The following is a 72,089-nucleotide window of genomic DNA, read 5'->3' on the forward strand; positions in this document are numbered from 1 at the left end:
CTGCTGTTAATTTCAGAAGGAGAAAAGCTGCTGAGCAAGTAAGGTTCAGAAGTGTAGCCTGTTTTTTAATGATCTCAATTTAAGATGACAGTACATTTTACTGTGGGATATGTTATTATGCGATTCCATCCCCTTAGGCAGATTTGAGATAAGCAAAAATACCACCAAATACAAAAGGTAAATAAGGACTTGAAGGTCAAAAGACAGAATATTTGCTCAAGTGCTTAACTGGTTTAAGAGTTTAAGTTAAAGCTCCAAAGGAGTTAAACACTCACTTATAGGTGTCACTTATTTCTTTCATTTCCCTTAAAGCTCACAGGATTATTTCTCCGGTCTTCTGTGCTCACTGCAAGGGGGCTGTGCTCAGTGCAGATGGTAGTCATGAGCATCAGCAGGTCAGCTGCTCAGCACAGCATGCTCCCCTGGATACATGCCTCACCGTGCCTCAAAACTTCCCCTTCCAACTTGGGCAGCACAGAACCAACACGAAACTCCAAAGGCAGTTTCTGCTCTTTTGAATTTGTATTTTCAAAGATTTCAAATTCTGGACTGGAACTAGTAGAGAAGCATTAATCACAGTGACACTAATTTCAGGAAACCACAACCCAGAATACTTAAAGGGAATTACCACTTTTTTCCCCCCCAAACCCATGTGCAGTGATGAAACTGAACACACATTTTCATTATTATTGCAAAGAGTAACCAGGAGACACTGTGTTATTTAAACCAGAGGACATTTTGGGCAAACTATGTATAAAGTGTCCATAAGAGAATGTATAGAACAACCTTGAGAAAATCAGAAGCTGGTAGCTATGCACAAGACCAGTGGGTTCTGTAACAAACAAGTTGAATCAAATGTTTAAGTGTTTTTTCAAGAGTGAACTCAATATGTCAGTGGAGCTCAAAAAGTTTATGGAAAGATTCTTTGATAATAGAGGACTGAATTCAGTGACTTGAGAAGTACTTTCCAAACCTGTATGTATTTCTATGAGAGAGAATAAAACCTGCTAGGGAAAATATTAATGTGAATTTGAACAAACATAGAACAAATTTAATAAATTAAACATCTTCTTCTATATGAAGAATTAATTATTCCCACACTTATTTATAGTAATTTCAGTAAGGCAGCTGACCTAATAAGCAAGAGGGAAAAAGATCACTGATGAACTATCAGGCCCAGCTCACTCACTGAAGAATGATAGAGGGATTAAATAAGAGGAAGAAATTTGAAGATTGGGTTTACCAGCCTGAAAAAAATGCACTGGCCCAAACAGTGCTGGTTCGTATTCTTCTATATGGCTGCTTATGCACCTTCATTCTTTAACTAAATTTGTAAAGTATTCTGCAAATTTTCATGGAAAATTAGTGTTGTTCTGAGAATTTTTATTTATATGATCATACAGAAAATTTCTTCTTTGAATGTTACATTGATCACAGTTTAAGTAGTCAATACCTAGACTGTAAGTGTATGAAATACAAAGAGTGAATAACCTGTGACAGGAGTAGAAAACTTCTTAATGATACTGGAAGAAGACAGAAGGATGAACCAGGTTAAGTGAGTCATTTACTTCCAGATCTTCAAAGACCTTTTGGCACCTAGTTTCCATTCAAATCAATTGATCTCTCCAGGAGTAAAATAAGCAGTTGCTTACTGGTAACTTTGAGATAAATTCTTAAACATATACTCAGATATAAGGCTGTAACTGGCACTTCTTTATAAAGCTGTCACATTGGAAGCATGCAGCAAATGCATCATGGAGAAACTGAGGCTGGGAGGCAGAGATTACAATGAGGACAGCTGATGCGTATGGCACATTTGGAAGCTTAGTTCAAGGAAAGAAAAGTGTCCCAGATCAGCAAGGTCACATCTTTCACAGTTGTTATCTCAGAATATCTCTCCCCCCTTCATTTAGGGGAAGAAAGAAAAGAGAGAGAGAGAGAGAGCGCGCACGCATGCAAGAGAACAGTGTACAAGGAACAAAAAAGCATTTCACAGAGGCTTGGGAATTCTAAGCTCTTTCCTTATCACCATTCCTCCCCCAAATTGGTGGGATTCATTAAGAAAAATGAACTAAAAATTCATTATAAGGTGCACAGTGCAGAAAGTATATTGAACTTAGAATGCCTTAGAAAAAAGTTCACAGAAAGAAAATAAATCTAAGACACAGTTTTTAGGCTGCCTGTTATAAATAATTTTTCTCTATTGCAATTTAGATATACTTCAGCTATCAGGTGTCTAGAAAAATACCACCTTAGTCACTGTTAAGCTCTGTTATTCCAACTGTCTGCTTGCATTAGTTGAAGTTTCAGTTAGGCTAATTTCCCCTACAGGAAGGTACATGAGGCTCTTGTTAGGAATGATCTAGTTTCTCCCTGGCCAGCACAGGTAAAACATTCAAAATTATTTATTAATGATAGGCAGAAGTATGCAAAAGATGGATTCTCCTTCCCCTCCTCTTAAAATAAAATCTGTCTTTGTTGCTATTTTGCAGCTTCCACAAAACCTCTGAACATGTATAATCTTTTGATAGACAAAATGCAGTCCTTCTTGCTGTGCTAATACATCAACCACCTAATGAAATGTTTAGAAACATTACTTCCAGATGGTTACAGCTGGGATTTCCTTTTCCACTGTAACACATTCTATTCCACTACTTTATATTTCTAATATACTCTAGAAATTCACAGAACTGCAAGGGTTTCATTCAAGCATAGCCTATAACATGAAATGTCCTGGTCACGTCATCATGAATAGTCTGAGGATCCCATGGAATATGACTTCTCTGTTGGGGACTTCAATATAGGCTAAGGATAAACTATGCATAGTATGCTTTGCAGAGTCTTACATGAGAAACTATATATATTAAAAAAAAAAAAAAAGCTAGTAATTGGGTCCCCGATCCTCAGACTCCAGAGTTAATCTCCAGAATTCAAACATCTTACCTCACTTTGAGGTTTCTCTTCATTATGCTTCAACCAGAGACAGCTATATCAGATTTTTCAGGCTTCTCTTATACCAAGTTTTTACTCCCTTATTTTGTATTTCTTAAACCTTGGAAGGCTCCATTTGTTTGGAAAGACTAACTGTACAATTTAAAATGGAAACTAATTCTAAATCTTTTCATTTCAATACATGCTGGTTTTAGAGTATATTAGTTGACCTTAAGAATCCTTTTCCTTGCTTTAAGTACATGCACTAGATTCTATCATAAATCACACAACAGCATAAAAATCTAGCATGTGCTATAGGTTAGGACTTTTTTTTTTTATAGCAGAAACATTTTACAATGGATTTCATGATAACTGAATTTAAAAAGCAAATGCAATTTATCTGGAATTTAAAATGCTGCCCTTACTGGAATACTTTGTCACTAGGTCTAGAGTTAGAGAGTTGACTAATAGACAGTGATGATGATATATCAGCATAGCAGAGTTAATTTTTCACAGAGTTGCATTGAATTTAGGCACTGAGCCCTTGAAATAATGGAATTTCATGGCCAAATTCCACTGCTACTGGGAGAATTTAGGGATAAAAGACTTCAGCTACTTTTGAGAGACTTTCTAATGGTGCTGAAAAAAAAATAGAACTGTGGAAGTCAGAAGCATAATTCAGCTTTTTTTTTTTTTTTTTTTTTTTGAAATCATGATTAGCATTGCAGTTTATAGATCTCCCAGGCACACTCAGAGCTCATTGTCTTTAGTGGACAACTGAAAATAGTAAATCCCTGGTTAGGATATAACCTCCCTAGCATACAGCTTAGAGAGAAGGTATAACAATATACTAGTTGCTTCACTAAAAAAAAATTCTCAGGTTCCCAATTTAAAAATAGTTGAAACATTCATAAATAAACAAAAATATTTACTACTAGGAATAAAATTCCCATTTCAGTATTGTTATCAATGTGTGCAGTTCCCATGAGTGAGTCAGAAAAGATGTAATTTTGTATCTTACCTCACTAACAGTAGCAAGTAAACTTATTAGTATTTGCTTATACCAGTAAAAGATATTCATAACAGACCTGTGAGCAACCAGGAAGAATCCCTTCCTTTATGCCCCCTCCAGCAGTAACCCCAGTCTACACTGAGCTTTGGCTAGCAATAAAAGGAGGTGGACATAGGGAAAGTTCCATCCAGGCTACAATAGTGGTAGTGATACTCTTCTTGGGTGTTTATTTTAAATAGTAATTCAAAACTGTGTATAATGTCCCCCTCTGGTGGGCAGCTATAGCAATTGTGGTAGACTGCATATGAACTGCTGCTTCTTTAACTGAAGCAGAAAAAGGCAAGTATATTCTTATCGATAGAAGTTCTCTATGCAGACTCCCACTGCCAGAAACGCATTTGTGCAGCCACATGTATCCAGTGGGAACAATTTTTGTGTTACAGGACTCTACTGTATCAGTGCTTTAAGTTACATACATATTAAGTTATAAGGGAGATTTGTGTATTATGTTTTTGTTTAATAAACACAAACTTAACTACAGCGGCTTTATTAGTGATGTTCTAATTGTATGTATTCTTACAACAAAGTATAAAGTTCATATTAAAACATCTCAGTAATGCACTTTTTAATGTACTCTAACAAAGTAAACAAACCAGACATTTTTAAACTATGTTGGGAAAGGCATCTGTGCCCTAATCCCAAGAGTGAATTTCACTGGTCAGTGTTTCCCTCTGATGTCTTAAAGTACTACAATAAATTTTTAAAAAAATGTAAATATTGAGCACACATACCAAACATCTGTTAATCTTGACTGATACAAGGTAAAATCTTCTGTGCCATTTACATTACTATTACATAATCCCCAGGCTTTAGACTGGAATCTGCATTCCTTTACTTTTGACAGGCAGGTTATAGAGATGACTGCCTTCCCCCAGCACTTCTTAAATGCCTCCAGTCATGATTTAACTACCTTTATCCCTCCTCTTCTCTTTTTGGTTCCTAATCTAAAACAGCAGCCTTGGCAATCAATGATCAGTGCATTAGAATAAGCCATCAGCTTCCATTATGAGAATTTCTTACAACTCCATCAGGGTTAACATCCTCTCAAGAACTAATTTGCAAGAAAATGCCTCAGCAGATAGAAGAAATGAATATGCCTTCAGTATCCCATTAAGAAGCATGAAGTCCAAACATCGTACTTCATCTCTTTTTATTAAAGCAACTGAGAAGCAGCAGCAGTGTATCACACCAACACATCATATTTGTGCACAGCATCCATTATAATTCCACCCACAGAGAAATGCTAATAACACACACATTGTCATGCAAGAGCTGTCATGTCACCTGTTCAGAATGTTTTTAGAATTCAGCTACCCTTGCCAGCTTATACTCCTTATACCACAAAAATTTCATCTGTTGGGCTGGAATTAAGTTATTCACAGTTTACAAATAACCCTCTCCTAAAAAAAAATCTGGATGAAGTTCTTTTCCTTTTACCTGCGCAGGATAGGATATCTTTTAAAAATAGACTAGATTATGTACAACAGGCTTGTTGCTACCTGTTAGCGCCCATCAGGCAAAGAGGAACTGGAGTTTGTCAAAGTACTCTGGTAAACGTTCTATTATTATTAAGAGAAACATAACAGTATGAAAATACATTTGAAAAACCGCACAGGCATCTTTGCTATCATTTTCAAAGTAGAAGCCCTGAAACTGCTAGCTTCCATCATTACTGCAGCTACCACTACTGAAATTTAAATTGCACATAAGTTCATCCAATACCAACTCTGAATAACTCATGTTGCAGTACCCGCTGCTAGTACTGAACCACCTCAACTGCCCAAAAGAGCCCTTCAGAGTCTAAGAAATATCTGAAGCACTTTCAAAGTTTTATTCCTTGGCATGAGCAAATTCTCCTCTCATGATCAGGACTGACAGCTCACAGAACAGAATCACAGAATGGTTGAGATTGGAAGGAACCCCTGGAGATCATCTAGTCCAACCCCCCTGCTCAAGCAGGGTCACCTAGAGCACATTGCACAGGATCGCGTCCGGGCAGGTTTTGAATATCTCCAGAGAAGGAGACTCCACCACCTCTCGGGGCAACCTGTTCCAGTGCTCTGTCACCCTCACAGTAAAGATTTTTCTCATGTTCAGACAGAACTTCTTGTGTTTCAGTTTGTGCCCATTGCATCTTGACATAGGTGAGATGGAAATGAAAAATACTAGCACATGCATGCACTTTATAAGAAACTTTGTATGGGAATCTATAGCTTTATTTGGTGTGAAAGAGTGTCAAATCTGGAGGTGTTGGTCTTGTTTGGTGCCCTCAGCAAAGGCAGTATCAAGCTGCAGTCTAGATGATCAGAAAGCTCTAGAGAGTAATCAGCTGTGGCAAAGTGTCAGAGCTGACATTTTTCTTAGCAAGCATAAAACATACAAGCCTATTTGTCCTAGGATACACAGATTATTTTGTTCATACTGATGAACTCTAACAAGGTACTAGCTGTTGTCATCAATCAAAAATGGGCATAGTAAGACGCTTAGAACTGCCAGGGTAATATAACTATGATGCAGTTTCTTAGATTAGCATTTCTTTATATCAGAATATCCTACGTCACACTCTTGTAGTCTCAGAAACTGTTGAAGGAAAATACTCAAAGATTTATACTTTTTATTAAAACCAAGGTAGCAACTTTAACATTCTTTTGTTTAATGTACTGTACACAGAAAGACAGAATATCATAGGATAATAATATGACACTGACATCTTCAGTATGCTTTATTGCTTCCCTATGTTTAAATACCATTTTCTAGTCATTATAATCATGCCTTCCTCCTCTCACTACTCTTTACTGTAGTTTCACAGTAGCACTTAGAGTCACTGACATTCAATTTCAAAAAATTAGTGGTGTCTGCCATTTGACTTGTTTTGCCTGATTTCAGAATTGTTAAATGATTATCTGATCTATTGCATGCACTGTAATAGCCCATAAAAGCTTGCCACTCTTAAAATAGATAATGATTATTTCTGCACATTTACTACAGAAAAGTCCAAATTCTGTAATCTATTTACTCCAAGGCAAATCAATAGAATTTCACAACTGAAGATCTATTAAACAGGTATTTTAGCACAAACATATTATCAAAACTAGTTTTGATGACTGTCTGTAAAGATACATTATTTTTTAAATAATATTTTTTGAAAATAGTAGCAAACAAAGTCTGAAAGAGAGCAAGGTGAGTTCTAAGCAAAACTTCTTTAAACTGTGAAGAAATACTGACTAAAGCCAGATAAAAAACACTGTTTGAATAATGCTTGAGAACAATCGCATCATAGTAAAGGCACCAAATTGCATTGAAAAACCCCAGTTCAATTAGCAGCCCTGGCACTGCTGATCTCAGTTTTTCATCTCTGTCTGTTTAAGGATTAGAAACACTTTTCAGAAGTTTTTTTCTTGCTACGTATTCAAATAGTATCCCGTTATATTTAATTTTGTGTTCCTATATGCCTAAGTGGGTTCCTCATGGACCAAAGCCTCATTATATCTGACACTGCACAAACATTAAAGACCGATAAACTTCTGATCTCTGTTAGACCCTCCAGGTACTGTTCTAACACAAATAAACATGCCTACCTTGTTCTCATTTTTTGTCTTTTTTGTAAGAATGAACAGTTTGTGATTGCTTACAATTATCAGGTCAATTCAGCAATACATTTTCACCACAGAAAGGAGATAAGAAAAATGCATCTACCTTTTCTGTTTGTCTTTCCTTTCTTATTACTTATAGCTTCTTTTTTAAACTGACAGGTACTAGTAGTTACCACCTCCTGTTTATGGATGGTTTCTCATGTGGATGATTTTACAATGGTTTCTTGTTCATTGTCTCTAGATGACTTTATTCTGAAGTTTTGGAAGCTGAGATTCTTTGCCATTTCACAGGCCAGCCCACATACGTGCACAGCAATCCAGATAAGCATCTCAAACACCCAATCCACAAAGGAATTTAGGCATCAGTATCCCTTTTTTCAGAACTAGCAGCCTTTAGCTGCCACTTTCCTCATATGTGATTTTAAGGAGTCAAGAACATTGACAATTGTCTTGGCTTTCATTTAGAGGATTCATTTCAAGCCTCTTTCAAATACTAAGGTCGAAAAATTGTCACTGCTGAGTTTTGTTTTCTTTTCACCTTCAGACATCCAAGCCTATTTCTGCTTACTGCAGATGTGCCATAATCTTTTAGAGATATTGGGATTTAATGTTACACATTTCAAGAATTCCAGTCCAACATGGCTATTTCAGAGTTTTAGAACTGTACATAGCTCATCATTAAGATCACAGCCATTAAGAATGCCAACAGTATTATCTGACTCATAACATTTTTTACTATACAGAACAGAAAATTGCCCCCTGCCAGAAAATGCTTTTTTAATCTGGTTTCCAAAAGAAGGTTTTTTGCAATCTTACAGTCTTTCCATCTTCAGCTCAAAACTTTTCAGGCCACTTGTAAATCTCAACCAAGTTCGAAAGCAGGGTATATTCTCCAAAATAATTATGTTCCCACAAGTTTTCATGAAGATTCTGCGAGTATAAAGCAAATGCTTTCACAGAGGAAAAGATGGACAGAAGTATTACATGCACTGTTTGGCATTAGCTGGCTGGCCAAATAGCATGAACCTACTTGCAAGTTATTTAACATGTATATAGCTCAAGATTAGCCACAATATGTGCTACCTCTTGCCCATAAATCTTACCATTACTGCAGTGAGGAGGAGAAGTATTCAGATCCATAAGAAAGATGACACTTATTTCTGCTCTCGGAACAAACTTGTTCAGTGGTCACCTCTTTCTTAAAGAACTAACTTTTAACTTCTTCTGTGTCAGAGCTGTAGCTTTTATATATCATCAGTAAATGACTTTTTCTTTGATATCTTGACATTTTTATGCTGGAGTCAATTGAAAGTTTGCTGATACAACTGAAGGTGTCAATTATTCTGTCACTGTAATGGCACAAGGTAATGAATGCAATGCATTAGACTGGATACAGAAGAAGGTTGATAATTACTTGCCATACTTTTCATGTTGTATAAGTTTCCCTGTCAGTGATTTTGAGCTGCATACATAAGTGATCCAGAGCTCACGTTCAGGTACCATGTAATCCTTGTGGTGATTAAAGTTCAAAGCATTTCAGATTTTCAATACTGCTGTTATTTATCTTGTTTAGAAGGTATTCTGTATTAGCTAAAAGAAGTATTTAAGTTCCACCTTCTCTAAGAATATTGGGACACCTCCTTCCTAAGCATCTTTGTTTCCCAGTTCAACATCTGGTAGTTATTTTCACTCAAAGTAAACTCTCTCCATTTACTGGTAGTCATTGAACCCAAGTTTGAGATAGATTCCATTGAGGGACATACAAAGAAGGATCTGATTTTAGGCATATTAACCTAGTAAAACTCATCTTAAAGAAAAGGATAGAAGTCAAAAAACAACTATAAAAGCATCATTGCAGATTATGATTGCACCAACATAACATTATCCTCTGTGCTATAGAAGTTATTTTACTAGAGCAGTGAATTTTGTGTTTGCAGCCATGAGCATATCCAGGGAGTCTTGCCCTCTGCTTTCCCTTAGCAAATCTGCACTGAAATACCTGTGCAGTGTGTGAAAAGAAATCCAAATTGATGGACAGCTCAGTACTTCATAGTACCTCCTGGCACTAATTGCTGCTTATTGAGACAGGGAAAATTCAGTCCAACTGAGTTGAAGAGGAGAGTGGATTTCTGCTTTCCCCTGATATCTAGCCAAAAAGTTATACAGGTCAACCTGAGTGATGCTCCTTACCTCAGATTCTTTCTATGGCAAGTAAAATGTGGTCTCATTTCTTCTCATAGAATCACAGAAACTAAGGTTGGAAGGGACCTCTGGAGATCATCTTGTCCAACATCCCTCCCTGCTCAAAGCAGGGTAAGTTAGAGCAAGTTCCTCAGGGCCATCTCATCATAGAAGGCTATCAGGTTGGTCAGGTACGATTTCCCTGTCATAAATCCATGCTGACTGCTCCCAGTTCCCTTCTTGTCCTTCATGTTTAGAAATGGTTTCCAGGAGGATTTGCTCCATCCCTTTCCCAGGGATCAAGATGAGGCTGACTGACCTGTAGGTCTCCAGATCCTCCTTCTTGCTCTTCTTAAGGATAGGAGTGACATTTGCTTTCTTCCAGTGCTCAGGAACCTCCCCCAATCAACAAGACCTTTCAAAGATAATCCAGAGTGGCCTCACAGTGACATCAGACAGCTCCCTAAGCACCCACGGGTGCATCCCATCAGGTCCCACAGACCTCTTGTTAAATGTTCCCGAACCTGATCCTCCTCCATGAAGGGCAAGTCTTCCTTGCTCCAGACTTTCTCAGGTTCCTGGGATTCTTGAAGGCAAGTCTTAACATTAAAGACCAAGGCAAAGACAACACTGAACACCTTGGCCTTTTCCATGTCCCTTGTTACCAGGTCCCCTGCCCCATTCGGCAGCAAGCCCACATTTTTGCCTAGCCTTCCTTTTGCTGATATCCCTGTAGAAGCCCTTCTTGTTGTCCTTACATGTCCCTCACCAGATTCAACTCCAGGCAGGCTTTGACTTTCCTAACCCCCATCCCTGCACAATCAGACAGTGTCTCTATATTCCTTCTGGGTCACCTGACCCTGCTTGTACTTTTTATATTTCTTTTTAATGTTTGAATTTAATTAGGAGCTCCTTGTTCATTCATGCAATCTTCCTACCACCTTCGCTTGGTTTCCTGTTCATCACAATGGACCACTCTTGAGCACAGAGGAGGTGATCCTTAAAAATCACCCAGCTCTCCTGGATCTCTCTTCTTTCCAGGGCCATATCCCCCAGGATTCTTCCAAGACAGTCCCTGAACCCTCCATTATCTCATGATCATTGCAGTCAAGGCTGGCCCCAACCTTCACATCCCCTTTCCCAGAACTTTCTAGTACGCAGAAGGGCAAGCTCCAGGTTCAGCTACTACTTAGCAAAAGCTAATACACTTTCTACCCACTATTCTATCCACCTGAGTCTAAGGACCAGCCCATCATTTAAATGGCATTGCTCCTAAAGTGATTTTGTTTGTCCTCTGTAGTAATTTTAAGGAAAAAGTAAAACAGGAAGACAATAAAGCCTCTTCATCTCGTTCTTAAGCTGAGACATAGCCTCCAGGAGTGAAGCTACAGTAGAAGATACAGTCATTAATTTTGGAATATATGCTTTCCATCAAGAGTTTCACCCTCCATTCAACTCAGTAACCTATTACATTTTTTTTTAAACTGAAATATAATCTTAGCCAAAAGTTCAGTATGTATAATATTCAAGAAAGTAAACTTCCTGATATTCTTCTGCAATATAAGGAAATTATTGTTCAAATAGCACACACCAAGTATGAGACCTATTTTACTAAACCTTGCGTAAGGAACACAATTAAGTCTGCAGAAGACAGATTCACATGCATGCAGTTTGATATTTAGCAACTGCAGTCATTCCAAGACAATCTATAATACAACATAATTAATCTCCTGACTCTGATACTTTGTGCACCCAACCAATAAATACACTGCATATTCTGGGCTTCCCCTTATTCATACCTGATGAACCAATCACCCCAGTTAATATGTGGGTCCAGCATCTAAATTTCTCTTTAAAAATACTACATTGAGCTTGAGGATAAAATAAAAGTAAAATCTTAGCTTGCAATAGGTACACTAGCAGATTTTTTCATCTATAAGGAATTTTCACTAAATGGAGTTGAAGCATGGTATGCAAAAATACCTCAGCATCAGAAATTAATAAAATATATTCACTATTCATTTGCATATTCCTATGAGAGGAGTATTTAGGAGAGGAGACTCTCCTACAAGAGAGGCTGGCTACAAGAGACACAAACAACAGGTAGATGCCTGAAAAGCTCATGAAAATGAGCTGCAGAATCCTCTGTTGTAATATGAATTTTAAAATGTAAATAGCATATTTCCTTGACTTAATAAATCCAAATATTACTACAGTCATTTAACAGGCAGTCCTCAAACTTCAAAAATTTATCTATTCTGCAGAGATGGTCTAATTTATTAAGTTTACAATATTGAAACAGAGTCCAAGTATACTTACTACTTACACAAACACTAACTTCATGATTGATGTTTTATTCTTTCTTCCCCTATACCCTCTAATGGTTGGTGTACCCAATCCCTACACTTCATCTCAACTGAGACCCAGATCCCAGGGCTGACTTCAGAGAGAGGCAAAATAGACAGCTGCCTAGAGCACAGACTGATGAAGATTTAAATTCAAAGCCTCGAGTAAAAGAAACTTTCTCAGAAATACAGCTTCTGTTTAGAAATTCAATGTCTAGCCTGCACTAGCATAATGACAGACCTGTTCCCTTCTTCTTTCAGTGGTTCAGGGTGCTGAATCCATGGGAGTGTCCCAGAAGCGGGCAGCCACACCACCATTCCTACACTTTCCACTCTGGTTTTTGCCTGTCTCCAATTATGGCTGGAGATGCCACAACTCAAAATCAATCAAATTGATCAAATCAATCAAAAGTTCTCCCCAGCAAAGGCAGAGCAGCTGAGGCTGAACATTCAGGGCACTTGCCCTTTCTTTCTCACAGGCCAGCAGCATTATGCTGCTTTGTCTAGGAACCTGTTTTCAGTAGTACCATTCTGACAAGAGTGGCAAAAGGTCTGAACAGAGATGCACATACAGTTAAGTGGGGTCAGGATCACCCATTACTGGAGTCGCAATGCTTGTGTCAGCCCCTGACCATTTGGACTAGATGCTTTTCTACTGCTTCTACAAAATTGAGTTCTACCACCTCAAAAAGCAAATAAATAAAACAATTACTCAGTTGTATGGTGGAAAATTGACTTCTGTTTACATCATTAGAATACATGGACAGTTCTGCCACATCCCATAGATACTTCCTCTTATCTTACTTTTAAATCACATTAAAGTCCATATTATTCAAGGAATCAAATACAAGCATAGTGTTTTCATGATTAGAGCTCTAACTCATATTGTCTGGGGAGTCTGTCTGCAAATACCCTTGACCAGTGAGACTGCAATCCCATTTGGAGCAGAAGACTATGACCGTCAGTAGACCAATCTGAACAGAAGTTGTAATGATTAAGTTTTTAATTCTGAAAGTTTTCTATCTCTATACATTAAAAATCAACTACATACAACCATTTTATGATCTATGCTGCATTCACCTATAGCAAAGTATTCAGAATATTACACAGCTATGGTATAGAAGGTGTGGTGCACACAGAGAACACAGATGCTAGAGGTCCACATTTCAGTTGATTAATTCCCATTAAACAGACCTCACAGAATTCAGATTTTCTAATTTAGAAATGTAAATTAAGCAATAACATTGCAGACACATAGCTTTAAATACCTGGGCTTTGTAGAGGTACTGCTGGTGACCTGTAAGACATCAGCTGTTCCAATAAGTGAAGAAAAACAGGCCTCTCTTTTCTCTTGCTCTTCTTTGCCTCTCCAATACATCAACATGTCTAAAAATACAAGCAATAATCAAAGTGGTAGGACTGAAAGAAAATTTGAAAATTTAATCTAGCCTTTTTCCCCTTTTTCCTCTGTAAATAAAAGTCATGTGAGAAGGCTGTGCAGGAAGGACCAGTCTATGTTGTCTCAGATACCCATCAAAAAAGTTCACGAGTCAATGAATATTTTCCAGAGATGATAGTCCTTCATTATAGTCTGTTAAATGAATGTTCAAGGCTAAGAACATTACAGATGACAGAAATAATATGTTTAGATAACAACAATGGAAAGAAAAGTATGATCAGAATGAAAACTCTATTTTCCTACTCTAAGATTTTTGTATAAATTTCAAAGTAAAAAGCAGAGTAAAAAGCTATTTTAAAACAGTCCCTTCTCTGCTAGTAGGCCTGGCAGAAAGACAAAGTGAAACAAGCATGAAACAGCCTCTAACAGCTGCTTTGCCAGAGCCAGAACCACTCATGAACCTGATGGTGGCAAGTTCTGTTTCAAGTCTGTAACCCCCAGTATACCTGAGCGAGGTCTACGTGGGCAAAGCGAAAACGTGCTGCTTTCACGCACATCCATCTGGGTCACCTCTTACTCTGCCAACTACAATTCACTGTTTGAAGTTCATTAAACTTTAATTAAGTAGTATCCCATAAAACTCCTACAGCTTTTCAAAGTATTCCCAGTTCAGACCACATCAGGCTAACCTGCTGTGATAAAATAAATTTTCCTATAATATATTTCCATATACTGCATTATTACACTTCATTTTGGTTAGCACTGATAAACACAAAAACAGCCAAAAAACAAATACCAGCCTTCCAGTTAATTAAGTATCTAAACTAAGAGTGAAACACACTTGACATTTCAACCCTTTGCTATCAACCTTTCCTTCTCTCCCCCTTCATAAGTAAGTACTAACAACAAAAAAAAAAAGGAAAGAAAAAAGGCCCTGTGATGCTTAGTAATTCCCATTTTATTTCCTGCTGACTCCAGTCAGATGATTGCTGTTTTTTGATTGGGCAGCAGATGGTTCCCTAGCAACAGGTTAATTGATTGCAGCTGTAAATCCACCTCATTCAACCCACCCTTCCTCTCCCTCTCATGTGACTGCATACATACACATCTGCCAGGTAAAAGACAGAAGATAGAAATCTAAAGAACAAAGGAAAAAATAGGGGGAGGAATGTGATAGTGAATTAATCACAAATGACTTCAAATTACATGAAAAAAGAAAGCAATATAGGGGAGACATGGATGAAAAATTTATTTCAACATACATTTTATTGATGTTCTTTTAATACAGGGATCAATAAATCTTTTCATTCACTACTTATCTTATTAATTAAAATGGATTCATTCCAATTTTATATATAAAATTTCACATCTCTCATAGCCTTGAAACTCATAATGAAAAAAGGAGATGTGCAAATAGAACCTTGAATGTTGTTCATGAAGCTGGTCCAAGAGCTACTCTCCACTTATATATCAGTAATTATTGCACTATTAACCAATTTAAGTAAGAATTGTGAATTTTTGTTCTATTTGTTTCAGAACAAGCCATATTTTAAACTCAATGTCAAAGGAACATATTTTCAGAACCAAAATAAGAGATAGACACCAAAAAAGGCCTTAGGTAGAATTCCAGGGGCTAAATCCAGTGATGCAGGGCTGAAAACCCCTGCTGAACCCAGTTTCATGAACTCTCTAGACACTGCAGTTTCTGACTTAGGCACTTGAAAGACCTAGCAGAGCTAAGTGTCAAGTATGGATGCTGTCAGTAAATTGTGAGACCTTAGGGAAGTGTCTCATTAAGGGGGGAACAGTGGGCAGAAATTTGGGAGCAAGAAGAAGTATCTCAAGAATTACTGGGGAAGAGGAAAAAAAGCTCTAAGAAAGGAAAGCTTTGTGAATGGTCTCACTTATTGTTCAAACATTGAATCTCTGGAGCAACAGGACCTGGGAAGTTTGTGATTTGTCCTATCTAGGGAAAGAGGACTTAATTGTCATTGTGCAGGTCATGAGAAGGTGAAATCAATCGATGGTATTCTCTTATGTAGTCATTTCTAATCTGAATATGGGATACTCTACTCTCCCCTTTTCTCCTCCATAAACAGGACATATCCATATCATAAAATGTAAACATGAGGGCTTGATAATGTTAACCATGTAAGGATCAGTTAGTCATGTTTTCACTCTAATTTCAGGTGCATTTTTATAAATCTCCCTCTCCTCCTACCAGCAACTTCCTATTCTTTTCCTATTGTTGTTAATTAAATAGATCGCATTTAAAATAATGTCAGTAGTATTCACTGGATGTGTTATGAAAGTGACTTGGATAGTAGTTCTCCTCTTTAAAAAAAGAGTATTTCTTTTTGGAAGTTGCTAGTATGATCTCTGAATTAATTCTCAGTAACATGAATCATAAAGTTATTTTCAAACATATTTATCTTAGTAGGCTGGCAGATAAGAGCCTACTACAATCACACCATAGCAAACAATTACAAATATATACCATGGACTAGAAATGTATGAAAATAGTAAAGAAATGGTCAAGAATTTATTTGATGTACCTTGCAAGTGTATAATCTGAGTATGAAAAGACAAAATAGAGATATATAAATTACAGGAGGATCCAGAAAGGATCCTATTTAGGTTGCCTAGCTTAATTTAAAATATATAAAATATATATGTAAGAGAGAAAGAATAGCCAGAAATACCGCTTTCTATTTCACCTAGCAACACGGAATATTTATCTTTAAAATAGTCATCACTATAAAAGACACTTTCATTTGGTTCTAGCACCTATGTTACACACAAATCAGCTCATTTTTATTGTTGAGCATTATATAGATTAGAAATTAAGAATCAGTATATTCAAGCTATAGAAAGACTTACTGACAGTTCGAGGTGGAATTTCCAGAATATTAAATGTTCTGCCCCTTTTTTTATTTCCAAAATTTGAGTCTTATGTTAAACATTTATGTCCCAGCATTTTGCATTTGGCAGTTTGAGAAGTATTCTCCCAGAAGTGTATCTGGTCTTGCAAGGAAATTGGGAGCTGAATGTTTATTGATAAGAATATTTCATATATGGAAGAAGGAATTCCCTGAATTTCTCTGAGGAAGGAAGAACTCTTCCTCTCCTGCATATGGCATCTGAAGACACTACAGCTGACCATTTAGTCTAGCCCTAAGCATCAGGAGAGAACTGAATGAACATACACTACCTCTGATAATTATTTGTTCCAAAAATGACCTTACAAGTGCCATACGTAATAAACTCTAATACTGTACAAGTGTCACATTTTTACACACAGCAAAGAGAAATTTGCTTTTGGGGGGGGGGGCAGGCGGGGCAGGAGGGAAGGTTCCCTTAAGAGAATCACACTGTCAATCTGTATTTAAGTTCTGGTGCCCTGAAGTCATAAGAGTCTGTCAAGTTGTAGAGCTCCATAGTCAACTATCTCCCATTTTGTATCGGTGAATTTGATCTCTCTGTTACCAAAAGGCCCAGACAAGAAAGAGTCTCAAAAGGGGGGGGGGGGGGGGAAATGGGGGAACTGTTACCAGCTCGGACAAGAAGGAGTCTCAACAGGAGCCTCAGACAAACATACCCAAGGACACCGGTGCAGCTGGGAATGATACATCCTGAGAAAGTACAGATAAACCAGCAGAAGTCAGTGGGAACCAAGGTTAAGAACAAGACAGCTTTTCTCAAACAAGGAAGCAGGCCAAGTTGAGACCATGTATGGAAAAGTAGAGCAAAGTTCATGGCAAGACGCTGACACCTCTTCTGACACCACTAGGGACCACCAGAGACCACCAGAGACCCCCACAGAAGACCCCCAGAGACTCAGACCACATGCGTAATGATTACGTAAATGTAGTAATTAGTTCTAGGAAATAGAATGAATATGTATAATTGTTCCTGGAAATTTAATGCATATGCATAGGATAGAGCAATATAAACTTTAGATGATGCAACACACAGTGTGCACATTGGGTGGAGCTATCCCCCATGTACCCGGCATCGTAATAAAGAGAATGCCTGCTTCTTAATGCTACATTGGTGTTAAGGAGTTTTTCTCCCGATTTCAGTGACAATACCTTGGGTCTTCAATGAAAACATCAATAGAATCAGGCTCAAGACAAAATCCTCAGGGATGCAACTTTAAACGTCTTCCAGTAATGAAGGATATTTAAATGAAACAAAAGTGTGTCATCCTTCCTCCTAGGTGAGTACCCTAATAGCTGTGCCATTATGCTAGGCATGAATCATTGTATATTCTGTCTCTCTAGTCTAATAATTCTTGCAGCTATTTCATGCTAAGCAGAGCAGTGTCAATAGAAGAAATTAAGCATAAGCCACACAGAGATAGCTTCTATTGAACAAAGTTTTAGAGAATTAATCTGTATATTTTGTAGGACACATTGTTAATTCCTACTGATCTTGAATGCTTGCAAACCTGCCATGTAACTATTTCAATTCTTTTAAATCAAGCTGGTGTTGGAACTTTCATAGATGCAATGATATTTTCCTGATTATTGTCATCTTCTGTTTCCATTTTTGTTAGAACTTTCAGCCAAATAGTCCATCTGGCATTCTCTCTCGCTTGTCATTTTACAAGGTATAAAAATAAAATATATTTTAAAATTCTAAATCATCAGTTTTGTCTTCTCACATCAGAACTGAACATAAGAATTCAAAGGCTTTTACAGAATATTTTATGAAATAAAATTTTTTAAACCTCTAAGATATGCATCTGTACCCTATTTCAGTATCTTACTGACTGCATGCTAAAGGCCAGAGAGGAGCAGTGTACCAGGCTAGAACATAAATGGATGTTTTTCAAACAGTACAAAGGATTTAGCCACATGTCTTCCATTAAAATGCACAGGTTTCTTATGTGTGGGAGAAAAAGGGATTCAGAGACAGACAAAATGCTTCCTCAAGTCTCTTTGAATGGTCTTCTGTTTGTATTCTGTCTGTTTAAAAAAAGATAACTGCAGAATGTGTTCAACAGACTGGCGAACACCTTCATGAGCACAGCCAACACTAGCTTAGAGGGACTCACTTTACTTCATGAATACATTTACATTATGTCATGTGAAATTAGTGAGCAGCTGTTAGAGAAAAAAAAAAAAGAAAAGATGAGCAGTATTCTTGCAGAGGGATGTAGTGAAGACCAGTCAGCAAATACACATGGCAAACAGAAATGGCAGTCTGAAAAGGTGATAAGCAATCAAGTACAGACAAAAGAGAGACACTGTGACCTTACATTCAGCATGAGTACTAAATTAACATATCTGTGCAGTGTACTAAAAAATTAAGTGGACAATAAGGACAAAGTAGATTCAAGCCCAGCCATGGGTTGCACGAACTTGAAATATCTAATCTAATCTAATTACAGTCTATTTTACATCCCACATCCCAAACCTTGGCCATCTAAACTTTCCGCCAGCAACCAGAAGTTCACAGCTAGCTTTACAGACTTGACCTGCACTGATTAAGCAAGCCATATTTTGTATTCTGTGGGACATGGCCTGGTCATGAAGCAGGGTAATCTAAAGACAGACAAGCAACTAAGAAAAAATAGGGTGCAATTAACTTGCCCTCATCCATTATGCAGTGCTCATTTTTTCTCAGCAGAAGTCACTCCTCTCTGACCTGTAAGAGATTCCTGTTAGGCATGTCAAAGTACAAAATGCAAAAGAGAAAGTTATTCAGGTAAACCAATTTCTGTGCTCCAGGCCTGTTCCGCTGCTGAGATCACAAAACTGAAGCAAATGTTTACATCAGTGATGTACCTGAGAAGGCTTTCAAACTTCTTGTTTAAACTCTGCCATCAATTAAAAGAGACATTTGAGGTGATTTTTCTTGCCTCAGAGGACATTTAGCATCTCCTGAATTAATATTAATTTATCCCAAACAGATAGAAGTTATCACTAGGGCTCATAAAAATAACATTTGAAGAGCAATTTTTTTTTGCCTTTGGATCTAGCAGATTGCATCAGATTTTAACAAAACAAAACAAAACAATCCTTGTGGATACTTCCTTCGGAGGTCTTTATCCTTCACCATTTTAAATAGCATACTGAAGTCTGGATTAAACTACTAGTATACTTGATATGTATTTCAAGAATTGAAAATGAGTATTTCCAAAGGTGAACTCTGTAATTTTCCTTACCCTGGAGTGTTGCCTTATTCCTCAGAAGAGGCCAGGAGAGAAACTTCTCTTGAAAGGGGAATATTAAATTAGCAGATTCAGCAGCCCCTTGCCTCTTCCCCTGGAAATACCTCTGAGGTATAAGGTTTATCACAGACACATTTTTAATTCAGTAAGATATTTTGTACTGAGGAAAGGACCTTAGGATTATCCAATCTTTAAGTAGATGTAGAAAAATCTTGAAATCTTATAAAAATACAGATGTAACAATAACATTTATTATTTTAGCATTGCTCAGCAATAAATGTTACTTAATTTTAAACATATACCTAACAGTAAGACTATTATACATTTCCAGGTATAGAAAATTACAGCCTTCCATAACGAAATTGAATCTAGGAGGAAAAGGAAACAGAGGACCTTTCTCTGGATTTCTGCATGTCCTGGGCATGTCCACATATGCACTGGCTGATCAGTGCTGCAGACCATGCAGATGCAAAGTGTAGCTGTTAGGCTTAGGATGCTTCATACTCATGCCACATCTATACAATGTACTTTCTTACATATTTGTCTAACCAGAATTAAACTGGACCATGGGAACACTAACCCCATCTCTGCCAAAACGATATTAAGAGTCAGAAACAAATTACCTAATTTGTAGTTTATTAGGAAAGTTTTATAAGCATATTTAGATTGTTTAGATACTTCATGCTTTGCATATTAAGTCAAGGTGAAAAGTAAGAAGTAGGTCAAAACAGGTAATGGAAAGGAAACAGCTCCTACAATGATAAGAGCTAGTCAACGTCTTTGGTCAGATCTTCAGCACAGGTCAGTCATGGTAACTCCATTGATTTTAATGGAGCTATGCCAGTTCATACAAATGAAGATCTGTCCTCATGTCATCATTCTTGACTTGGAATAATTTGCTTATACGTCTCATTTATCCCTAATATTACTTTTCCTTTTCATCCTTAAGAATAAGGAAGGAATGCACAACAGCCTTAATACTTCTGCCCAGGACGTTAGGTGCCTAACAATGTGCGCTAACATGTTATCTTTGTTCACATTTTCACTAGAATGCAAAGGAAAAAAGAAAGGTTGGATGTCCCACTAGAAATTATGCAAGGATATATATCCTTTAAGCCATAGAGGAATACTCTGTTGTAACAACAACCAGACAGCTCCCAAACACTTTTTCCTGCAAGGTTTACAGTAAATATACAAGCTGTGAATATTATAGCTTCTCCCTAGAATTGAAAGTTATATCCATAAGACATAACATTTCTTTCATTTCCTGTCATATGCTTCTAGTTATATTTGAGTTTACACACTGATGAAATCTATTTGACTTACAGCAGATTTCATCCACTCACCCGCCCACCCCGTGTTAGTACATAGTGCACGCAGTTCATACAAATCAAAGTTCTGCACAAGGTCCCATAAACAAATTGTGAAAATAGATGGTGGTGCCAAGTGTAGGAATATGATTGGTACTTGCTTTCATTCTCAAGTCACATCATAGTCTCCTTTTAATAGCACTATCATTTTAGTGATAATGCTCAACAAATACAAATGAAACAAAGTTTACAGAGAAAGGATATACCTTCTATTAAGTCAATTATACTAGCCAGGAACACAAAAACAAATAAACTGTTAGGCATGCCAGCTCTTTTTCTAGTCTGCTTAAACATAGTACATTTCAAGCATATTTCTTCATACTCTCATGAACTGCTGGAGCAAGCAAGCAAGCAACCTTTTTTATCACAGTGGCTAGAAACCAGTCCTTACATTTCACAGATATTTCAGAGTGAGAACTGAATACCTGAATTTCTATTTTCAATCAGTGAACTGCTGCAGAAACATACAAAAATAAAGACAGAGGAAAAGAACTTCATCCATTTTCCCTATACTTTAATTTTGTCCTCTCACAACTTGTCATGCTTCATTACTTTAATAAAAGGGCAAACAGAAATACCACTATGCATACATATCTACCGACATTTTCATCATTTATTGTGACCATCACTCTCAGGCCCAGTGATAACCAGCACAGCCTTGTCTTCATAATACAAGGGATATAATGAAGGAGCTTTTAGCATAATGAACTGTGCTGTACCAGAAAAATGGTTCATTCTTTTAGATGTATTGCCTTCCACACCAGTGTCTAATTTGGAATTGTTCTGGTGGATGGAAGTCAAGCTGCATGGATAAGAGGTCTTGTTATGTGCCTACCCAGCATACAAATAGTTTGTTACGAATTTTTATTCCCTTGGATCATATGACTGCCACTGAAATAATATCTCAGGTATGCATTAGAGTTTCAAATGTTCAGTCCAAAATGTTCTGGGAATGCCTTATTAACCCTTTTCCCCCAAAAAATAGCACATTTCTCTTTATCTGCTCTTTATCAGCTCTTGATAATTGATATGATTTCTAAGCTATTCATCACATAAGCTGTAACAAGTTGTTGCCTGTGATTGAAAGTCCATCCAGTATAGTCTAGAATCAGCTGGAAAATGCAGCCACATCGTTACTTCACCCATGTTCTCTTTTCAGATCAAACACTGAACCAAAAGATAGTAACTTTTTTCTGAACTAGGAAAAAAAAAACCACAATTACCCCAGATATGCTTAGAAATTAGTATTTTATTGTAACCAAACAATACAGATTTGGATAAACAAAAATAACATGCGCATTTAAATAAACTATTTTATTTGGAGAGAAAACCTGGTATTTTAAGGTGAAATTTTTAAGGTTCCCTTTCTGCATTTACAAAATGAACAATTCTGTTTTCCTCATAGCACTTGTTCAGAAAAGTCTGTGTGCAAGAGGTGTTCATCTTCATCGAAAACATCCAGCCTGCCATTTTCAAGGTAGTCTTTGGTCTGACCTAGGGTTCCCACTAAAACATCAGTGCCATAATCAATAATACCAAATTATACTTCATTGAGTTCCTCCATAAAAACATACCACTGAAAGTTTCTTTCTGAGATCTTTGAAGGCTCTAGGAACCTGAATTGCCCTGGTTGGAACAAAAAGCAGTATGTTTGGTTCATGGCCTCTTTTCCCAAACAGCATACCTCCAAAGTTTTCTCAGTCGGTGGAAGAGCAAAAGAAAGTTTTTCACAGTTCCTGGCTAAGCTTAAGCTGTTAAGTCTTTGTTTTTTGGTATACATAAGATGGAAGGTCTGGAAGAAACATTACATGAAAAATATAATTAACAAAGAAACAAACATATGAAACAATGTTTTCAGGATACAAAAGTAAATTATTACTTTTCATTTGTAACTTTCTTTTCATCAAAAAAGTCAACTCATACTTTTTTCTAAAGGTTTTTTGTTTAGCAGGCAACCCGTCATTTGCATGCTATCTCATTGATAATATACAGTCCGAAAAGCAGTATTTTAATGATGTTTGTATCTGAAGGAACAGATTGTTGTTGCTATCAACGAAATTTTTCCACTTGGTTGTTATTAGTTAAAACTGTTTCTTTGTACATATCGCACACTGTAGTTTTTCCCCAAGAAAATCTGAAGATATGAAAGTAAGTATAACACTGTAAGAGACATCCAAGGTGTACAAGTTGATCGTGGGAGTTCAAAGTATCTTCAGAAAGTAAAGTGAATAGTTAAGGACTATCGGATAATCATGTTAGCTGTTTACTACCTTTAATCACTACTCAGTTTAGGCAGGAATCTGGAGATTATTTCATTTCCTTTTCCTAAGGAAAAATACTATATTTTTTTTAAAAAGAATTAACACTTGAAAATAGTCTACTAAAATCTACAGGAAAAAATACATCCTTTTCCTGTTTCCAATGGAAAAAATATAATTTCTCAAGGAAATTTGAAATTTTCTAATAAAATTTAAATTTTGTGATAAAATCTAATCAAAACCTGGTCTTCTGACAACAAGTTCAGCTGGAAACTTTTCAAATAGGGTAAATTATAACTTAGCTATTTTACCTCTATAAACGATTTTGTGACTTCAGTGATCTCTTAGAAAGCATTAATAAAAACGGCATCTGTCTAAGAATGTTACAGGGCAATCTTATAATACTTGGCTTGTTTCACTGTTTTAAGTGCAACTACAATTGGAAGGCAATAGTAGTCTTCTGAATTACTGGGAATCCTGGCAAGACAATTTCAAGTTTTTGTCTGTTACCTAATAATTTTTATAGAAATATGAAGCTGTGTTATGATTCTTATATTGACCTTTCAGATTAATTGAACTAATTTCAGCCTCACATTCTTCAGGATTAATATTTTTAAAATATGGATCACAAAGTCTGTTTCAGGCATCTTGTCTCCATTGCTGTAAAGCAGGAATAACTTCTCTTTAGTTATTATTTTAAAAGTTTTCTCATCCTCTAGCACATTTTGTGAACATATGTTTAGATATGATAAGCCAGAGCAGTGACAGACAATTCCACAACAACCTAATGAGAGTAGATACAAGACTTGTCTACATGTGAGAGCAAAAAGATTAAGGTGCACTGAAGTAAGGCTACTTGTTCCTCCTGAGTGAGTCCAGACTTCAGTGCACTTTAGCTTATATATATTAACTTCACACCTTTACAATCTGTGTGCAGACCTGACCTCAGAGAGGAATAGCCACAAAATGTTAAACAAATAGTTCTGAGAACAGTGGCACTTACAAAGCCTTTCTCCTAAAGGCTAATGGTCAATGAATTTGCACAGCTGCATTCACATCCTTGCAGGGACATTAATAAGTACCCTTTTCTATTTAACCACTCATTTTCACAAAAACTTTCACAAAACTCACTTCATCTTTTCATCTACTTCCTGTATTTTTTTGAAACCGATGATAAGGCTAAAATCTTTATTAAATATAAGACATAAGCCTCCAAGAGTACATACAAGGAAAACATAACCTATTAGCGTACTCCCTTAACAAACCAGGCCAATAACTCAAAATTATATAACAGACTAACATAAGAGCCCTTTCTTTTCTCTGCTAGAGTCATTGTACAACCAGCCTCCTTTCTTATTTCACTTACTCATCTTTAAAACTGACAAAACATTTCCTTCATCCTACTGTTAGAATGTCCCAAATATGTAGTTCATAAACTTTCAAGGCATGGATAATCTTTTACAACAAAAATGATGGTTTGGATCCCCATGGTTTCAACAGCTGCAATGCGAACATTAAATCTGTAAGAAAACTTTGCATACTGTAATCCTCTAAAGGAAGAAGCTACCTATATTTCTACTATAAGAGTATTTCACTGGAAAAAAAAAAGACAAACCAGTACAAGCAAACAGGAAAAATAATGCAATGGTTGGAAAAAAAAACAGGAATATACATGCACAGAAATGGATCTGGAAAAAGTAATTGTCTCAAAAGCTTTATGACGCCTTAATATTTGAGCAAACAATTGACCTTTTTATATCTCCTTCCCCCAAAAAAAGGAATAAAATAATAAAGAGAAGACATGGATTTTAGTTGAAATATTCCATAAATCTATTTCTATGCAGAAGAAAAGTCTAGCAATTCTGCAAGGAGGCAGAAACATTGAAAATTATAGACCAGCAGATAATTTATTTATTTTTAATACTGTATAAAACATTTTTAGGCTGCATAGAGGAGTTTCACTGCAGACAGTTTTCCTCCAGACCATATCTGGACAAGGTCTAAGAACTGAGCTAATCGGTATGGAAGAGGGGAGAATGTTGTAAACATAGGCTTTAAATACCACTGAAAAAAAAAAGGTGAATCTACTATGAGGTATCAAAACCTCCATCGCTTTGACACAAGTAAATTTGTTTTAGCATTACTACCAGCAAATTTCTGTAATGTTTGACACAGTGTAAGATGGGTTTTGCAAAGAATGTGTGGGAGGGTAGCTATTACATAAGCTGTAATGCTTATGGATTTTACATCAAGTTGATAACTAACCACATTAAATGGAGATTCTCACTTTTTACAAAATGGCAGAAATCAGGTAAATTGAGGGGTTTTAACATTCTAACAGAACTTATTTAGGCTTACAGGGAGAGGGCAGTATCCTATGGAGCAAGCACCTTACAGAGGTACAAAGACTGCATATTTTATGTGCTGATTCACAAATGTGCACTAGACTCGAGCCAGGTTACAAATTTCTGGTTCAGTAGCAATTGAAGATCACAAACTAAAACTCTACTAGAAGTAAAATTTCTATAGACTATTTGTTTCCAGACTGGGGAATACAGCATTTTGAAGGACTGGAATGCTTTCCTCAAGTTCTGAAAAGAGGGTGACAACACATAATATATCCTGGCAACTCTATGGGCTGCATTTAAATTGCAAGACATTTTCACTCTGTCATGCTCCCTGCAGTCCTAGTCCCACAAGCCTCTAGACAGAGGACTGTTGGCATTCAGTCTCACAATTTAGACATAGTGTCAGTTCATCCCATTTCTGAACAAGTTGTTTCAAAGTATCTTCACAACAGCATTAATGAGAGTCTGTTTAAATAAAAACAGCTGAGAAAAGATTTGTGATTCATTAACCAAGACATTTTTTGGAGGAATGTTAATATTTGAGATCATCCGAATCAGTGGTTCTTAACTTTTTTGTTTTCCAGGTCTCTAAAATGCAGAGGTACCAACAAATCTCCAAAAAACTACAGACTGAAAACAACTAATGTGGATATTGTCCTTGTGGTTAAGTAAAAATGACAGTGAGAAACATTGTTTATATTTTCGATTAGTATATTATTCTGGTTAAAATAATATGGTTAATAATGGGATTCAAATGTTCTGTTACTTATACATTGATAGAGCTTGCTCTAGTTTTCTTTTGGGGACTTTGATCATCAAACTAATGACAGCCATCCGTTTTCACCCAGAAGGGAAATATTTTTGTCAATGCTGTAACACAAGTCCCACTTTTTCAGGCTTTGTGCATACAGCTTGCACAGTAAACAAACCCAACCACAGAGGGTATGCTCTTAGCCCTATTGTTTTTTCTGTGTCAAGTGTTATTGGCATAATGTCTATCAAAAAATTTGTTAATTCCCGAAGAATTAAACAGTATAGGAGACTCTTCAACTCCCTGTCCTCCACTCCCAGCATTTTATGATACTGCATGTCATTCGAGTTTAGAGCTGTTAGTAGTGCTGTATCTTCCCAACTCTAAAAAAGATGGTCAAGTCAAACCACTGCTTTGACTTTCACAGCTGGGAGCAACACTCTTAATAGGCACATGCATCTGCTGCACATAGAATGAGAGTGTCCTTGGCTGGTTGTATTCATGCCCATCTGTTGGGATGGCGTGTTGCCTGCTCGCAGGTTGGCCAGACCATTGCCATATGGCAGAAATGACAGAATAGGGACAACGTATTTGGCCAGTCTGCTTCTCAGTAAAAGGGAACAGCTCTTCTGCAGGAAGTCCTTACAAATGCTCCGGTACCACTTTGATACTATGTGTTATTGAAACTTGGTTGCTCCTGAAGACATTTACATACTTCAGCATCTAACCAAGAGACCTTTGCACTAGTTCCTTAATATATGCAGTTACCACTCTTCCAGTGAAGATCTGCCTAACTGAAGTATGCTATGTGATATTTGAAGTCTCTTTTTAGCCTAAAGAACATTTGAAAACACAGTTGGGTTTGGCTACCCCCGCAGGCACTGGCTGGTGAGCTGCTCACACTCCTATGTCATATAGTACAGTCAGGCTGTGAAGTATCTCCATGAAGGTTTGGTCTGTGTCCTCTGTTCCTATATGATTTATTTTAACAATCACACTATATATATAACAGTGAGCACTTTAAAATAACTTACATGTCCTTTTAGACCTTGGATCTTTTTTTTAAAACTGATGTATCACTTACTAATAGGCAAAATCAATAGGTAGAACAGGGCAAACTTTGCTAAAGTTATTCAATGTAAACCCACACATTTGCATTGGTAGTATCTGCAGTGTTCTCTACCATTTTTTGCTAGCATTCAAATGAACAATCTTTAGCAAAAGTACTTGCAAAAAAATGTGAATGTTATGAGTATTGTGGTAAACATTCAGAAGAGAATTGTATATCTTAGGCCCTCATCTTGATAATGAAATGTTCACATATGCAATCAAAAGTGAAGCACAATGCTATGTGAACAAAGTATTTAATACAAACTCAAATGAGTAAAGAGTCAAATTTAGTTTACACGGTATAACCCATCAGTATGCTGAAATCTTCTCACTAATAATATTGGAAATTTTTGGATGGCAACTGCTTCTTGATGAAACATTAGCTTTTAACCTTTTTCCACAATAAGCGCTTTCTTACTTTTTAAAAAATCAATAGAAAATTTAACATGTTAACCCCCTTCTCAAGAAAAACATTGAAAGTTGAATCAGAATCCAGAACTATGTTATGTTAACAGTGTCATTATATTGTATTTCAGATGACTAATGAAACCGAGTCCTCCACTGAGTCATGAATGTGTACAACCTTTTCTCAACCACCACAGAAATTAGCAGTACAATATAGGAAACATAAGCCTAGGTAAAGAGGAGTCACTCCAACAGAGAAATAGAAGTATACCCCACAAACAATTCCCATGAATACATAGTGTCATTTTCAAATAAAATATTTTTATTTTCTATCAGAAAGCTTTTCTTAATTTTAGTCAGCTGTACTTGCCAAAAAAGACTAACTTTTATGTAGAAACTTTAATTGAAAAGTAGGATAAGGTCATTTTAGATACTTTTCCCACAGAAATATCTTTACTATTTTAATTTCTCTAATATTCACATACCTCAAAAATTACTTTCAAATACTAACTACTTATAGACACATAAGAATTTTTAATATAAAGATCATGACCTATCTGCAAGCACACTCACTTCTACCAGTGGACGACAAGAAGCAACGAGGATTTCTTCCTACTTAGCAGGAAATTTTAATATGTCAAGAAAATCAACTTCTCAAATGAGGATGACAAGTTAAATAAAATTTATTTTAAAACACATATTTAGCAGGATTCTGTAATTTAATATTTTATTCTGAGAGGAAATAAATTTAAAGAATTGTTAGAATTTGATTTTAAGGACTTATTTATCAATTCCATTCATAGCATGTAAGTTTATAGGTGATTCCACTAAGGGACGTTGAAGTTTTTTCAGAGCAAATTATGAAAGATAAAACATTAAGTCTTCCCATAATTGAAAATAAAATCAATGACAAAATAACTGACTGATGTCATTGTATACGAAACTGAGCAAATATGTTTTCATAATAATGAAATAAGTGATAAAAGTGTAATGACAGTAACAGGTAGTAAGTAACATGCATTAAATTAGTGAATAGACATGGGTGTCACAAGTAAGTGTCACTAAGCTGTTACAGAAAAAGGTTTGCTTGAGGCAAGACAAGATCAAAGCATGCCAGCTTTAGAAAATTAAAATCAACCCACTTTGAGTGCCTGTGAACTTTATTGATGCTTTTGTTCTTGATCGTTTTTTACAATGAAAGTAACAAAGTTACACAGGGTTTTCAAAAACACCCGTATAATTTTAATCCCACTAAGAGTCCAGGGAATTTGTGTTCCTAATGCTCCTAAAACACAAAACCAAGATTTTGTGCAACTATAATAATTTAGCAGAGGGTTTTTAACCAAAAAAACATACAGCAGAAATGCAACTATATTGTTACAAGGTCACCTAAGCCTACATAACTTTTATTCTGGTTCCACATTCAGATCAGAGGAAGGCTGTCCATATTCTGTACTCATACATAAAGTATATGATCAATATAGAATATAACAAAATGCTCACCTATGAATTATCATTGTTAAGGCAGTATAACTCTCCAAGTGCTTGCTATACTTAACAGCTTGACCTGTAGTAAGTAACAACAAACTAGGGATGGTTCTTCTGTCTATGCCCATTCTTTTCTTTCCCAGTACTGAAATAGTCTCAAGTGATCAAAATCTTTCATGGCTGCTATAAAAAAAAAGTTGTATTTTTAGCTATGGGCAGGCAACCAATAAGAAATAGAAAAAAATACAGCAATTTTAGCATGCCATTGTGGTAAATTGGAGTACTTAATTTCTGAAAGCCAATGAATGGATATGTTTCTGTAAGCAGAAAAAATAGAGCAGAATGATGACAAAGCAAGTGTGTTACTTCCAGCCAACAAGCAACGATGAGCAGGATGAAAATAACTATTTACCATTGTACACATTGTCCTTTACATTCTATAGTAGCACTTTGAAAATATATATTAGAACTGGTTAAAAAATAAAAAGAGAATGAAAGAGAGGCAATAAGAACAGCAATTGTTTCAATACTGCAGGATTTCGCTTCTGAAAATGTTCTTCAGTTTGTTTTGTGTGGAATATTTCCATTAAAAATTAATTAATTCAAATCTTGCTACAATTGAAAATCTTTTTTTTTCTTATTTCAATAAAAATATAACTAGCCTATTGAAATATTTTATTAATTCACTTTAGAAGCTCACCACTCTGGAAAAAATAGTGAAATACAGGTTGTGCTGAAAATTTCAACCAGTTATCACGTAAATACAGTAGTAGAAACAGAATGATATTGCATAAGAACTAAGACCCCAAAACTAGCTCAGGCCATGAGGGCTTCCTAACTGAGGTAATTAATACTAGTTGGTATGATTAAAAATAGCATAATTTAGCCAAAGTCAAAATCAAAGACTAATGAAATTTTGCCTGACTGTCCTGGAAATACTTTTTGTCTCTTAGAGCTCTTTTTTCCAGGCTACCCTAGGTAATGGAAGTGTCATACTGATTAGCAGTGGTACATTTACAACAATGAATATCTGGTTTGGGGGGATACAAGATTGTGTCTGTTAGCTAGTTAACCATCAGGCAGATTTTATTTCCTGCATGACAGCCTCTTTGCTCAAGTCAGAATCACCAGTCTCACTTCCACCCCAGACACCTTTCTTCTGATTAATGGGTAAAACGTATTGCTGTTATTAGCAAGGGGCCTCCAGTGATTTCACTGAGTCATACCCGCTTAGGTCTATGCTGAATTATCTCTGAGTGCCCTTTTTATAACATAAACCAAAAATGAAACAAAGTTCAACTCTGAGAAGCATGAGCTAGCACTTCCAGTGAAAATAAAAATTAAAAAAAACCTTTCACTTGGAATAAAACAGTAATGTTAAAAAGATGTTTAAAGTGTAATCAGGGAAAATAAACTAGGCTACAGGATGAAACCCCACTTCAGATCAGAAACAGTCAGTGAAAACCACCTATGGGTGTCAGAGAGAAACAGTGTTTTATCGCAGCCTGCATTAGCACTCCAGTCTGGAGCACCATGCCACATCACTAATATGCATGAATTGGCTGAGGAAAAGACAAAAGCAAATGCTATTGTTAGGTAATGGAAGAGACTGACTTCTGTGAGGAGATTGAAGGTGATACATTTATAACATTTTGCTAAGTGATTGCTATGTAAAAATGTAAAATACAGTACCTACATATTGTAGGTGTATATAAGCACAGAGGAAGAAAAGGAATTATTTCAGGTGGCACAACAGACCATAACTACCTGAAGAAGTAATAGCTGACATTAAGAAAAGGATAATTTAGGATGTATATTAAAAAATACTTTCTGATCCATTAGACTAATATATTCTGAGGGAAGTACTGAAATCCTGGTTATTAAAGAAATTTAGAATTAGACTGGAAGAAATAACAGGCAATATACTGAGAGGAACAGTGCAACACCTGCAAGAAAATTGAAAAAAGCACTATCAGGTCATCTAATTTACCTTAATTTGTATGAAAATTAAAGTTTGCTCTTTTCCCTTGGTTTAAGTTTTGCTCATCCAGTCATGAAACCTCTTAAATCTCTGGACTCAAAATATGTGACTCTCATTCAGACAGCAGTGCCTCAGAGCTATTCAGGCTAATTAGCCAAGGTCATTTAAATACATTTTGCATGAAGCACCTTAAACTCGGTGTGCCTTTTTATATATTTATCAAATTACTAATCAATATGCTATACCACAGTTACTACTGGGCCTTGAGCTATGCACAGAATGCTACATGAATTCAAATTGTGCAAGCTGCTGTCTGCATAAATGAAATTAAAGTGTATGCAGTGATCATTATTCACAATATAAAAGCAATGAAGAAGTGGCCTAAATGCAGCACATACCACAATCTGTATTTTAAGTAAATCTTAACTGCTTTTTTTTTTCTTTAACAAACCTGGTATTAAACTAGCTTCGATTTCACTTTCTTTCTCCAGCATATTACCTCCACTGTATTGGTAAAGTAATTTATTCCATCCTCTGTGGAGAGCCTGGATCTCATTTGCCAGCATATTTTTTATCTTTCCTGCCACTGCACTGTCATTCATCTGCAGTCTCCACAGAATACCAGACCTGTGCAGAATTTCAATTAGGATTGATTCAACTAAATCCAGGCCACAGAACTGAGGCTGACAGGGTGACTCCCTGAGAATTTAACATGCTGAGTTAAAAAAAAAAAAAGGGGAAAAAAAAAGGAAAACTACAAAAGAAAAAAAACAGTTGAAGTTTAACACCTTAATTCATTAAGTCCTCTATACACTCATTTTAATCTGGTTCACAATAGGCTTTTTTCAGTCTCTCTGCATTGTGTGGGTAAACTGCTTTAGAGTGGTTTTGATAACCACAAGAAAGAAATTACCGTAAAAATCTGTACTGTTCCTTTGAGGTCTAATCGACTTACTAAAACTCAGACAGAAGAACTATTTCCACAGAAGCGGAGCTACCTTAAACTTTCTCCTATGTATATGAATACATTCCAAAATCAATACTGTGTAGGTATATAGATAAAATAGTTCTTTTCTTGGATTCTTGATTTGACAGACATCCAGTGGTTTTCATCACAGTCATTGACAGACTTCAGTTAAATGGTCTAACAGAATTTCCTAAATAATTCTTGGTTACTAGGACAGTTTTGTGGTCTTAAATGCTCCTAAACTCAAGGCAAACTGTTAACTGAGAGCTCTTCTTATCTGTGATATGATTCAAGTCCTAATTTTACATTAGCTGCTGTATATAACACATGACTTACTGATTATACAACAGAAGTGGGTGTAAGTAAATGATCAGGTTACTCTAAAGCGTTACATTAGAAAAGAGAGATAATAACAATTCCACATTTAATTACTTTTGTTGTCGCTAAAGAATTTTCTTGAATACATTTCCCTTAAGGATCAAACTTTGACCACTGAAAAAGTACAGCTATAAATGCCAACCTGATTTAACATAAAAGCGAAAATAAGAACATAGAGATAAACCATCTACCAAACATAAAACCAAACATAGGAGTAAAAGAATAAAAATGGAGTGGGAACAAAATTGGCATGAACACATATTAATGTTAAATAAAACATGAGTCAGCTGGAACTGAATGAAATACTTAAAAGAGACATTGATTTGTTTGTGCACACAGATACCATATCAATGAGGGGAGCATAAACAGACAATTGAACTGATATTTATTCTTTTTTTATAATTATTATTTTAACTTAACATGAATAAATCTGAAAGTGTTTCACATATGACAAATATTTTGTAATCCTTTATTAGTCATCATTAGAAATTTCTCAGTTTACCATGATTATTATGAAAAAGATGCACAACTATCACCAACTAAAAATTATATTTACAAAGCATAGAGAATGAACTCACTATAAGATACATTTCTTTCTGAACTTTGGTCATAAGATCTACACATGACTGCAGTAATGCATTAATATATAGTTTACTTATGTAATGCAATGTATCTGGTTCTTCAGTCTATGAGGGCAGTGTAGAATAGTATGGATATACAAGAAGTTATGCTCCAGATATACTCTTTGATCATCAATTGTTTCCATGATTCTTCCTGAAGGTCCAGTTTATGACTGTAATCAATTAGAATTTTTCTCCACTACAACATATGTGTAGACATACAATAAGCATATTCCAAAGCATATATTTTTCATTGTTCTTTCTTTGGGGAGTGGAAGAAGTAACACAGATGTGCTACTACACTGTTTACAGATGGCCATTCAGATACAACAGAGAATTGTACAGTATGAGAATGTAATCATAAGAATAGGATAAAATTGAAGTGAATACAGGGGAATTTCCTCCTCTTCCTTCCTTCCTGTGTCTAGGTTTGATTCTGCTCTTCACTGACCATAAACCAAACTTTTCTTCTTTCTGGGAATTTATTGGACTAATAGTCCCTTATTCCCCTCTTCATAACCTGAAGCTAAGATCAAGTAGTCCTACTCTGAGGTTTACTCCAGTTTGTAGATGTAGCTATTATATTTAATAAATGTTCCCTATCAAGAGGTCTCTATTTATGGCACTATTTATGTTGTTATAAACCAAATATCATAAGAAGAAAGAGCCAATAAGAGTTCTTCTAGGGAAACTACTTCCCAGGGAGAGTTGCTATGCACTGTAGTCTAAAGGAATAACAACATAAAAAGAATATTAAAAGGAAATGATGAATGAAAATGTCAAAGTAATAAAACTTAGGTAAGGCATGAAATGATAAAGCCATAATCCACTGAGTATAAGAAAGATGACCTTCAGTTGGCTTTCTAAAAAAAGAATAAATTGCCACATGGATGCAAAAGAATAAGGAGTAGACATTATGACAACTGGGAAACATGTCAACAGTATTGTCTCTGACATGGAACATGTCTCTGACACTCAGCATGACTGCTGAGTACACACCTGTATGGGGACTGACAAAGGTACACAGTCTCTGCTTATATGATAACATCGGTAATAGTTTGGCTTTAATAAAAAGCTAAGAACACTTCTCTGGCTCGAGTACCTAAAGGAACATAAGCAATTACTTATGTCCATATACGCTGAGAAAAGCAGGTGAGTCCTAAACTTTAGGTGCTGGCTCATTCCTTAAGAGTGCTTTGCTAAACAGTTAAATGTTTTCCTGATTCTATGTCTAAAGATGAATAGCATCATTTATGAAAAAGTAGTAATGATGTTCAACTCCAGCATAAACATTTGGGAATAATATTTCAGTATTTTATGGTACTTATTAAATAATAATAATAATAATATTAATAATAACAACAGCAATATCTGCTTTCCCAGACAAGTGAGTATGAAGCTACTCTTCTGTACAGTTGACTGAGAATACTGGTTGAACATATTTTCTGCATATTTAAATTATATTAGAATAATATTTTTCCTTTATCGGATTGTACTTTAAATGTGCAAAGATGTTCTAAACAGTATACTTAGTACAGGATGGTAGACTTTTACTCATAAAAATGGATTGCTGCAAACATAAAGGACTGGTTAAACAGATGGAGTTCAAAGGTCAGAATTAAAATTTGTCATGTGTTTGAATATCTGAGAAAACTCAAACCATTAGTTTATAAGCAAAAGGAAATGTTGTTGGATTAAAAATGTGAGAGCTAAGAGAACATGTGTTCACAGTTTAAAAACAACAAGCCCAAAATGACATTTTTTTCTTCTACGAAAAGTACAATGTTATTCTCCTTTTTTTCTGTGTTTCTCTTTTTTCAAATTTAGACTTTGTAATTTCATGCCTACTTTTATCACACCACAGTGGTATTACTTCAGTGTGTTCTCCATGGTTTAGTCTAAGTATACTCAGAAGCTATAGCTGATAGAAATTTTGGAAGTCCATCTACTAAGTAATGTTTCTAATCTTGCAACATAACACCAAACATGAAAAGATCAACTCCTTTCCACTATTTATTGTCCCATTTGCGGTCAACTCAGAATCAACCCATTTCACAGTCCCATTACTGAAAGTCACCATAGGCATTGTCTTATAAACTGCCTTATCATTTGTCTTCTTGGAAGTGGAGATATGTAGGTCTAAAGTAACCTGTTATTTCTCCAATCTTACACTTACCTATTTTTAAAAACAAGTATTAATTTTAAAAAAAGGATATATTTGACCTGCTCTTGTCCTTAGATATCACTAGCCCTGCAATTCATATGGAAAACCACTTTGGGTTCCAAAATAGCTTCAGCTATTTTTTTCAGTACTGTAGGTGGACTTCTATGAGACACTGATGAGATGAAAGTTTTTAACTTACCTAGATTTTATTTAACCTACTCTTTTTCTATTACATTTACCACACCTTTCCAAAAAAAATCTTAAGAATCAATTACAATAATTTTTTTTTTTTACAAATATTTAAAAATACTTAAGGAAAAGAACTGAATACATCAGTTTTCTCTGTCATCCACTACTTTCTCTCCTTTTCTGATAAGTAATGTATCTTGGTCTTTCAATTTTTATTGGTTGAAACTATTTTTGTGACTTATCCTTTCTGATTGTTCTATTTTTCTTGTTCTGGTACCTCATATTCAGTATTTTTCCCTTCCTGTATAATTTCTTTTTGTTTTTCCAAGTCCTAAAAGAAATCTGGTAAAGTCACATAGATCTTTTACTATGTTTTCTATCTGAGCTGCTCATCAGGAAAGTTTGCTGTTACGCTTTTAATAAAGTTGCTTACTGCAACTGACAACTCTACTACTTTATCCCTAGATTACGTTCCCAATAGACCCTGTTTGCTTTTTCACTGCTTTTATTGAGCCTTTTTTGTTTTAGGTTTTCAGGGATATGTCTTTATTTAAAATGTTCAGAAATTGTGCTCCCAACTTCGCACACTAATATGACTTCACACACTAAATAAACTTCACACACTATATAAGTGGAGACAGAAAAAGTAAGCCTAAACTTGGTGAATAATAGCCAGTCTTCTCTAATACTAGTATATACCTTTTTACTTTCATCTGTATAGACATACCCAGTTCTGACCATCTTCATGCTAAATTTCTATTATTCTTGTTATTTTAAGCAGGTTTTGATTTGATTTCAAGTAGGTTTTGATAAACATCATTTATATCAGCCTTTTTTAGATCTTTCTTTCTGGTTGCTTGGAATGGAATTTTCAAAAGCATCTTAACCTAGTTTATTTTTCCAGTTGAAATTACCTTTGCCTGTTGCTGAATGCCTTTGTTCTGTATGAAATAGTCTTTTTAATAATAATAATAATAGTCTTTTTATTTTATCCTTCTCTTATTAATGTCTGTGATAACTTTTCTTTGACTTCAGTGAGCCCTGGATTAGGTAGGGGACACACAGGGTACGAACAGATTAAGTATGAAACAAGGGTAATGGCTGAGGCTGTGAGGTTACTAAGTATTTTGTCTACTAGAAGCTCTGCTCAGTCATCACTGAGTTAATCCTATTAAGACACTACGTTGCTTTTACTTTTAGATAGATAAAACACTGATTCTACCAAATGTGCTAGAACTATTCCAACAATCCAGAATACATTTAATAATAGTTACTGTAATGCAGTGTACCTGGAATCCATGTACAGCATAAAGATAATGCTTCATATTTGGAACAAGGTAGATATGTATGACATAATTTTTGTCTCATTGCTTTTTTATAATTGTGTAGCTTGATTTCATTCTATGGCATTACTAATCTATGACAGTATAAGACAAAACAAGGCACATTATTCTAGGGTATCCCTATTCCTATTGTGACAGTAGTAGTGGGCAAAAAGAGAGGACCTGGAAATGTTGCAATGAAGGACTATCAAGGGCATAGGACATTGATATGAATCAGGCTTCAGTATTTCTGTGAATTATTGAATAGGTTGGTAGGGGTTGCTTTTCTTTGGAGAGACTAAGAGAGATTAAAAAGGATCCCACACCTGCAGAAATAGCTGTGTGATGACATGATCCCACCAGTCATTCATTCTACCCAATATTAAAAGCAGCAGAGCTTCCCCCATTCTGTGGTTTAGTGAGCAAGACTTCGTTTCTCACAGACTGTACCCCAGACTACAGATTAGTTATTCCAGTTGAGCTCTGGAAAAAAGGATTTGCCTGTTATCATCTAGCAACCCCTTGCCAGTGTGGCTGGCAATGGGGAAACTCAAAAATGTCCAGGACATCAATGAGACTAGATTATCGGGGGCATCTAAGTGATCTGGGTCCACCATACTTGTCAGTATACCCACACATGAGGAAAGTATGTTCTCTAATCCCAAATCCTTATAGTCTCTTTATATCTTGACAGACAAGAGGAGATGCTGTCTGGATTATAAAAACTATGAATCAAACAAAGTTCCTCAGTAAATTTACATATTCATCACATGATCAGTCATATATCCAAAATACATCCAAGTCTAGATGTATATTTTTGTAGGCTATATATTTATTTTAATTGGAGACTACTTGCAAGCATACATTGTGAATTGGTATAATACAACGGGAGAAAAACATCATAGACTCCTAACAGTCAAGTTAATTCCATAGTCTGCTTTACATTCTAATCATCCAAAACATGACTGTTAAACCAAAGGGTATGTTTAATGAAAAGCAGCCATTCTGAGCAACTGAAGCAACCAGAAAGATTATCAATGGTTTATTATTTCTGTGAAAGCAACAGGCGTACTTGCTAGGCTTTTCCTCAGTGAACTTACTAATTGAAGTTCAGGTATGAATTTACAGCACATTAGCTACTCTACACAGACTTTCCATGTGGATATTAGGAATACATAATAATGGCATAATAAATACACCTTGAAGAGAATACTTCCTTTGGTAAAACAAAATTTAGTGAGAGTTGTCTTAACTAAGGGAAGGACCATGGGCAAGAGGAAAAAAATCTAGATTAATGTATTTACATAACATTATTTGACCTTCTAAAAAATGGACTGAATAATAAGTGTTCATTAATAATGTATTTGATGATTCACAGGGAAAAATGATCTCATATATTATTCACAAATATTATTCAAACATGTCTAATAAATATCCTGCACAAAATCCATGGCTTCAAGTCTCCAATGTGGTCTGCAGCACCACATTCATATCTCTGTGCATCCTTACGATTGCCATTCCATCAGCGCTTTAAGAGATGACAATTAAGAGAGTCAGCTGGGCTCTAATTAGTGAGACTCCATTGCAAGATTAAAATCTACTAAAAAATCTCCTGGTTTGACCCTCTATCTTCCAATGTGCTACACTCAGAAAAGTGTTTTTATGTTTAGTATCTATCAGACAATTCAATATATCTTCCACTTGGTTGCTGAAAATAAATTGATTTTTTTTTCCCACAGCAACAAACCCAAAGCAGATCGAATTCCTCAGATAATTAGTATTACTGATCACATATCGCTACAAAGAAAACCTGAATTTAAATATTTTACACTTTTGACAGAATGCAAATACAAAATATAGACTGCAGACAAATATTTTCATGTTTATTGTTCCCTTCTCATTTGATGCAAGTGGAACTCATACATTTCATCATGCTGTTGTCTGCTTAACCATTTATCCTCAAGAAAAGGTATATAGGCCTTATGTTGTGTCAAGTATATACCACCTAAACATATATTTTCCTGGCTTATGTCAGCTCTAGGTAATGATAGTCCTTGTTACAGCCCTGTGCGTAAGGGCAGATTTTCACTCTCTGAGGACTATGGCAACTATTCCTTATATCATTCCGACTTCAAAACCACAGAGAGATTTCTGAGAATGCAATGTAAAGAGAGATTATGCCTAAATTGTCCCATACACACACATACTCAGGTAAGGATGCAGTCTTTCACAAGCTTAAGTAAAATTAGCAGTCCCATTCAGAAGAGTGCAAAGACAGCTGAAGCCAACTCCACTTCTAATTAAAAATAACACTTGTTGGAAACTTCTCATGTCAAACATTGCCAAAACTGAACCACTTGTGTCATCGATAATTTTCACATGTTATCCAGAGTATGGTAGAGTCTTTGCAGATATTAAAACAAAGGCCCCATCCAAAGGACTATACTAACCTTAGTTCCAGTCCTAAGAAGAACTACATATACACCAATCTTCCCAAACATGAACAACGCCCTTATATTCTTTGAGATTACTCACAGGCACTTGATTATTTTTAGGTACATCATTTTAACACTGGAGTCTAGGTAAAACACAAGCAGAATGAAGACATCAAGAAACCTGTGAATAAGCTAGCACTAATGTTCAGCTCAGATCCGATCTGAGTGTTTTTGAAATCCATGGAAGCCAGCTTCAGCTGAACTGAAACACACTTTTTTTGAATTTTCATGTGATGATGAATGTTCAAATCCTTTTTCTCACGTTCATTCTCCTTTCAAGAAACACTCAAGGCAAGGTGCTAGGGAAGGAAACTAACAAAAAACTGAAGAAATTAATGAAAATTAATTTTTAATTGCTTAATTGATTGCTTGATCATAGAAATTAAAAGATATAATCAGCATAATCAATAGTCTTATCTTTAGAACTTTTAATTAATAGTTGCATGTATTCTTCCTGCATATAGGAAGAAAATACAAAAAAGGCCTGCAACACTCAATTACAGTGCAAACAGGTGCAATTTCAGAAGAAGCCACTTATTCACATCATGTTTGAATTTGTCCCCAGCAAACTAAGATGGTTTTGATGGTCCAAATATTCGTAGAAGAAAATACCTAATGAAAGATTTCTGAGAAACCAAAGATGACAAAAAGCATATTGCAGAAGGCAATTGAAGTTTGATAGGAAATGTTTGGGGTTTTTTAATTTGACTGATTGGAAAGCTTCAACACGGATGAAATACATGCTAAATTATTTACAGATAATTACATCGCTGTGCTGTTGCTAAAATATTAAGACACCGTTGTCCCACAGGAGAAATTGTGACAGACATTGGCGCATCAGCTAATGAATAGCTGTGGGGTAATGGAAAAAAAAGAGCTACCACAAGGCCCTGGAATTAGGAAACAGAATGTCTGTAAGTAATCCACTCTCAAAGAAAAATGTCACTTTCCTTCTCCCCCTCCCTCCTACTAATTATGTATAGAACAAATGTTCAACATTTGGTAGATGTTGCTTGAAGGCAATTTTTTCTGAAAATAGACTCAAGGCCTCCTCCACCCCCTTTTCATTATAGGAAAGTTTGACCTAGAAATACTGAATTATAACCTTCAACCAAAAATGTTTTCAAATACTCACAAAAGATTGGGCGGCTGTTTGGGAGAAAAGATGCTTCACTACCAGCAGAGAAGTAGAGATCTCATTTCATTTTTGAAATTATGGGGGACTGTTATTTCACATCACAGAGTGAATCAATCAGAGGAACATTCCCAGAATATATAGCCAATATAAGATCATCACAGAACTGGACAGAAAGCTATGCATAAAACTAGCTATAATCTGCTAAATCTAACCTCTCATTGAAGTTAGTTGAACTAATACTATCCAGAACTTGTATGCTGAAAAAGTGTTTTTGATCAGCACAATCTATTTTCTCAGCCATTATTGTCTTTTTAAGAAAGAAAAGAAAAATACCCTTTAGCCTAGAAGTATGGGACTGAACACAGTCCCATGGTATCTTGTAAACAGGTACCCACTTTTGCAGGGCATACCTGGAAGGGTGAAATCATTCATAAGAAACTATAATCCTCATAAATTCGGGCTGTGATTCTGCAGATTCATGTATTTGAGTGCTAATCCCAAGGGTCTGTATGGCTTCAACCTACCCTAAGTGAGAGGAATCTATCTTTAAGACAATATGGCACAATATGGTTATTGTGCCATTTAACTAACATCAATAGTCACCTGCATGTTTGCAGTTCTAACATATAGTTCATAAAAAGGTCATCTATTCAGCAGACAGCTTAAGCACAGCCTCAATCACCAAGCAAATGAGATGTAAGCACATCCTTGAAGTATATGGTTAAGTTCTTTTCTGAACAGAAATTAACTTAAGCAAGTGCTCAAACAATTTAAATTTCTGATTTGGGAAAATAAATAATTTCTGCAAAGAAGAATATTCTTTATCTTGCACGTCAACCAAAGTACAAATGTGCAATGAGGCACATTATTCCCTATGAGAATCAGAGTAAACTAATCACCTAACATCCGACTATTCCTTTGAAAACATCCCTCTAACAGAGCAGATTTTTTTAGTATTGAGGTATACTAATGTGAGAAGTGTTACTTACTGCTGTGAGTAAAAATTCATAAGTTTAGGCTAAACTGATTTATATCCTAAAGTTAATTCAACTTTGCATGGAAAAACAAGCAGAACTAGTAAAAAAGTAAACTATAGCAGTGGAAATTCACATGACTTTCAATATGCAGGGAACAAGGTGTTTCTTACAGAAGCAACATAGAAGAGAGATACTGGTGTCTTTTACCCCCATTCAAAGCCAAGCAATGTCTCCTTACATTTGTTTCTGTACATGAAATGTTGCTTTGAACTGGGTCTTATGATGTTTTACCTTGCCTTGTGACATAAGCTGATGTGCCAGGCTGAAACTTGACATGCCTGTCAGTTTTTGTAAAAGTCAATAGAAATGAGCAAATATTCATGTAACTTCAGTTTTTTTTCTGTTACTGGTACTTGATGGATATTAAGCCATCAGCATATCCCTTCATGAGCAACACAAAAGAGCAGTTCAAGCTTCACAGGGCAGTTAAAAAAAAAATCTGTTTGGAAACAATTCTGCTCAAATTCACAGTTTATGAATTTTTGTCACCTAAGTTTGAAAGAATGATACCATAATTGTTTCCACAGCAAACAATCGTGGTGCATCTCAGTGATTTATGTTTTCAGTTGGGTATAAAGCAACAGGAGCAGATTAGCTTTGAAGAAAAAAAGATTCTTGCCTGTAAATATCTTAGCAACAGAAATGTAAAGATATACAGCTAGAACAGTTTCTAATTACAGAGCCAGATTCACTGCCAGTGTTTGCAACAGAGTTTGCCCACTAGTTGAAGAGTAACTTCCAGGCAGACTTTACCATCAAGATTCTTAATATGGGCTACAAAAGGAAAGATCCTCTACTTCAGTAAAAACTCCCAGAAAGGACAGAAGTTCACGTCTCCTACTCACTAAAACAGGTACTTCCCAGGCCTTGTTTCTGCTGTCAGAAGAAGTGAGATTATACTGTAATAAATGCATCAGCTACCTTGCTGCAAATCCTTGGGGAAGCCAAGCACTGCAGTTTTAAATGAGATAAACCAGCAGTGAGAAGAAGTGTTGACATCAGCCATACCACAGAGAAGACTGCAGACATGTGACCTTCACTGGGATTTCACAGTGAGGTGACAGTGGCCGGTTACCTTGTCACATCTCTACCAATGCCACCTCTGTGGAACTGGAGACACAGCTTGGGTATAGTCTGAGACAAGATGGGCTTTAAGGGAGACAGCCAGAACCCCAGCAGCCTGTGGGGTCTAAGGCCCATGAGAGTAAAAGAAGCCAGTCGGCAGCTTAGTATCAACGCAATTATCCAACTTGAGAGGAGAAAGAGAGAGAAGGCTATGCCTAGGCCTTGCTTCCCTCCCCCTCTTCTGAGTCTTACATCAACTCCTTGAAATATAGTTGTGAAATACAGGCGGAAGATAGCGCAGTCTAGTCTTTATTTCTCTTTTATGAGTGGGAGACAAAGATATCTACATAGCTTTGTTCCCACTCTTTGTTTATAGACTTTTAGCTAGTGCAAGCTATCTTTTAGAAGGAAAATTTCTGGGATACAACTGGGAACTGGAAACTGATGTCCTGCCTGAAAGTCCATTTGTACTTTTTGAAGAATCTCCCTCCAAATGTTAGGAGATGAGGCAGAACATAATAGTGAAGACAGTTCCTTCTATGATTTCATGTGTTTTCCATTTACACTGTTCTGAAATGTAACCTATTACTTATATGCTCTATATCCTCTGTGTCATCTTCTAACAGGTCAGCCTACTAAAATGGAAAAAAGTATTAACCAGATTCACCCTTGTAAATTTCATTACAAGACATGCAGAGGAATGGTCAAGTCTACTTTGACTTAATAAGTGTGTAAGTGGAAAGAGAATAAGCGGGTGGGAACATAATCAGAATTCATTTCAAGGAGTATGAAATTCTAACCTGAGATTTACTTGTTAGTCGCACAGATAAAAAGGATTAATTAATGAAGCCTGCACTAGATAGATAAAGGATACTGTTGGATTTCGTTAATTTTCTTGGAACAAGTAGCAATAGTAGAATAGCCTAGCCTGAAGTGTATGCCACCTTGAAACTCTTTCCAGCTATCACTCTGCATGAAAAACACACAAAATCTACAAATGAAAGAAATAGTGTGAAACTTGGCACAAAGAATTGTGTCCTGAAGTAATTTTCTTTCTACATTTGTGCTGGTATACCATACAAATCTAACTCAAGCACTTCCTCTGGAGTGCTTGATTATTCTTCATGTATATCAATAGGCACTGTGCAAACTTCAGAAAACATCTTTCAAGACGATATGTGCATGTCAGTCAGGCATAACATTTTGTCTACTGAACCATGTTGGATTTCATTATGTCTTTGGATATAAGCCTACTCTTAAAATAATTTATTTCTTCAATATTGACTTGCAAAATTTAGCCGTAAACCACAAAGATGTTTTCTGTACAAAGTTCACATGTATGCCTAAGCTTGTAGGCGAGTGGAAAGATACTAGAGCCTCAGGATCTTCATGGCAAACAGTTATATTTAAGAATTTTTAAACATCACTGAAAATAGATTCAGTGCAAACACTCTTGGTTGGATTAGGAATAAACCAATTGCATTGACAAATTTATATTTAAAATATAAGCTTGAAAGTAAGGATGGAAAATGGAAGGAATTCAAATTGTGTCCTATCCAAAGCAAAGATTTGTTGATCAAAAAATTCTGAAAACTCAGAAGGATAATATCTGTAAATACTTAATTAAATAATTACGTAAGAAACAAAATGGCAACTTCTGCCTTTTTGTGGAATCATGGAACAGTTCTCTTAAAGCTAAAACAAAATTTGAAGCATTTGGCTGTGTTGTCCTAACTTAACTGGATCAGCAAAACACCAATTCTTACATGAGTCAATATGGCATAATAATCCCTTTAAAAATAGGAAAGGAGTCTTTCTCTTTATAAAGAAAAAAAAAAGGTTCTGTGGGTTAAGGAATGCATATTCCTACCATTTCTTAATTCTTCCATATCATTATAGTTGTACCTAGCTAGGGAAGCTGACCTACAGTCAGCTGCAAGTTCCCTGAGGGCTAGGTGGATTTAAGGCGGGAGCAACCCCTCTATTAGCAGTACAGGGCACATGCAGAGCCATAAAGTGTGGAGGGAAGTACTGGACCATGAACCTGCCCTCCTTTCCACTCCCCCCCCAGTCCAGCTGTATCCGATCTTCCAAAGTTTGGCTTGATTTGTTTCCCTTCACTCTCTGAAGCACTAAAACACCTGCATCACAACGAAGTAAACACAATGTGGATGTTTAAACACAGCCAATAAAACAGGACAGCTGCGGGCAGTGTATGATGGTGCTTGCAGTGAATAAAGCAGAACAAAGTCTTGGATTTGGTACTCATCTGACCAACAGGCTACTCCAACACGAGTGCGCCCTGGACATTTTGACTAGAAATTCCATCCTTGGCATGAGATTCCAATTCCACCAAAATCCTTATAGAAACTAGAATGTACAAATGGAAAAAAAGAAACAACACAAATCGAAACTTTTCTAACTCAGATAGGTATTGTCAAAAATTTCAGACCAGTACTAGTGTTTTCAGTATAATCAAAATTTGGCTTTTTCCCTTAAATCTGTATTTGAACATAAGCTCTTCTAATGATCTTTTCTTATTGGCTTCACTAACAAGATCTTTCCCTGATAAAGAGGAGTATCTATGCAAGAATACTGATTGTTTAAAATAGTAAGTTTATATTAAAACAATTGCTTGAAAATATTAAAGATTGGGAAAGAAGAACTGAAGATGACAGGATAGAGCAGTCACTCATAAACTTCGTAAGTTCAAGATAATTTCTCACAGAAATAGTAGTAAATCCTCCATTTTTCTTTCATTATAATCAAAGGGGACTATAATCACTTCAAGTACATGATAAGTGACTCTGTCAAATCATATTTGTTTTGATCAGCTGGTATTATAGGAGGTTCTTGATCCTCACCATTCTTTTGCAGCTAACAGTCTTTTTAAATTTGTACATCACTGCTGTCATATTTGATGGCCTCTTAATAAATGTCCACTAAATTAGATTAATCTATTCTGCCACATTGCTGCCAGGGTGTCAGAATATCCTCGTTCTACCCACACAAGTATTTTGTCTCGATTTCATACATTAGCTGATCGTTGAGGTGCTCAATAGTCCAACTGCGGCAAAACAGTCTGGATAACAACAGGTGTTAAGAGGGGAATGGGAGTGTGACTCGAGTATGCAAACAGGGCACCCGCAATTGCCTGCAAGGGCATTTGCCCAAAACTGATGTGCTAAAGAACCATCAGTCACATTAAACAGCAACTGGGGAACTTCAAAGTGACTTTTCATACAGAGACCAGAGTCAGCTTCACAAGAAGCATAAAAGAAGCATGAAAATTTGTAACGGGGGGGAGAGACCTTGGAGCAGAAACAGCAGCAGTCACAACGTGGTGTGGTGCTACCCACAGTCACCCTGCAGCACCGCGACCGCTGCCAAGCCCAGGCAGAGCAGCCTCCTCGGGGACAGCGGGAGCAGCCAGGCCCCAGCAAGGGGGGCAACACACCGCCCGTGACAGCGGCAGGGGCGCGGGGCAGCGATCAGAACTTTTTGAGGTTAGCTATGGAACATTGTTTAGAAATTTGTAGTATTTGTTGTTAAGTATCTCATTTTGTGGTTTATCTGTTGTATTGCTGACACCGAACCTGAATGTATAGTTCACTGATTGCTAGTTAATTACATGTTGTTATTAAATGAATAAACCACTTTGATCATGATTTGATTTAAACTGTGTGAACTGAGGAGCTTTTCCCTGCAACAGCTGGTGTCCTCCTGTCTGATCGGAACAAACAAGGAAATGTTGATGGTAACTATTATTAAGCACAATACTGAAGGGATATTTAAAACTTGAAGAGTCCTTCATTCATTACAAAAACTTCACAAATTTTGTTTTAAGAAGAATACTGAAACACTAACATTTAACTTCAACATCCTTGCTAAAGGGCAGAAGTACAAGGAACTAATTAGATTAGTAATTATCCAGTAAAGTTATGAAATATATTAATCCCATTTATAATCCCACATCAACTTCTAACAAGTGAACTGTCCTCAAAGGGAGCAACTAACAATAAATACACATTATCAGCGAGACATGCTGACCAGAGATTGTGGTTTGGGATCTTGGCACCAACCAGCATTCAAAAGGACAGTCATATACTTTTACGGCAACTCCCTCAGCCTTCAAAAGATGAGGTAGCCAATTGCTACTATTCTCCCTACACATCAGCCATGGATGATCTAGACTGTGTATAAATGTACAGGCCATACTCAGGAATTGTACTGTGCTGACAGCTGTTTTTTTAAGTTGACAGCCAGGTAAAAATCAATCTATTAATTAATGATTTGGCTAGATTTGAAACTCATTTCTCTTTTTCTAGTAAAACATGTTTACTTTGTTTCATTGTTAAACATAACTAAAGAACTCAGGTTCATAAAACCCGAGATGAAAAGCAGTCCCTCACCTTTCTTACTTTAGAATGCACAGCAAGGCATATAGATGATGTTTGAGACCTGAATCCAAACCTCCTCTCTGCCCAATTTAGAGAAAAAATTCTAATGAATGTTGTTCAATTCTCAAAAAAGTGATTCTCCCAAAGTGATTTTAATTAAATGTTCTCTACATAAAGTTGTTCCATTTTGTATAATTGCTTAAATATTCATTGGGCCAGGCAGAAAAGACTGATTCTGGCACTATCATTTGGATATTAAGGGAGGCACTTAAGAGGTAGACTCCAAGTTTGAGCTCTTGCTAGTAATGGTTCTTCATCACTTACATCCAGATCACCAGAAAATAAATGTTCATTCATGGGTCCTCTATTACCTAAACAAATTTGTTTGAAGTATAGCTGCAAACATTGCCTCATAGAGTTTACACAGCCTTCATTGTGATATTCATATACAACTTCTTTTCATTTCTGTCCTTGGCAGCGCGAATAGCTGATGTGTCACTTGAAAATATTGATGCAGTAATACTGTACTGTGAAGAAAATATTTTTATTCTTCAAACTTACACTTAAGGGGCTTCATAAATTGCAATGATAGGCCAGTCACTATGCTTCAGGCAGTTTGTCATAATCTTTTATTTTAAACAGGACTGAATACCAATTAATTCAAGCTTAATTGCAAAGACAATGTGTTCAGAACTATAATCTGTGTCTCAGACCCTCAAATATGCTGGCATTGTGTCTTGCAAGATCACCCGTAGGAGAAGAAAAGCAAAATTAATGAGGGCTCTTAAATGCATGAGGTATCAACCTCCTTTTTTTAGAGCCACCTTTAGCAGAAAAAGTAAATAAAACAAAATGAAGACATTGGAATGCCTACCACCCTCCTTTAGATATCTACGGTTATATATTTGTTTAGCCAAATCTGCAGCCATGTAAAGTCAACAGAGTCCCAGCATATTAAAGGCACTAGTTACAATGTGTAAAAATTTAGCCTAGCTGCACATTTTTGGAGGATCAGGTTACAGGGAGTCAGAGAAATGAACTAATACAGGATAGCTCTAAAACATGAACTGAAAAAGTTATGCTGTCTCAGGACGGCATGCACTAAAATGAAATTCTGGACTATGCCAAAGCCCAAAACTAGGCCACCAAACCCCATAAAGGATTGAAAAATAGTGAGTAATGAGCTGGTCAGGGTTACAAAGGAAATGTCTTGCCACACTTGCTTTTTGCATTGAATCACAAAGGTAGTGAAATATGATAAGATGCTCTTTACAGCTTATTTGGAGAATCCTAAAACATGAATCCTCTATTTCCTGTTGTAGCACTATTAATTGCCTGATATTACACTGATACAATCCTGGAGTAAGACAGTAATTAATATACCTTAAGACACCAAAAATTCGCCTTCATAAATGAACAGGGGGTGAAGAATGGAGACTGAAATAGAGAACTACTCAGATACATGATAGATATAGTTCTACACTAAAAGGCCATGCAAAGGTCAGAAGCCTCCTTACAAGGAACAGAAATTGTACTTAACAGGTAGGGACAGAGGGACAGTATCCTTATAAAGGAGTTCCAAGATTTAGAGTTTGACCTGAGTAACTGAGACCTCAAACTGTGATATTGTAACCAAGCCATTGGTAGATAAACAAGAAACTAGCTAGTAACCAAATTCTATGTATCAAGCTGGGCAGATAGATACTGAAATATTGGATCCAGTCATGTCTGTCATGGTTTTAAAAATATTGAAAAGCTGGGAAGAATTCTGAAGAGACTGAAAATTTGTATGTAAGGCCTGACAGTTTTACAGCAAAAGACAGTTTGTTCTTTTATCAAACAGATGTTTAAGAGTCCTTCTTGGATTAAAAAAATATATATATATATATATAAAAATATACACACATATTCATTGTTTTTTAATGTAGTAGAAAGCAGTACAGGTATCTTATGTCAGAATGTTAAGCTCAGATAAATTCAAGGTAGAAGTCAGCCTCTTTATTTCAATAGTAAACATGATTCACTATTAAAATAACAACCAAGAGATGATTTTCCATTCCCCAAGATCTTGAAAAGGACTTTTTTTCCCTAAATTTTCTAAATGAAATTTTAATGCTTTGCTTGAAAATACTAATTTTGTTCATTATAAAATTTAAAATTTATTTTCTTGATTTTTTTGTTCAATATTTTCTAAAAACTTGGGTCAATTTCTAAATAAAACCATTACCAAAACAAAAGCAAAATATTTCATGTATTAAAATATTTTTAAAATATTTTTATTTTTCTAAATATTCCCTTTCCTATGCAGATCTCTAGCTATTACCTGCATAGTTTTCTGGAAAGTGTGTCATTCATACCTAGGCTCAGTGCAGGAGTAACTGGATGATTCTCTGGGTTGTACTACACACAACAAAAGATTGTTTCTGTCAAATAAAGCAATCTGATTGTCTCTACTGCTTTAAAATCTCTGAATTAGTGTGAATATGTGTGTTGAGTCTGACCATGACACAGAGAATTTTGTGTGGAATTGAAACAGCAAGCCACAGATTTCTTTAAATATAAAAACCAGGTGTTCTGCATAGCCAGCATATAAAGGGCTTCTTTTTATACGAATCTCCAGCAGGTGCTCCTGAAACATGGGGATGCCACATCTTGTGGTATTGTAAACAATTTAACTCTACTCCACTCAGATTAACAGAATGTAATAAATTTAAGATTTAGGCAGCTTGATAACCCCACTGTTTTATATTTCTGCACACATTCACTCAGACTTATACAGAAAGGCAGATGCCTTTTTACAGTTTGGTTATCCACACTAGTGACCTTGGGATTGACTTATATAAGTCTTATCTAAGCTTCATTAATTGCTGTTTGGATGAGGCAGGGATGTAAATAAAGGAATGATTGTCATCATAACAGCAAGAGATAACCAGTTACTGTTCACAAAAGCTGACAGGATAATAGAGAAAATTTCTAAAGAAAATTTAACTTAGCAAGAGTTTTCATTTTTTCCATATTTATTCTCCCCACAATCAACTCACAAAGCCAAAGTATTTGAATATACCTGTTAGAGAGTGCAATAGCATTAATGAAATTTGTAAATGAAATTTGTAAGTACAAGTTTAGGAGACTAGACAGAAAAACTTAAACATGATGGTGCTAATATACAGTCATCACACTTCTTCAGCAGATGGATAAAATAATCCATTTTATTGGAACTACAGACTATGGTAAAAATGCTATGCATTATCATTTTTCATTTCTCTATTGCAGGTCCTAAAGATTTCAATTTTCTTAAGCCTTTTGTTACACTCAGTATCTTGTTACAGACAAAAAGTAGAACATCTTGTAGAAGAAGCAAAGAATTTATCATTAGTCTAATCAAAAAATTGTAGAAGTATAACCAAAATACAACAAACAACTATTACTATTAGTCCAGTTATAGTAACACAATCTAAATACAAAACAGACTGACTAACTCCATGTAAACCAAGACAGTCTAGAAAAAGCAAGCCTAACAGCCTGTGCTGTTTGCTAAATACAGAGCCAGCGGCCCGTTGCAAACAATGTCAGTTCTGTACGTACTGGGCTACAGGACTATTCTTTACTGGGTTTTTTTTCCCTTTCAGGAAGTGGATTTGTTACCAGAGTATACGAACACCTGGTGTATCTGCACGTCTAAATCTGATATGCTAGATCTACCTACCTCAGTTTCCTTTTTCCAAAGCTCAGGATTATCTTTCCTAACCCCAATTTATGCAAATCTTTCCAGCTGTAGGCTAGTCTTTCGCAATGGCCCAAGGTCCTTCATCTGCTCTCATTCCTCTGCAAACTAATCCTGAGCCTTCCTAAAACACTGGGAAACATTAAATCACACTTGTTAAGATGAATATTGCCCACAAGTTGCAGGAAATTCACCTGACGCATTTTTCAGAGGCTTTCTTCCCACTGCCTGATACTAGATACACGGCAAAACCCCTGACTTGACTTTGTCTAATTCTGCTTCTCACAGAAAAATCCCATTTTGATCTGGCATCTTGAAATACTGGCAACAGAGTGATTCTCACAGTATGGGCTTCTCCTGCACCATAACCCTACATGTTCCCTGCAGTCTTGAGACAAACACGTAGATTTTTATGTCTGCCCAGACTTGTACCTCTTTCTACCCCTCTCTCCCCAATGTTTCTAAATTGATTTTTCCTTAGGAAAATCCTCACCCTCCTGTGTAGTGCACTGGGGGAATAGCACATGTCAGTGTATCACCGGGTAAAACCACTTCTTACTATTTGGGTTAACAAAAGCTCTCCCGCCCCGCACTGTCCCCGGTGATGGCATTCGCATTGGCATTCACGTTGTACGTGTGACTCTCCAGTCTACATAAGCAATTTGTTCCTAGGATTATCTACATTGAAACTGAGAGATTACAGGCATACCACTAGACAATTGCAGATTTTGCTGGTTATTTGTATGCACCTGACAAATGCTGTCAGTGTACTGTTACAGGTAAAAGCTGTTTGCCAGCTGCTACCATTCAGCTAAATCTTGTGTTAGAAGACTGCTATCTGAGCTGAAATACTCCAGTCTGTGCAACCAGAGGTGGCTAAGAAAAACTGGGAAATGTTTTAGTTAGCTCACCTAGCAGTCAGTGAAGTGATAGCTTAAATTACCGTTAGCTATGGATAGATATGTTTTTGGCTGACTGCGAACACAGTTTAAAACTCTAGAAAGACTACTTCTTGTCTTTTGCTTTTTTAACCCTTGACTAGCTATGTAAATTCTTGTGAAATGGCAGATGGGTAGAGATGTAGCTGAAAGCTACATATCGTCATATTGGAAGAGGAAAACAAGGAAGGAAAGGATTCCCAACAGAAGAGTTTATAATAGACTGAGAATTAAAGTATGTGAAATAGCTAAATTTTAGACATGACCTTTCTCATTGCATAAAAAGTGAAAAGAGATTTACTCATTTGTGCGTCCTTGAGGAAGCAGCAGGTTTTCTAGTCCAGGGACAAGAAAGAACAGGTCTGGGACTTCAACTTTCAGTTTAAATTCAGAGAGGTTAAACCCTGGGTTCCGGTGTAGGCACAACCTACAATGTGAGCACCCCACAGAATAGGCCAGAAAAATAATGGATTCTGCAAATGCTTTGTTGTGGACCACTGTCTCCTGGGAATTAGCCGAATCTCACCACTTTAAATAATTATGAAGTAAGCTTGTAAGAATATTTGGAAAGTGCATGCAATGAATTGAATCCTCCTTAGGTAGCGATCTGGGCAGAATGTCCTGCAACTAGCAGGGCTTTTCCATAACTAACAACATTTTCAAGTGATGACAAGAGAGACTTGCAGAATCAGAAATTCAATAACCTCCTCCATATGTCTGAACAGAAAAGAACTAGAACCAGAAGGAAATTAAAATTCATAATGTTTCCTGTCTTTACTTCAATATTTGCAACTAAGAGAAGGCATTACAAAACAGGGCACAAAACTTTTCTTACAGGCTGTTCTTGACATCCACAAAGTTTACATGAAACTGTGCAGGATGAGCCAAAAGACTGCAGATCAGTAAGTTCAAGGCAGATGCTAACTTAAGTATGGCAGCCATGTATTAACAGATTGAGCCTTTCTGCAGAAATCTCTACATACAGCAGGTTCATCAGGGGCAAGTGATGCAATGATTATGGGTCTATACAAGAAACTGAGATAAAGGTAGTGACGGAGGCTGGGGCTATCAGCCAGGATGACATACATTATGCTAGACAGATAAGGTGCAAAATCATGAAAGCCATTGATTTCCTGATAGCACAAAATGGCTTAGGTGTAGCATTTTTAATACACAGCCAAATAAAGAGTGAATTGTAGTGAGTCAGGACAGAGACTTTTTCCAGTCTCTTTAAAATTTAGACTAACAAGTGGAACAATTAATGTGCTTTTAGTAATCAATAACAGAATAATGCACAACTGCCACTGTTTCTGTCATTGAGATAAACTGGGCATGCTTAGCAGTGCTGAGTGGTTTGTAAGTTATCAGTAAAATCTTATCACAAATTCTCAACCTTGAATCACATTTTAAAAATACACTGAACACAAACATATAAAAATATATTTATACACAAATAAACACACTTTACATTCTCACAATAAGGGATAGATTTTAGAAACTGGCATCTGATTCGATTGTTCTCAGTCATACATAAAAATTCACATACCAGTCACACACATATATATTCATAACAAAGGCATCTCTTAAGGAAAAGGAGGAAAAGCTACCTGCAGCTATCCATCATAAAAAGATAATCAATATATATAAGATTAAAAACATTCTAAAACTCTATCCACAGTCATGATTTAAGGTTGTTAAAATGTTTTGTTTTACAAAATAAAATAGAAACTGAACATTATTGACTTGATAAAAAAACATCATTTGATCTAAGGATCATGCCAACATTCTAATTAAACAGTTCTGAAGCTGCTAATAACATCTCATTAAAAAGATGATATAAAAGTGAGTCTGCTGGAGAATAAGATACATTTGGATTATGTATAATCACATTTTTGTCTGTTTGCCAAGGCTTTAGAAAAGATGTAGTGTTCATGAAACAGGAAAACAAATTTCTATACTTGACGTTAAGCAGATGTCATTGTTTTGTAACAGCACAAAAAGTTCAAGGTAAATCTTTCACAGTGATCATTTCCTTGATAACACTGAAAAAAAATCTTAGTATAACTAAAAAGGATTGGTATCATTTTCAAATCACTCAGTATTGTCAGAATCCTTGTTTTTTTGCTCAGCTGTCTCAGAAGCATTCAATTCTCTCAATTTCCTCAACTGAGATTTTTGGAAGATCATTAAGAAATTTAAATTCAAATCAAGCAAGACTATTTCCTTTGTAAAAATTTCAAAATAAAGTAAGGCATAAACATCCCCATAGATGATTCAGTTTGCTTCTGTCTCATATATGTCCATATTCTGATAGTTTGGGGCCCAGCTCTGATATATTGTAATCAGCTGTGCTAGTATAAATATGGAGTGTGTCTTTACTCATTGCAAAGTCAATGAAACTATGGTGAATTGGATAATCTCAGGATATGGCTCAAGGTAAGCCTCACAGAAAGACTTGCCTGATGAAAAATATTGGTGGTTCATGACAAATTGGGGTATTTTTTTAAATGCTGTAGGCTTAAATGTATTTTTATTCAAAACTCTGAAGTTCCCACAAAAGTCAGTCCTTTCCAAGTGAGTCACAAGTGAGTAACAGAGTATAAATGTTATGTTAAAGCAGGTTCTTTTTTTTCCCTTTCTTTTTAGTATGTGCTTATTGGAAGGAATAGGTTTTAAAGTTCTTTCACACACCAGTTAAATCACAGGTGAGTTAAAGAGTGCAGTTCTATTATGGAGGCTGAAGAAAGCATTGAATGTCTACTGCCTTTGATATAAGGTATCAGAAATCTCCTTCAAAAATCAGCGCATTCTCAGGCTGACAATTGGCTGAAACAGTACTTAAAATCAGAAAGAAATGCCTTATTTCACAGTAGAGGGGACATAAATCCTAATGGCTTGAACTTTTAACTACTTCCTTTTAACAACCTCCTGCACTATTCTCCAGTCAGGTTTTAAATGAACTGAGAATAAAATGCCAACCTTAGCACTTAAATCAGAGCCATGGTTTAAGAACTGTTTTCCTTTCACCCTGAAATACAGTCTACCTAATTATTGTCATCACTGTGCTTTCTTCTTTAAAAGAAAATATTGACCCTTCCTGCAGCCGACACTAAAAGAGGCTGGCTGCTTTTAGTGGCAGCTCTGCAGCACCTATTATTCAAAGAACAAGTTAGAATTCACTGTGAGGGGAAAAAAGACAGCAAAATTAAATATGAAAAGCAGAGATCAGCCTCAACTCCTGACAATGCTGTATTCATGCTGTGATGTGGGAGACCCAGCTACAGGTGATGGAAGCTAACCTTGGTCCCCGACAGCAGTTGGTTTATAACAGGGGTGATGCCCTCAATCTCTGAGGAAGGGGTTTGTGTGGCATCACTCACAAGCACTCTCTGGAAGCAAGTGAACAGTAGTGCTCTGGTCTTAAAGAAGTCCAAAAACTCCCCTCCTGCAAAGGTAAGACTAGCTTGAACAACCCAGTTAAATGGATTGAAGAAGAGGAAGCAATAATAAATAAGAGAGGATGACAGTTCAGAATGCAGTGTCAGAAAACGGTCTGTCCTTCTTCAGAGCTGATTGATGCTAGGGAGATCAGTGAAATGCTTCATGCTTTGAAAAGAAACTTGCTCAAGAAACCTTCCCAATTCCCCCTGTTAGCAAAAACATCACTGGCAGAAAAAATACAGCAATACTTAAAAATATTCTTTGTATCATTTCTTTTAACGTTGCCTATGCTCTGCTAGAGGCTTTTACAAAGTCTTTTTCTGGTTTTCTTCACAGAGAAGAAAAACAGGTATTCATTTAACTGAAGCTATTTTCACGTCATCTTCCTTCCAAAGCAAAGAAGGCAGTCCATTAGAGGAAAAGATCATTCTGTACTGGACAAGTAATCCCTGAATTTTCCTTCAGTTTTTAGGTGACCTGACTTTTCACTTTGTGATTGGCTCTTACCCATTGGGATATCTGCAGAAAACAAATACAGAAGTCTAATGCTGGGAACATTCACAGACATAGTTGAGGGGTTTTTGGTTTTTTTAATCAAATAGTTAGCCAGAGATAAATTCAAAGTCTTAAAAGGGGAAACTGATTCTAACTAAAGCCACGACTGCATGATACAAAACTTTGGAATTCGCTTAAAGAATTTCCACATAGAAAATCTGAAAGTCCTTTTTGGCCATTTTGATCATTATATAAACCAGGAGTGGCTCCATTATTAATTACAGTACAAACCCTAAGTTAAAATAAGGTCTGAAGCTGACCTGTTTATTCCAAGCATACTATTTTTTTCTTGTTTCCCCTAAAATTTCATGAGTATTCACATTATTTTTAAAGATAAATACAAGATTTCTAAGAAAATAATAATAATAATCTTGTATTCAGCTCTTGTCTTGTTTTCAATCTCAGAATCTCTTTTTACTATTTTCACTGGTTATGCTTGCTTTACTTCAGGACAGGTTTTAATTAAATACTCGAAATATTTGCTGTAAAAACATTCCTTAATTTCTGTGGTGGCTAAAATAAGATCATAGTAATCCAACCTGTACTTCAGTGAAATGTTTAATTATCTCTCTACAAAACAGGTGAAATCATAAAACATACTTTCTAAACGAGATAACAAGCTTTAATTCAGGATGTTTACAACCAAGGGGAATCATATTAACTGCAGATGTTAATTTACCGTAACAAGACAGGTCTACTGCTAACTACTCCTTCTTTTTAAAAGAACAACATTTGAAATAATTATTTTAACTGCAGGTGTTGGTAATGGCTCAGCAGGAACAAAAGTAGCGTTTAAAACTCATCCTGTCTTCATCAGTTGTGTTTACAGCCACATCTTGATTCATTATAACAATAGATAAAACATTACTAAATGCAGCCTGTGTCCCTGCTTAACAGAAAGGCATCATTATTGGGCCACAGTCCTGCAGTATGTTCATGGTTCTTGACTTGAAAGCATTTTAACTGTTCTTACAGAAATGACCATAGACAAAAGCTATGGGCAGAGAAAAGCAAAAAATTTTTTTTCTCTCTTTTCTAACTCTTTATATTATCCACTCACTTACACTGTCTTCTGAAACTGTTAATGATTAATACTAATTCATTGATACTTACTCTGGGATTTGGTTTTGGTTTCTTTTTGGTTGACACAAAAATGAGTTTGGTAGTCTCATGCTTCTCCCAGCTAAATGTTAGCTGAAAATGCACAGAACCCTTTGGTTCAGTTCATTATAACTTAAATTCAGGAGAAATATACAACTTGAGTAATGGCTTTTTTTTTTTTTTTTTTTTTTTTTTACAGTTTGCAATTACTATTAGGAGAACAACACTAATCTTTAATAACTTTCTTAAAATGACCTATTACAGCATGTTTTACCATTAGTAATGTAAAGATTAATTGTAATATGAAACAAAACTGACTTCAGAAAGTGTTTTCTAATTAGAAAACATTTCTTTATAGTTTCATATTGTCATGCCAATCAAAGTAATAATCTATCACTAGTTAAGCAATCAATGATAGGACTCCTTGTAAAAGCTAAATTTAAACTATCAGGAAGACTAGGAAATGTGCTGTTAATATTACCTGCATGTTGCCTTATCTTATCTTCCCATGAAAATGGATTACTCCTTAAAGTAAGACTCTCCTGATTCAAAAATAGTGCAATAATTAAATAAGTGAGATTAAAAGTAATTTTCTTTATCAGATCACTCTCAACTATAAAAACCTTCAGAAAATTGGGCTGACAACTGCTGATATGCAGATATCCCTCCTGAGAAGATATGTTACTTATCTGAGCATGCAAAAAACATACTGAAAAGTAGCCACAGCTGGAAAATTGAAATCAATAATTTTAACATAAGAATTATCAAAACTTTTTCCTGACTTGACTTACCACAAAATTTCTAGAAAAGTGAGGAAATTCTACATGAAGTAGAAGCTAAAAAGGCATCTCAAGCCAAATTATACCAACTGACAGTTACACCATGATGCTGACAGAATTGTCTAAAGTAAGACTGGCCTCCAACAACACATTATTTGTCATCTACTGAAAACAGAGGTCCAAAAGTATAACCCCATGCTAAATAATTTACAGAAAACTGAGCAAAAAATTCAATGTGAAAAGACTTATAGAAAAAAAACAGGGTTTTTTTTCTAGATACAGTTAATTAAAGAAGCTCTTAGAGCCTCTCAGATATACTTTCTTTTTCCTCATGTAGCTCCATATTGCAGCCTGACTGGTTTCTGTGCTTTTTTTGGTCCCAGCATAACAAATAGAGTAGATCAGAATGGAACATTAACTGTAACTTCAATAACCCATAATATTAACTGTATTCCTGACCCTTCATTGCCAGCTTTGTCTCAAGACTATGATATATATGCCCATCCACAGTCACACAGTATTTCAAAGTACTTTTCTCATAATGTATAAAAGTCTACAAGTCTTAACTAAAGTTTGAGGATTTCCAGTGTTAGGTATGATTCACGGTTAACTTTCTTTGACTGTTAATAGATATTAAATTAATTTGCTTGATAAGCATTCAAACTCTTCATAGGCACAAGCTAGTTTCAAATTTTGCAGATGAATAGCAATCTTAATAAAATATTTAAATAGTATCAAAAATAGAATTAAAAATAATGCATTGGCACATGTATTCTTCCTCACTGATATCTACATAAAATTTATTTCAACTTAGAAAATCAAAATTGGACTTTTTATTGAAGTTAATTCTTACATCTCTAAGCCAGCATTCGAAGATTAAGCCATGTTTTTTCTGCTTCACACCCTTTCAATCGGCTTTTTTATCAATAATAAAAAATTAGAGCTTAATTTGAAAACTCCAAAATAGAACAAACATGTAGTTTCTTTTTCCCAAATACATTCATCTACAGTGAGGACAGTACGAAAGGTATGATGTAGTCAGTAAACTCAGGAGATTTAAGCTGGCAAACAGAAATGGTTAAGAAGCCACTTTACTGAGTTATTTTTTGGCCAAAATAATGTAAACCTTTCTCAAGAAAATATAAATGCACCACAACACTTGCCTCATTTTCTTCACATTTTACACTATCTAAAATCTCATCCTGATCTGTTTCTGTTCTGTGCTATGCTTCTGCTTTTTATAAAGAATACATGAGAAGCAGGGGTAGTTTCCAGTCCTGGCTGAACAAATTTTACACTATTCAAGGTTCATTTGAATGTGATATACTCTGCATTGGGTATGCTTTTGGACAATTATTCTCTCAGCTTATTGAAGAGTCTCAAAGAGAAATTAATCAGTTACTAACAGTGCTATGGTAGCTCAACCAATGATTTTGCCTGCTTCTCAGGATGTCACATTTAAACAGAATAAACAAACATCATTGGAATCCACTGTATTCTGCAGCCCATATGGAACTTCCTGTTTTCTTTCTCTTATCATTACTGAAAAACAGGAATTTCTACACTGTTTTCACATACATTCATCCGCCCTTCAATAGTCCGGGGTGTACTATTCGGTTTGCCTAATTCAACTCATTGATCGTTTTAGGGAAAAGCAGAATGATACAGTAATCAAAATCTCTGCTACCTCCTGCTAACCTGGATGCATTCCTAAATAGCTCCCATTATGGACTTCAATCACATCTTGCATCCCCAGTGATGATAGCCTAGTCTCTTAACAGGTGAACACATCTGTTCTACTCTGCCAAACTCAACTTATGGTGATTGTGCTTTGAAATATTTACATAGTTTATTCCAAAAACTGTGCACATCTGTTCAGATTACTTTAAAGTTGCGATTAAGTTAAATGAAAAGATACATTTGTATACCTTTCAATGGTTGTACAAATATTTAAGGTTTAAAATATCTTTATAATATTTCAAAAAATCTTCAGGTTGCCTGTCCTTTGGTTTTGTTATAGCCACCACATAGGTTTTCTTCTTTAAGAAACTAAGTACAGATAGCAATAATAATTTAAAAATAATAAACTGCCAACAGAAAAATCACTCAACGTATTAGAAGGTTCATACTGTAAATAGAATAGCTAGTATGCTTGAATATTGTGATTACTAGAAAGTAGATATATTTTAAGTGCAATTGAGAATACAATAAAAAAGCAAATCTACCATATAATTTAATTTTTTTTGTAATCACGAAAGAACAGGAAATCTAGGTAAACACAGGATGGATGGACACGAGGATCTAGAAATAGAAAAACAGAGAATATGAAGAGTAGTTTGGAGGATTCCTATCCTGGTCTCAGGTGAGAACAGACTTTTTCTAGGAATATTTTTAAAGATAGAGATGTGCTGCTTTGTTTCTGTTCTTTATATTAATGGGGGGGAGGGTTAACATTAGAGTAGTCCATTTGGTAATTCCAGACTTTTTCCCATTTAAAGGTATCAAAACCAATTTTTGTGATGAGTGTGAAGAGTCTGAAAACTCATATCTGTTGGCTTTATGAGGTTGCACTTTGAAGTTTGTTAAGAGCATGAGTCTGATTCACCAAGACAGCTCATATAGGTCAGATAATACTGTAGAGAACAGATGGAGTTAAATCCAGAAAAGGATTTAGGTGTATGTTATACCAAGTTCCCATTTTAGGTGCACAAATAAACAGCTGAAAACCTAAGAAACTTCAGCTTTGTTGTTACTCTGCTCTGAGGACACTTAAAATCTCTGGGCCTCAAGTCTTCACCAGTAAGGTTCTGTATTCACCCAAGAGTGCTTTCATTTTGCCAACGGTGGGTGTCTGTCTGCTATTTGTATTCAGACCTGCAAACTTAACTTTTCTCCTTCTATCTCATTAGGTGGGCCTCATCTAAAGCAAACCTAGTAGATTGTGTTCGGCATAAAATACCCTGTACTTTAGAGGGCAGAAGCTCATTCCTTTTAACCCAAAATTCATTTGGTTGAAGACTTACCCAAACAACAGAAGACCCACATATCATAAATTCCCAGGCTGTTGAAGGACAGGAAGTCAATCTCTCTTGTTGAGACAACACATGAAATAACTGTAATAACATAATATTGTCATATAACTGTACAACTACATATAGAGTATAGTTATATAACTATAGTATTAACTGTAGTAATAAATGTGTTTTGCTGAAGAAAAATAGCAAGCATGAATCAATATGACTCTTTATGTCAGTAGCAAGGGCTTGTGCCAGGAAAGGACTACATCCAGGTACTGACTCTTGCTTCAATGGATATATGAACATTATTCTCTGATTGCATAACATAAGCAGATGTAGGTTTTTCTCCCTAAGTTGAGTGGTCTCAGCATGATGTAACAAACTCATGTTAGCTGTTGCTCCTTCTCTAATTATTCTATGAAAGAAGAAACTTGCATACAGAACCGTCCTCAAAGGTAGTCCTGTTATGAGTGCCCCAGAGGTATGTATGTGAATCTTGTCACATCCAGGAGAGACTTCAATCTACTTTTCTCATCTCCTAAGTAACTGTTATGACTGTAGGCATTGCCTAAGAGAGAGGCAGGAAGCTTTACTGATGGACCAAGGAGACTGGTATCACTCACCTTTACGAAAAGAAAGGGCTCTGGTACCTATCTCCAAGAGCAACAGCTCAGAACTGCAGATTTCAGATGGAAGAAGTAAGCCTGAAGCCTGAGGTCTAGAGAGAGGCAAGATCTGCAAGACTGATCATTTTGTAGCTGCTTCCTAACAACTCTACTCATCAAGTTATACATTTCACATGGAGTCAGATACCTTATTCATGTAGGTCTGTCTCAGTAGAAAGGTGCTAGAAAAGTTTAGGGTCTATCTTCACTTCCAGATACAGCCCACTAAACCTGAGAGGTTTTTTTGTTCATTTTGGTGGATCTGGAATCAGGCCTAAGATTGCTTCTCTCTGTCTCACCAGGTTTATAAACATAACAGTCCTGTTGGCAAGCATCATTTTCAATCAGTTTCTCAATGACAGAATTCTCTAATCAAATAATTAAACAGTTTCATATCTTTGAAGCCTGTCAGACTATACACTTACATTTCACATATCCCTAGCTTTAAGGAAGTGTCTCCTTAGTAAATCTCAGTTTTAAAGAAGAAATTAATTTTGAAGGGGATAAAAGCCTTCTCTTGTAGCTGAAGTCCACTGCCCGTTTTGAACTAGTGAACCTCTGTGTGTGGAAATCAATTCAAGGCATATCTGTGGGTCCCCCGTGGCAGGGAGCAGCACGTGCCAGCTTGTCCCTGAGGGAAGGTGAGCCGTAAGCCAAGGGGATGACACAGCCAGCAAGACAGAGGCCTCGCTGGCCAGGGCCCAGCCCCACAGCACCCAAGTGAGGTGAGCAGGGCAGGCCCAGAGGTGGTGGCCAGGTCCAACCAACAGTCCAGAACATAAGGCAGTATCACAGTGATGAGGCATGTCTGAGATCAAGCTGGGAAGTCAAACCGCAGGTCAAGATCAGGTCCAGTGATCACCAGGCAGGTCCTTGGTGACTGGGCAGGGCTGAGGTCAGGCCAGGAGGTCAGCCCACTGGGTCAGGGTCTAACCAGTGGGGTCCATAGGCAGGAATAGGCATGACTGCAACTGAACCAGAGACCAGCACTCCCCCCAAAACAGCTCAGACAGGGAGTGAAGGCCCCAAACTTAGCTCAAATAAAGCTGCTGGGGCCATGGACAGGGTGTGGATGGAGACCCCAGCTAAGACTGGTCAGGGCCATTAAAGCCTATTAGTGCTACCAGGGCCCTGACACCATGAAAGCAGATCCATTCAAGTATGAATCTTGTTATTCCTCAGTACTACATTAACTAGATTTAGTACAACATTCTCAAACTCCTCCTGACCTAACTTGAAAACAGAGCTATCTGGAAAATAAAGTTCTAAGCCAAAAAGCAAACAATGTTTCAGAATTAATTTTTTTGTTTCGATTTACAGCAGAATCACAGACTTTGAGCAAAAAAAGTAAATAAATTTAAATTATATATATATATAAATATTTTTATACACAACATAAATATGCTATGTATTGTATATGTTATATATATAATGTGTATGGCATGCGTATATTATATATGTATATAACATATGCTATATATCCTATATATAATAAATATATTTATACATACACACACACACATATAAATCTTAGCATTTTTCAGTCCAAGAGAAGTGACTCCTATCAAGGTCAATATCCAGAAAGAAGGGATTTTGCTTACAGTATAGGAGAGCAGTCTGAGTATTCTCTCTCAAATTCTAAGAGACATGAAGCATAAATTTGTTATTTATTCTTTTTTAAAGTAAATGGAAATCTAAGGGGTTGAATGGAGAATAGGGAAAGGGTAGGGTGATGGGATGCATTTCCTCTTTTTTTAATAGATTCAAGAAATCCTTTTTTTTTCAGAAAAAATTATGTTTCTTTAAAAAGTTTTAATTTTCAGAATACTTCATGCCTCTCAACCTGAAGCCTTTTTGGAAGGGCTTGTATAGTTTCAACAGTTTCCTGCTGTAGAATGGCAGAAGTTGTCTAATGACTGCTTCACAGAGGTAGCCAGACAAAGAGCTTAAAATCATCTATAGCGTTCTTTTCAAGCCACCTGGACTTTCATCTGCTACTTTAGACAAGCTACAGCATTATACTAACTACTTCAAAGTCTTACATTCCAGATTTATAATTTTCTAATGAAAAATAGAGCCAAATGAATGTTTCTATACATAGAAGGAATCACAGCCAGGTTGTACAAGAGCTCCTAGAAAGTTGTCTGGCTGAATCAGATGGCTCCAGGTGGCTGTAAAGGTGTGACTAACTTCTTCACAGTCAGATGGTTTTGTGCACCAGTGCAAGAAGCACAATCCTAAATCCAGACATCCTTTTTCTCCCCAGTTGGAGTTCTGGCTGCTTGAAACCTCTTCTCAACCTCAAAATGAAAATTCATGTATTTATATATATAATAAGTAAATTACAATAAACTGTTATTATACACTTCATTATCTATTGCATGGAGAAAACTTAAAAAGCAAGGCTTTTTAAAAATTAATTTGCAAGAAAACATCATGCTGTAAAAGGAATTCTCTAAGAAAAAAACCTGAAGTTTTCCAAAAAAATTAAACCTATGAATCAAACACTTCCTTCTAGGTCTGAAAAGACATATTTAAACATTCCCTATTACAAGTGAAAAGGAAATTTAATGGAACAATTCTTTTCTAAAGTCCCAATATCATTTTCCCCACAAGGATTTCCACTTAGAGATACAGAAAAATACATATTAATAATTCGGATTGGAGAGAGATATAGGAGAATATGTGAATATCCTATATTCACATTCACATATCTCCAGTTATTATAGGATATTCACATTTTCTAGATTTGTTCTGGATGTCTTTCAGTATATCTTTTGATATGGAAGGATCACTGCAAAGATTACATGAGAAAGTACTTGAGGAATATGAAATGAAAGAAAACTTAGCATGCATTTAATTTTATTTTTATAGTGTACAGCATATGCTGTTTATATATCTATAAATATAATTATATAAATTTACATACAATACAGTAAATATTATACATATATTCCTAATTCCATTGATTAGGTGGAAACATATTTTTAAGATGTAATAAATATTTTTAAAAGGTCTCAACTTCTACTGCACTATTTTGCAAAGCAAACAAAGAAATCAGGTTCCAGTCAGGGATCTTATCTTCCATGAAAAGTATTTCCAATTACTGTTTTAAGACATCACTTAAAATTAGAGCTGAGAAAATTCAGTGCACATTTACTATCACAGACCATTATTCGACAGTGAGATATATCATTCCTATCTGATTCATTTTAATTTTCTGAAAACTTAATACTCAAACTGTTCCTTCATAGTGACAGCATAACTTGTTGACATACAAAAGCAAGAAAGAAAAATCTTTTTGGTTTCAGGAACTGATCTGAACCTTCCTCCTTACATTATCTATCTTTATTCAGATTTTTTCCATGTAAACTAAGCTTGTTCACTCTTCCTTTGGAAATCACTTAAGATTAGAGGGTGTGTTTCCATACATAAGGTATAAATGAACAAATACAATTAAAAATGAGATTACATCCAGTTTATAAATAAAGGAAAATCTTCTCTCTGTAAACCCATACTCACCATCATCCTCTACTAAACATGTTAACAAAGGGTTAAGTGATTCTTTTTTTCTTAAAAAACAAAAACCGCTGTCCCTTTTTTATGAAGACTGGAACTCTGCTGGAGCTAAGCCACACAGTTGCCTTAATTTGAGTTTCCCATTGTATTTTATCCCTCTAGATTAATGTTTTTAAAAGTTGAACTTTCACTGCTGACATCTCCAGCACAGAGCACACGACACATTTCATGTCACCAAATGGGATATGAAGGTAAACAGAAAGTCAATGACTCTCCTGTAGGCTCACCAACAACCAACAGAAGCCTCCAATTTATCCACTTCCCTGTGCCCTGCCTGCTGAGGTCGAATGTCATTGTGCCTTAAGTTCCCAGGAACTAAAGCTGTGATGGTGTGCAAAGCCTGCACTATGGTCCAGAACACACTTTTTTTTTCCCCACTGGGGCTTCCTTAACACCTTCGTTACGGGACCTGCTGCAGCCTGAAATGCATCAGATAAACTGAGCTTAGGAGTAAACAACCTGCTTCTGCAAAGAGTTTTCTACAAGAATTTTAGATGAAAGTAAAAATGACTAAGGGGAGTTTAACTTCTGACACAAATGCAATTACAGGGCCTAATTCACCTGTCCACCATTCCAGGTTTAAAATTTTGTAATTCCATTGAATGCATTGGAATGGCAGTGAAATACAACAGGACTAATAACGCACTATGGGTGTTTGAATCAGTGGGATCCCTCAATAGCAGTGAAAGGAAACAGGTGATTACTCTCTAGCTTCAACCATGTGAAAGAAGGAAGAAGACATAAAGATTATTTAGAATAGACTCTGAATGTTGGAATTAAACAGAATAAAGTCAAGTTCCGGTTGAATTTAAGGGAAAACAATCTGAATATGGGAAACCCTTTACTGTTGCATACTCTACCAAGGGAAATGAAACTTTACCTTTTGAGACACTGGCAAAAATTGCTACCACCTTTGGGTGCCTATTGCTTAGGATCAGATTTTAAAGATGTTCAGTAGCACATTTCTTGGACTGGATTAGAAAAACCTGATTATCTTGCTTATACCAGAGTCGCTCTCGATACCGACAACACAAACTGCTTTTGATAGTATAGCTGTGAACAAAGAAGGAGGTTCACAGTGGAGATGAACACCCATTGTAGGCATATTTTTAAATTTAGAATGAAGATTAGTCAGCATTGCAATGGCTTTGCCTTTTCAGTAGCAGAATATAGTTTTCCAGTTCAGAATCCCTAGATATTTGTCTTCTATCCAGCTGGGAGCTAGGTAAAAAGTAAGGAGAATTGAAAGGGTTAGTTGGCCTTTGCTTGCACACACGTCTTCACAGACCTTAGGTTATGAACTCATGCAGCAGAGATCAGCAGAAACCTAAACTGGATCATTCTGCTATACCTTTTCCATCTCTCCCGTCTCAGAATCTTGGAACCTATTTGCTAATTAAATTTGTTGTGATTAATACATTGTTCCAGTGTTTCCTGCTGTTATAGTCTGCAGGAGAATTTAGTTATAATGATGGCTAAACTCAACAGCAAATTTTAACAACAGGAATTACAGCACCGTTATACAGAAATGTCTAGCAAATTATACAATTGTATCTACCACAATATAAATCTCAAATATATTAAACCTCTCTTTGTTTCTTTGAAGCTACTAGCCTGGATGCCAGCCAAAATGTTAAATTCACAAAGGCAATTTAATTTTTTTTTTTTATCCTGTGGACTTTTCAGAAGACTGTTAGCTAAAGCTATAGGTCTGTATTAGCTCTCTTGATAGAAAGGTTGTATTTGCTTACTCAAACTGCATGCACATTGCAGGTTAGAAGTAGCATAATAAACAGGGCTCAAATATTTTAGAAGTCGGTACTACCAAGCATACATTCCAAAGTGATTTATAAGTGCATAAAAGTGTCAGGTTATCAAATCAGAGGACATTTACAAAATGAGCAAAAGTAGTTGTAAATGCTCATCAAATACTGAAAGAAAAAAATATTTTTTCTATAACAAATTTTCACTAGAAATGCAGACGACTGCAAAAAGGTAAGAAAATAAAGCAGTTTGTAAGTTGAGAATATTGCAAACATTTTATTGTGTTCTAAATAATTTGGCAAGCAAGCGACACGTTGCAAATAGCAAGAGACGAACTTCAAAAGCTTTTCCAGCCTTCTGCATGCAAACCAACCATGCCTTTAATCAACTCCCTTCTCCCCACTTTCCCTAATTCCCTGATCCTGAACTATTTCACACTTTGCTAATCCCTACAGCTTGAATTTCCTGATATTTTTTCAACCCCAGGTTTCCTCCTCTGCCATGTTCCCCTTGTAGCTCCAGCATTCCTTTCATCTTTTAAAATATTCTTATTATAGGTCTTTAGCAGATTCTGCAATGCCATTTGATAGGCTCAAAGTGGCAGCTGTCACAAAGTTAAAGTCTATGGGGTTCTCAGGCTGCCATTCTCAAAATGCACTGCATGTCCCAGAGCATGAGAGAGAATGAGTTTTGAAGAAAAAAAAAGAATGTCTAACTCCCTTCAATCAGGTCCAATTTACTGGCTTTTTTCTTCTTCTGTCTTGTGTCTTATCACTGTCCGCTGGCAGAATCTCATAACACTGCTTTGAGACTTTTCCCTGGATCTTCTAGAGCTCTCAGCACTGCAAATTCGTTGGGAAATCACCAACAGCACATCTTCTCTGTCTTACTCGTGATACTTCTGCTGCTGGTGTGTACTGCAGAAACACCAGCAATGTCATCTGCCAGAAGGATGATCAACATCTAATACTGATTGTATCTGATATGTCTAACTCCAGCAAAGACCAGTTCTCTTATTTTCAAGGCAAAGCAGAATTAAATGAATACAGGCATAGGCCAAACACCACAACCTTCACCCTGCCCTGCCAAGAATTCCAGATTTCCAGTTCATATTTAATTCCCTGCTGACCATGATTCTTTTGCACTATGGTCTCTCCCTCCAAACAGAGCTTTATCAGCTACTAGTAGTATAGAAAAAGGTGTGTGCAGAGAGGTAAGAATAAGAATACAACATACCACATAGTTTATAAGACATGACACTTCTGATAGAGATAAAATTTATATTGTTGAAAGGAGATATATGAAAAATAGGTAAGATATAAGTATAAAGTAGGGATAGCTTAATTATCTTGCTTTTGTGGGTCTGTGCCAGGCATGATGTGTGCATGAGCAGCTACTCAAACAACACTTTCCAATGAAGTACTGTGTGTTGCATCATTGTGTGTCTTTGATTTCATCCATATTTCAGCTGGGTCTCCAATGTGGGGATCAAGATACGTTTCTAATTTCAATTCACTTCTGTGATGGCATTTTGACACAATGTTCTTGTGCTTGCATCAACTAGAAAATAACAAGTAAGACAGTTCTCTGGAAAGCTGAAATCTAAACTTGTGAAATTATTTTTTAACAAATTTATGCATTCAACTTTCGGGGAAGAAAACAGCTGATTTTACTCAATTACTCACTAAGTCACGCATTGATATGGATTCTCCGAGGACTCACTATGGGCTCTTATGGGCATATATGTCTGCACTCAAAATAAAAACAAACACATTTTCTTACAAAAGTGTCATGCTTCTACAGTCTACTGCAGAGACAATTAAAAACTACTGTAACAATTTATTATAACTTTTATAATTTATAAATTAGACTAAAGCTATTATAATCTATTATAACTATTATAAAAATTATAAAGACAATTCAAATTCCAGATAAAGATTCTGCTGCTCTGAATTATGAATTAAGACTAATCATTAGGAGAAAACCTTACAGATATGTATGTGTCTATGTGTGTCTCTGTATGCCTGTGTTTTATAGAACTTTAACTCTCTGAAAATGAGCAGGGCTCAGCAACAGCTATACCAACCATAACAGTCTCATTTCAAGTAGCTTCAATTAAGTCTATATACAAAGTGTGCTAGACACTTTATAGCCTATCTATGGCTATAAAGACTTGGTTCTTGTCCCAAAGAGTTTCTGCTCTCACTTGAGAACTTTATGAATTGTGTGACTGGGGAGAACACAGAATAAAGAAAACCGAGATTTATATGATAGTGACTGTATAGTTAGCAATATGAATTAAGAATAATATTCATTATAAATTTGGAAGATGCATTTGGAAAGGAAACTCATATGACTCAACATTAAAATAACTCCTAGCAAGATATCCTGTATGTTGAATTCAGATTGAAGCTTATGTAAAGTCTTGATTAGATCAGAGACTTATTAAAATTATAATCCTGTGTTTTTCTTGACTGTTGTTGGGGGCTTGCTTTTCCAAAGAGGAGGTCATGTAATTATCGTACATGGCTTTTCATTGTCCCCTTGAGATTTTATGGATACAAATAAATTATTAATATTTAAAATTTCACATCACTGACGCATCTCTTCTGAAAAATTAAATCAATTAGGGAAAATCTGCTCTTCACCCATACTGAATTCTGTCATTTGTCTCTGTCTGTGCCCGCTTTCTATAAATTATAAAAACACGTATTTAATGCTGAATTATTATTTATCTATTTTAGTATTTTAACCAGAGGAAAATAAATGCAGTTCCTGAAGTAAGAAAAAAGCAGTCTCATTAGTTTGATGAATCTAGCACTTCCTGAACACCTCTTACAGATTATATAAGGACAAGAGAAGAAAACAGTATAAAGAAACCCAAAGAGATAGCATAGTTTTATAGAGTCTTGAAAAGCAAAGGTTTTCAAGCAGGGAAGGGCAAGATCACAAACTATATATATTTCCAAGGCTTACGAAATGAATGAAGAAAAGGAATTCATTTATACAGCTGGAAAGAATAATTTTCCCCACTGAAGGAATCACTAGATGAAATTCTGTGGTCTGTTTTACACATGAGATCAGACTAAAAGATCATAATAGTGCCTTCCTGGCCTTAAAGTTTGTGAATCACACTACCCCAGAATGCCAATTCAAACAGAGAACTATAATTAATGAGAGAAAAAAGAGATAGTAAGAAAATCCATAACAGTAAGAGTACGGATATCCATGTTTTTTAATGATCCCTAGCCCTCCCTCCTTACCTCCATCCTTCCCCTTTCTCAGAAGAAAATAGAAATATCCAAAAATAAGTACAACTGTCATTCAGTTCTGTGAGTAACTTAGAATCTGGTGATGCCATTAGATCTGAAAGACAATACTGCAACTCCGCCCTATGCCTGAGAGAGATTTGCTATGCAGCGTGCACCTTCACCATGTCCACGCTACACTGCAGCACTACTCAGGAGTCTTGATCAGTCCAAAGATCCACAGGAAATCTTTGTGCCAACAAAAACACATCTGGGCATACTTCATCCAAAGTAGTACCCTAGCGTTTTTAAACACCTTTATAACTTCTGTATTGTTAATCAAAAACAAATGTCTACAACAGCACAGTAGGTGCCAGCTGCTAAGCTGAAATTGTGAACTTCTGTATTCCTTTCCGTATCTATTTCCTCCTACTAAAATTCAAGTTGAAAGTAGTTGTGTGTCACAGCTTCAGCAACCTCACAGAATTACAGACAGTCAAAAGAAGGTTAGATTAAGAGGTTAGTGAGTATGTGGTATGAGTAATTCTGCAGAATGCAAAGGTCAGACTAGATGACCCAAAGGACTTTTTTCTCTGCTTCTAATATCTATGATTCACTGACCTGCTATTCTGCCAAAGACACTTCAGTGCTTCTTACTTCTTTGCCTCTTTATATATAACACAAAAGGAAAGCAGTGATGTAAGAGTCCAAAATATAAGGAGAAAATTCAGAAATATCTTATATGTAGAAAATGACAATATATGTTTCAGATAATAAACAAGGGGTCAGATTTACAAAAGTATTTATCTGCCAAAAATGCAAATATGTACTTGCTGAGATTTACAAAAAAGGTAGATAACTGGATGCCATTGAAAATCTGCATCTTAATGTCTAAACACCCATGTAATTTTGGTACACAGAATTTGTGTTCATCACTGTAATAAAGATCTGAAGCCCTCTGGATGTTTTTCAGGTCAAATAAAGTGAAAGTCAAATTGATGTATGTATGCATGTACATAAAACACTTTTGAGGAAATGGCAATATAGTGGGATTACATGAAGAAATAGCTGTGCTTGAATTACTATTTTCAGCTCATGGGTGCAGTAAAGCTAGTTAAGAATGGAAAAAAATGTTTCCATTATATATGGTGCTTCACTGCATCCACAAAAACACAGTCTTAATACACATCAAAGACGTGTATTAATACACAAAAACACATCTTAATATTTAGCAGTTTGTTGACAGAGGAGAGAGAAGTGTGTTTAAGAGGGATCAAAAAGAACTCCAATGTAGTTGTGCAGTACAACTAACAAATATGCTTCCTTCATCCTGAAAAGTACTGGTGTAGTGTAAAACACAACTGTCAATTTTAAGTGTCGCACACTTCTGTCATTTTTTTGTCTTACAGCCTGATCTGAAGTACAAGGGAGTCTGTCTTCTTAACTTTGGTCAAACACTTCATATATGAAGCAGAAGCAATACGAGGGACAGCCCCACACCTTCTCATTTTCAGCAGGTAATCTTAAGTCTGTAAAGATGTTTTCTAAAGGCTGTTTTCAAGTTTCCTAAAAAACATTCTCTACCCTTCTGTCGCGAAAGGAGTGATGCACTTCACTCATAAGAGGGAAGCAGCACTACGTTTATTGCAGTAAGACAGCGACTTAATAAAGTTCAATCATAAATAAGAACGATTTAATGAGGTTCGATTGGCAAGGTTCACTCAGTTATTTACTCCATGAAGGACAGGGTCAGATGCGTGTGCTACGGAGACCCTCCCATTGAGTCATGAGGTTCAGACTGGACCCCCTTGCTTTCTAAACTCCTTCGGAGAGGAGCCTAGGTGCAGCTGGATCCAGTCCTAGTCTCAGACTTGGTCAACGGTTTATGTCTAAGGGATTATGTGCACAATTAGTCAGAGATATAACTCAGCAAAGTTTCACGAAGTTCGCAGAAGTTCAGCACGCTATTAATCACTTACCGAGGATCTGTCGCAGGTAAGGAATCTCTCAACCTCGAGGAGTAACCTTGAGAGGCATCCCTGCTCAGGAGGAGGTTCTGCAGTGCAGTCCGCTGCCATGCAGGAGAGCTCAAG

Source organism: Apteryx mantelli, chromosome 4 (assembly GCF_036417845.1).
Source record: "Apteryx mantelli isolate bAptMan1 chromosome 4, bAptMan1.hap1, whole genome shotgun sequence".
Classification (NCBI taxonomy): domain Eukaryota; kingdom Metazoa; phylum Chordata; class Aves; order Apterygiformes; family Apterygidae; genus Apteryx; species Apteryx mantelli.